General features: G+C 43.3%; 2 protein-coding genes across 2 annotated transcripts in view; one reads left to right on the top strand and one right to left on the bottom strand.

Moving 5' to 3' along the window:
• Window positions 1-20,241: 20,241 nt before the first annotated feature.
• Window positions 20,242-53,622, top strand: rasal2 (RAS protein activator like 2). The gene is made up of 17 exons (XM_079214648.1): window positions 20,242-20,245; window positions 21,166-21,289; window positions 28,776-28,882; window positions 29,092-29,195; window positions 37,639-37,774; window positions 38,048-38,146; window positions 39,703-40,266; window positions 40,470-40,614; window positions 41,397-41,541; window positions 42,057-42,296; window positions 44,026-44,227; window positions 45,342-45,529; window positions 46,529-47,501; window positions 47,610-47,750; window positions 49,280-49,482; window positions 50,561-50,648; window positions 52,979-53,622. Exons 2-17 carry the CDS (start codon window positions 21,283-21,285, stop codon window positions 53,144-53,146), a joined length of 3,510 nt encoding a protein of 1,169 aa, XP_079070774.1. The 5' UTR covers window positions 20,242-20,245; window positions 21,166-21,282; the 3' UTR covers window positions 53,147-53,622.
• A 12,163-nt stretch (window positions 53,623-65,785) lies between these two features.
• The window catches only part of LOC306732879 (verrucotoxin subunit beta-like), a gene marked incomplete at both ends in the record, with an annotated part of 3,672 nt that continues 951 nt past the window's right edge, over window positions 65,786-68,506 (bottom strand). The window contains 2 exons of the mRNA XM_079214054.1: window positions 65,786-65,983; window positions 67,268-68,506. The exon at window positions 67,268-68,506 is cut by the window's right edge and continues 701 nt beyond it. Of these exons, the coding sequence (XP_079070180.1) occupies window positions 65,786-65,983; window positions 67,268-68,506 (1,437 nt within the window). The remainder of the gene's footprint in view (window positions 65,984-67,267) is intronic.

The raw sequence follows: 68,506 nt of genomic DNA, 5'->3' as shown, positions 1-68,506 counted from the left end.
TACCCCACGAGAACATTACGCTCACTGAATGCAGGGTTACTTGTGGTTCCCAGAGTGTTAAAAAGTAGATTGGGGGCTAGAGCTTTCAGTTATCGGGCTCCTCTTCTGTGGAATCAGCTTCCACTTTCAGTCCGGGGCGCAGGCACGGTCACCTCATTTAAGAGTAGACTTAAGACTTTCCTCTTTGATAGCGCTTATACTTAGAGCTGGCTCAGGTTCGCCCTGGTCCAGCCCCTAAATATGCTGCTATAGGCCTAGACTGCTGGGGAACATCTTAGGATACACTGAGCTCCTTTTCTCTTCTCCTCTTCTTTCTCTCCTTCTGGATAAATTATTGTCTCTTCAATGCACATTACTAACTCTACTTTTTTCCAGGAGCCTCTGTGCTTCCTCACCTCAAGTTTCCATGGATCGTGGCTGCCTGGAACCGGTCCTGCCTGCTGCCATGGCCCTGCTGATGCCCCTCCTCTCTACCTCCTTCTGCTTCATGGATCGTGGTTAACTGGATCGTGGACCATCCCTACCACTCATTATATGATGAATTTCTGTTATCCTCCTCTGTTTCTCTCCTGAAGGTTTCTTCCCTTTTTTCCCTGTGAAAGGGTTTTTACTATCTTTATTTGGGGAGTTTTTCCTGATCCGATGTGAGGTCCCGGGACAGGGATGTAATGTGTACAGATTGTAAAGCTCTCCGAGGCTAATTTGTACTTGTGATGTTGGGCTATATAAATAAACTGAATTGAATTGAATGTCTATGTCCAGGGTGATAGCCAGGTGGTCAGAGATGGTGAGGTCGATGCTGGTAAGATTACTGGTGGTAATGCCGGAGGTGCAGACCAGGTCAAGTGTGTGTCCTTTTTTATGGGTGGGAAAGTCGACATGTTGGGTGATGTTGAAGTAGCTAAAGATGTCCAGGAGGTCTGTGGAGCTTGTGGAGTCAGATGAGGCGACGTGTAGGTTAAAGTCACCGAGTAGCAGAATGGATGGAGAGATGGCGCAGAATTGTCTGAGAAATTCATTAGGTTTTGGGGGGTGGTAAATGACTGCAGTAACTAGGGGTTTGGGACCAGACAGTTTAAAGGCAAGGTGTTCAAATGAGGAGGGAGCCGGGATGGTTATTAAACTTGTGGTGATGTCTTTGCGAAAAATTGTGGCTATTCCACCACCACGCTCATGGTGGCGTGGCTTGTCCATGTATGAATATCCAGGGGGTGTGGTGTGGTTTGGTTTAGTGGAAAGTAGTCCAGCTGGTTTTGCCATGTTTTGGTTAAAGAAAGTCCAGATTATTGTCAGTTATGAATTTGTTGAGTAAGAGGCCCTTGCTGTTTAGGGAACGGGTGTTAAACAGAGCAATTTTTAGATGTGGATGAGTTTGGACAGGCTGGGGAGCTTTGGTAAGGGACGGAGCCAGGCAACTCGCTCGTGCAGGTTGTTGTGGTAATGAGGTGGAGTATTGCAGAACCATGGCAGCTGGGGAGGATGTAATGATAAGCCTGAGGTCTTTTGTCGGTAGCCACGAACTTGATGACCAGAGTTGGAGAAGTGACGGTCACGTCAGGATAATCCACAGCAGGCAGGTGATCGGAGCAGGACAGTTGAGAGGCGGTTCAGGCAACCCGCCTCAGAAAAGTAGCATGGACAGGAGTATCCAGCAGGGAGCCAGCTAGCGAGAGACTGCCAGCTAGTTGTCCAGGGAGTAGACGGTAGCAGTGGAGAGCAGGTGCAACAGGTAAGCAGACAAATCCAAGACGAAGCGTTGCAGTAGAAAACAGAGAAGAATGGCTATGTACGGTGAATAAACTTCACTACACTGTTAAATAAATTAAAAGAACTAAAAGTGTATGTTAAATTATGAATACGGTAGAAAAATCAACAAAAACTGTGCCAGACAGAGCAGCGTTAGACTCGCCAGCATCCCCGTTGCCTAGTATTCTAGTAGTACTACTAGTAGTAGAGTCAGTAGTAGTAGAATAGTCAGTAGTAGTAAAGTCAGTAGTAGTACTCCTCTAGTTGTATAGAAGTCTATGCGTCATGTGTTAAAGCTGCATTCTCTCTCCTGACCACCAGGGGCGACTCCTCTGGTTGTATAGAAGTATATGCTTCATGCGTTAAAGCTGCATTCTCTCTCCTGACCACCAGGGGGCGACTCCTCTGGTTGTATAGAAGTATATGCTTCATGCGTTAAAGCTGCATTCTCTCTCCTGACCACCAGGGGGCGACTCCTCTGGTTGTATAGAAGTATATGCTTCATGCGTTAAAGCTGCATTCTCTCTCCTGACCACCAGGGGGCATGCCCTTAGTTACATTTACTTAGTTCTAAGATTTGAATACTTCAACCACTGTCTGCAAAGCACATGACGTGTCTGCCGAACAAGAGAGTAGCCGAAGGTTTAGCTAACGTTAGCTACCCTAGTATTTGAAAGAATAAGGAGATAAAAGGAAGAGGGGAGGACATACACCCTCTTCGGTAAAAAACAAAATCATCTCAAGCATCAACTTTTACCCTTTCCAATGCAAAGGTTGTAAATTAAAATGAAATGGCTCACGTGTCACATGTTGTTATCATAGAGGTTTGATTCCCGGTGGGCCCTTTGCTGCAGATCATCCCCTCTCGCTCCACTGTGTTCCTCTCTCTCTCTCTCTACTTCTGCTGTCCAATAAAACAAGAATGACAAAAAAAAGAAGTCATCTTTAAAAACTAAAACTGCTTGCTTTTGGCATTTCAATGGATTATAATCTCATCGTTTTCCTGGGCGTCATAAAGGCCAGCAAATTGTTCTCATCCAAGTCCAAAACCAAGTTGGATTGCAATGTCTGAAAGGTGGCAGCAAATTAATGACATTTTACAAGATAAAAATAAATAGTGTTATTTATCTGTACAAACTGGTATTGCATACATTTAAACTTTGCCTCTGAGAGAGACTCCCTTTGGTGACGTTCTCATCTGATAAAGTGGGCAGTAAATGAAGACCTGAACATGAAAACGTGTTTGCTAAGATAGCTAAGGTAACTTACTCTTGACGTCCAAGGCGACTCAGAACTGCAGAAAACCAAGCCTCAAATTCAAATGTAGTTAACCGCTAGCTAACGTAACGTTAGCTCAAGCCCTTAACAGAGAGGTTAAGCTAACGCTACTATCACCTGAAGTAGAAAACTTAAGGTGTCACTAACGTCGACCATTCAAGAAAGCTTTTACTCCCTGACTAAGGGGCCGTTCACAAAAAGCACAGCCGCTTCAAAAACGCCTTGGCAAAAACGCACCAGCCAAAAAACAAAAAACAGCCCGGTGCGCCTGTGGAGCCGGTCTGCGTGCGCAACCGGGCGATTTTTGCCCAGTTACCGCCTGGACCTTTCTGCCGGGCGGTAGTTAAAGATCGCTAATATTATTATTTTATATATATATATATATATATATATATATATATATATATATATATATATATATATATATATATATATATTTAAATAATAGCATGAATAAGTTTACTTACTAGTTGCACTCAAATATTACTTAAAATATAAAAGAATGTGGTATATTTAAAATCTCTATTAATCAAATGTGCTATTGTTTCAACGGTAATTAGTACATTTAAGTAATTGTACAGCACTTTCACTTACAGAATATTTTTTTAGAATATATTTATTGAAAGTATACTACAGTACAATTATTTAAGTGTGTTAAAAGTCATTTTGAATAGGTGAAAGCGTGGCTTTTTTATACTTTTTATATATTTGCAGAAAGTACACTTCTTTGATAGTATATTTGCAATATATTATTGAAAATGTAAGTATATATTTTTTTCGCCTGGGTAGTACTTTTACTGTAACAGAGTATTTATACAGTGTAGTATTCATACTTTTATGTTAACATACAGCAGGAGAACCAGCAGGTGGAGACAGAGTCCCAGTTAGTACTTTCACTGTGTGGTATTAGTACTTTCACTGTGTGGTATTAGTACTTTTACTGTACTGTGTGGTATTAGTACTTTCACTGTGAGGTATTAGTACTTTCACTGTGTGGTATTAGTACTTTCACTGTGTGGTATTAGTACTTTCACTGTACTGTGTGGTATTAGTACTTTCACTGTGAGGTATTAGTACTTTCACTGTGAGGTATTAGTACTTTCACTGTGTGGTACTAGTACTGTTACTGTGTGGTATTAGTACTTTCACTATGTGGTATTTGTACTTTCACTGTGTGGTACTAGTACTGTCACTGTGTGGTACTAGTACTGTCACTGTGTAGTACTAGTACGGTCACTGTGTAGTACTAGTACGGTCACTGTGTGGTATTAGTACTTTCACTGTGTGGTACTAGTACTGTCACTGTGTGGTACTAGTACTTTCACTGTGAGGTATTGGTACTTTAATTACTGTGTGGTAATAGTACTTTCACTGTGTGGTACTAGTACTGTCACTGTGTGGTATTAGTACTTTCACTGTGTGGTACTAGTACTTTCACTGTGAGGCATTGGTACTTTGTTCATTACTGTGTGGTATTGGTACTTCCATTACTGTGTGGTATTAGTACTTTCACTGTGTGGTACTAGTACTGTCACTACTGTGTGGTATTGGTACTTTCACTACTGTGTGGTATTGGTACTTTCACTACTGTGTGGTATTGGTACTTTCACTACTGTGTGGTATTAGTACTTTCACTGTGTGGTACTAGTACTTTCACTGTGTGGTACTAGTACTTGTGGTACTTGTGGTATTAGTACTTCTGAATACTTCTTCCACTGCTCGTCCCAGACTCTGACGCGCGCTCTCGCCCGTCCTCTCACTCGTGAGCGCGGCCGGTCTCGGACTCGTGCCCGCGCAGAGTGGACTCGGAGCAGCCAGCGGACACACGCCGCGCGTCCCCTCCCTTCCAGTGGCTCGCTCGGGCTTCACCGCCCGCTTCTCGGTGCACTTTTCCGGGTCAGGAAGGAGAGCGGAGTCCCGCCGGCCGGTCGAAAGGTAAAACCCCGCCGCTCGGGACGCGGGGTCGCGCGGGACGATGCGGCTGAGGACCGCCTCGGCTAACGGCTAACGGACACCGACTTTTACCGACTTTTACCGACTTACCGCGACCTCGAGCTCGCGCCCGCCGGGCACGTGCCTTCTGGAGTTTTGGACATGGATCCGGAGCCGGGCGACGTGGACCCCCCGCCCGCAGGGTCGAGCCGCCTGGACCCGCTGGTGGACCGGATCCTGGTGGACACCGTGTCCCAGCAGCAGGGCTGGCTCCGGGTTTACGGTAAGACACACACACACACGCATGCGCACAGCACAGAAGAGGTCAGAGGTCAGCGGCTCCAGCCGGGGTCACGATCTGGACCCCAAGACCACATGGAGGGTCTGGACCCCGAGACCACGTAGAGGGTCTGGACCCCGAAACTTTAAAGGGGTTGCGCAATGTTTTCATGGTTTTCCAAAAAACTTTATTGTTTCAACAAAAGTTCTAGTTTGTTTTATTCTGGAACAAAAACACAAAATATTTAACTTAATAATTTCAATAAACAAACTCACTAGACATATATATATATACATATATCTCATAGTCTTATTATCAGATGAGGAAGATGTGTTTTAGCAGCACATATATATATATTTATGTTCACTTCATAAGTATAAATATATATTTCTGAAGCGACAGCTTGCTTTACTGTCATAATTATTTATATATATAATTTAACATTTTACATTGCTTCAGAGCGGTTTCAGTCCCACAAAGGAGGTTATATTATTATAATATATAATATCACTAATATGAAACGGGTTATATTATTATAATATATAATAACACTAATATGAAACGTTATATTAGTGTTATTATAGTATATAATAACACTAATATAACCCCAGAAACTGCTGCTGATCGACCAGAATCTGTCAAAAACTACATTATTGTCAGATTTCCATCTTTCAGACGGTACTTGAACGCATCATGTGAGACAAACTTCTGTAAAAAAAGGCTTTAAACTTTTTATATTTCATGAAAACATTTTATCCTTGTATATTCTTATATATTTTATTCTTCACATCTCCTCAAATAAAGAAGAGATAAAATAATCAGTTTACTTTACTATCAGATTAAAAACATTAAACTCTGAAACTATGACGTCATGATTTACTCACCTGAGACCAACAGGAGAGGAGGAGAGAGCCTGAACGCATGAGAACGTCATCATTTACCTTCAGCCAGTACTCATGTTCACTGAGCAGAGCCTGAACGCATCATCATGATGTCCTTGTTCTCCTGGTGACTGAGTCTTAATAATAACTTCATGTTTTATTTTTGGTATAAGTTTTTCCTTTTTTACTCTTCACTCTCTCAAAGTATCCTGTGATTCATGTCCTGCTGCTGTCACATGGACATTCTGTCCTTCCTTCCTTCCTTCCTTCCTTCCTTCCCTCCCCCTTGAGGCATAAACATCTCTTTACCTGTGCGTAAATAATCAGTTAAACTTCTGGTTGCATCAGCTCCTCGTCAGCTGTTAAAACATTCAAAGAGTTTTGGACTTTTGTTTGTTTCATTAAGAAGTGGTTTTAGATGTGCAGCAGTGTTTGTTCCCACGCACCCTGAACGCAGCAGCACTGGTATCTGCAATAGGAGTCAGGATGCAGACTGCGATGTCAGCGGCCAGTTTGTGTCGCTGATCTCACCCGCCAGCACTCCACCTCACATTCCTCCTCATGCTGCCTTCAGGGGCTCCTCCTCGTGCTGCCTTCAGGGCTCCTCATGCTGCCTTCAGGGGCTCCTCCTCGTGCTGCCTTCAGGGCTCCTTGTGCTGCCTTCAGGGGCTCCTCGTGCTGCCTTCAGGGGTTCCTCGTGTTGCTTTCATGGGCTCCTCGTGTTGCCTTCATCGGCTCCTCGTGCGGCCTTCAGGGGCTCTCGTGCTGCCTTCAGGGGCTCTCGTGCTGCCTTCAGGGGCTCATTGTGCTGCCTTCAGGGGCCCCTCGTGCTGCCTTCATGGGCTCCTCGTGCTGCCTTTAGGGGCTCCTCGTGCTGCCTTCAGGGGCTCTCGTGCTGCCTTTAGGGGCTCCTCGTGCTGCCTTTAGGGGCTCCTCGTGCTGCCTTCAGGGGCTCTCGTGCTGCCTTTAGGGGCTCCTCGTGCTGCCTTCAGGGGCTCTCGTGCTGCCTTTAGGGGCTCCTCGTGCTGCCTTTAGGGGCTCCTCGTGCTGCCTTTAGGGGCTCCTCGTGCTGCCTTCAGGGGCTCTCGTGCTGCCTTTAGGGGCTCCTCGTGCTGCCTTCAGGGGCTCTCGTGCTGCCTTCAGGGGCTCCTCGTGCTGCCTTCAGGGGCTCTCGTGCTGCCCGGAATATGAAACGAACCGGACGTCTGAAGTCCCGGTTTGAGACTTTGAGGACTTTACTTTTCCTTTTAATTAATGAACATCCATCGCGACGTTCACACAGAAACTGTAAAGGAACCCAAACATAAATGTTCTCTGGCATAGCCACGAGGAGAGAGGAGACGAGGAAACGAGAGAGGAGACGAGGGAGAGAAATGTTGATCGCATGTATTGATCCACAGTCTAGTAAACGCTGAAAAGTGTTCATATTTAAAGTGAGAGAAACTACGTTTGAAACACAGAAGATCTACAGTATCAGGCTCTTCTTTTATTATTAAAGTACTACAATACTCTGTATATTATTAAAGAGTACTACAATACTTAGCATCTCACCGATCGATAATCAAAGTGTTCGCTGCAGTTCAGTTCCTGTCTGGACTTCTCGTCTGCCGTGGGGTATTTACCCAGAATTCCTTTGAGCCTCCGCTCTGCGTTCCTTCCCTCGGCCGATGCGTCTCCTCTTCTTGCTGGTTATTTTTAGCCGCTGTCGGCTCTCCCGGCTTTCCGGCAGGATGGAGACGAGGACAGAGCGTCTAATGGAGCGGCAGTTCTACTTCCTGTCGTCCTGATTGACTTCCTCCCACAGATCCTCACGGGATGTTTGTGGAACCAGACTGGTTCTAAAAATCTGTTTCAGTGGAAGTCAATGAGAGAATGTTGTGCTGCTACAAAAGATGAAGGACTGTACAACACGAAAAGTGAAAGAGGAATCAACTACGACTCCCATGGTGCATTATGGCAAAAAGCATTTCATCATTATGTGCTGCATTCTCTCTCCTGACCACCAGGGAGCGACCCCTCTGGTTGCATAGAAGTCTATATAAATGACTCTACTTCTCTCTTGATTTATTCCCTCAGTAAACATTGAAAACATGAGTTTATGTCTCAATCTCTAGTTTCAAGTCTTCTTCAATACAGCATGATGTTCATTTAGTATATGATGGTCATTTAGAGTCAAACAGACCATAACGCAGGGGATGCTTTAGGGCGGGGCTAACGGTGATTGACAGGTCGGGGCTCGGTCTGGACTTCTGGTCCCCGTTGTCTGCAGGACTCCTCGGCTTAGCTCTGACCTACTTGCAGCGTCGCCCCGGAGACCAGCCGCTCTGTTATCCAATGAACATGCACATGTGGGTCACACAGGGACGAGGAGGAGGAAGAAGAGGAAGAAGGAGAGGTTTCAAACACAGTTCACTTTAAATTGTATCAGGCAAACTTTAACTGAGGAACAACTTTTTATTTATTTTTTAAAGCCTTTAATTTATTGGATATTTTGTTTGTGATTATTTTCATAATATTTGTTTGAATTATTTGATTCAGAGCGCTACGATGTGATTATTAAACGGTTATCGCTTCTTCTTCAACCTCAGGATTTTTCTGCCAGTTCTTTATGAAATCAGAGACCAACAGGATGTAACAAAGTAACAAAGAGACCAACAGGATGTAACAAAGTAACAGAGAGACCAACAGGATGTAACAAAGTAACAGAGAGACCAACAGGATGTAACAAAGTAACAGAGAGACCAACAGGATGTAACAAAGTAACAGAGAGACCAACAGGATGTAACAAAGAGACCAACAGGATGTAACAAAGTAACAGAGAGACCAACAGGATGTAACAAAGTAACAGAGAGACCAACAGGATGTAACAAAGAGACCAACAGGATGTAACAAAGAGACCAACAGGATGTAACAGAGACCAACAGGATGTAACAGAGACCAACAGGATGTAACAAAGTAACAAAGAGACCAACAGGATGTAACAAAGAGACCAACATGATGTAACAAAGTAACAAAGAGACCAACAGGATGTAACAAAGTAACAAAGAGACCAACAGGATGTAACAAAGTAACAAAGAGACCAACAGGATGTAACAAAGTAACAAAGAGACCAACAGGATGTAACAGAGACCAACATGATGTAACAAAGAGATCAACATGATGTAACAAAGTAACAAAGAGACCAACAGGATGTAACAAAGTAACAAAGAGACCAACAGGATGTAACAAAGTAACAAAGAGACCAACAGGATGTAACAGAGACCAACATGATGTAACAAAGAGACCAACATGATGTAACAAAGTAACAAAGAGACCAACAGGATGTAACAAAGTAACAAAGAGACCAACAGGATGTAACAAAGTAACAAAGAGACCAACAGGATGTAACAAAGTAACACAGAGACCAACAAGATGTAACAAAGAGACCAACAGGATGTAACAAAGAGACCAACAGGATGTAACAAAGTAACAAAGAGACCAACAGGATGTAACAAAGTAACAAAGAGACCAACAGGATGTAACAAAGTAACAAAGAGACCAACAGGATGTAACAAAGAGACCAACAGGATGTAACAAAGTAACAAAGAGACCAACAGGATGTAACAAAGTAACAAAGAGACCAACAGGATGTAACAAAGTAACAAAGAGACCAACAGGATGTAACAAAGTAACACAGAGACCAACAAGATGTAACAAAGAGACCAACAGGATGTAACAAAGAGACCAACATGATGTAACAAAGTAACAAAGAGACCAACAAGATGTAACAAAGTAACAAAGAGACCAACAGGATGTAACAAAGAGACCAACAGGATGTAACAAAGTAACAAAGAGACCAACAGGATGTAACAAAGTAACAAAGAGACCAACAGGATGTAACAAAGAGACCAACAGGATGTAACAAAGTAACAAAGAGACCAACAGGATGTAACAAAGTAACAAAGAGACCAACAGGATGTAACAGAGACCAACATGATGTAACAAAGAGACCAACATGATGTAACAAAGTAACAAAGAGACCAACAGGATGTAACAAAGTAACAAAGAGACCAACAGGATGTAACAAAGTAACAAAGAGACCAACAGGATGTAACAAAGTAACACAGAGACCAACAAGATGTAACAAAGAGACCAACAGGATGTAACAAAGTAACACAGAGACCAACAAGATGTAACAAAGAGACCAACAGGATGTAACAAAGAGACCAACAGGATGTAACAAAGTAACAAAGAGACCAACAGGATGTAACAAAGTAACAAAGAGACCAACAGGATGTAACAAAGTAACAAAGAGACCAACAGGATGTAACAGAGACCAACATGATGTAACAAAGAGACCAACATGATGTAACAAAGTAACAAAGAGACCAACAGGATGTAACAAAGTAACAAAGAGACCAACAGGATGTAACAAAGTAACAAAGAGACCAACAGGATGTAACAAAGTAACACAGAGACCAACAAGATGTAACAAAGAGACCAACAGGATGTAACAAAGAGACCAACAGGATGTAACAAAGTAACAAAGAGACCAACAGGATGTAACAAAGTAACAAAGAGACCAACAGGATGTAACAAAGTAACAAAGAGACCAACAGGATGTAACAAAGAGACCAACAGGATGTAACAAAGTAACAAAGAGACCAACAGGATGTAACAAAGTAACACAGAGACCAACAAGATGTAACAAAGAGACCAACAGGATGTAACAAAGAGACCAACATGATGTAACAAAGTAACAAAGAGACCAACAGGATGTAACAAAGAGACCAACAGGATGTAACAAAGTAACAAAGAGACCAACAGGATGTAACAAAGTAACAAAGAGACCAACAGGATGTAACAAAGAGACCAACAGGATGTAACAAAGTAACAAAGAGACCAACAGGATGTAACAAAGAGACCAACATGATGTAACAAAGAGACCAACATGATGTAACAAAGTAACAAAGAGACCAACAGGATGTAACAAAGTAACAAAGAGACCAACAGGATGTAACAAAGTAACAAAGAGACCAACAGGATGTAACAAAGTAACACAGAGACCAACAAGATGTAACAAAGAGACCAACAGGATGTAACAAAGTAACACAGAGACCAACAAGATGTAACAAAGAGACCAACAGGAAGTAACAAAGAGACCAACAGGATGTAACAAAGTAACAAAGAGACCAACAGGATGTAGCAAAGAGACCAACAGGATGTCAGGGTTTTAAGAAGTAATTAGGGTCCTTTCAATGTAAAGGAAGTAGGGTCCTCCTTGGACTGACCCTACTGAAATTGCCGGGATTATTCTTTTTCTTCTGTCTTTTTATTGTTCCCATTTGGACTGCTTTTTGGGGGACTTGTCATATTCAAAAACTCACCAAATTTTGAACGCTTGTCAGGCCTGGTGAAAAACGCGATGTATTAAAGCCGGAAAAAAAGGTTGCTGTATTATCAACACTAAATTGGAATTTCTTTTATATCTCTTTGCGTTTAGGAGATATCGACCAATTAACCTCTTAGGGGCGTGTCTTGTTTTTAAACACTCATAACATTAAAACTATTTGGACAAACGACTCCAAACTTGGGGCATATGTGCACATCGCATCCCCTAACTTGTAATAAATCAGTCGTCCGATTTAAACACTAGGGGGCGCTATAGTAATTCGGCCAATTTGGCATTTTTGGCCCGTTTTTGCTAATTTTAGCCTATATTTGCATTTCTGCCAAATACTACTCCTACAAATTTTATGCAATCGACTTCAATTCTGTTCTAAGATGATCTCAAGACCCTCAGGAGTATGGCTTGTGCTCCCTGCGCGTTTTCACTGAACGGCCTTGACGTGACGGGGACCCAAAGACACACCTACTTTGTGCTAATCGCTATATGAGAGAACCCTGTTGTAACTCCTCTATACATGATGCTATTACCCCAATACTCCTCATGCATGATACTGGTCCATGCCTGAGGACATGTACATGAGCAATGTTCAGATTGTCATAGCGCCACCTACTGGCCAAAGGAAATCAGCCAAACTGCATCCGATTTACATGCAATTTATATGACCTGGTCTACTCTTCACATAGAGAAACATGATGCATGTGTATGTTCACATTGTGTGTGTGTGTGTGTGTGTGTGTCATCCTCCACCCTGCTTTCAACCGGCCTGATCAGTAAATCACATGGTACCTTATTGCTTAAATATAAGATATATTCATAGCTTAATATAGATGTATTGATATAAATTTAGAGATATTTATGCTTTTATTATACCAGCTCAATCAGTGTGGGAAACTGCACTGCCCACGACAGGAATATACACACACGCACACGCACACGCACATATATCAGATCAGCCAAACAGTATCGGATTTACATGCAATTTAAAATACATGGTCTACTCTTCATGCGACCCCGAACGTGCCGGGGCGAGCGAGGACCCGCTCACAGCTTCCTGCAGCTTTAATTTAGTATTCAGATTTGTTGCGCAACAATAATATTAATAATTAATTTGTAAAGTAACTTAAGCTGTCAGACAAAGAGTTTACAGACTATATTTCTGTGGGAGATGCAGTGGAGGAGAAGTGGCATGAAAAGCACCAGTTCAAGCTCCGTGGGGTTTCAGGTGTTTCCCTGAATCTTGCATGTTTGACACAGTTCATAACGGGAAGGATTCTTAAAACGTCTCTTCTGCATCGACCCGATCGGTTCCACCAGCGACTGAACCGATGAAGAAGAACCGTGTTTTCGGTTTCCTGCCGGCTCTTGGGGGAACCACAGCCTGCTGCTCCGCGTGCGTCTGGTCACGCCTGATTGGCTGAGCTTTAAAAGCGACTCGCTCGTCACCTGACGCTCCACTTCCTCCCAGGAAGTCCCCGCCGGCCCGTTGAGAGAGAGCGATGCGAGACGCGTCGTTCGCCCGGTCGCGAACCAGCTGCTCCGTCTGCTCGCTGCCGCCTGGAGGAAGTCTGTGCGTGCCGGACTATGAGAGGAAGTGGAGGGGGTGTGTGTGTGTGTGTGTGTGTGTGTGTGTGTGTGTGTGTGTGTGTGTGTGTGTGTGTGTGTGTGTCGGGGTCGTTTGTGTATATATGGTTTATATTCGTATATATTTATACATAATAAATAACCGGGTAGTTCGGTGGTGATTTCACAGTTTTCTCATATTTATAGTTTTGTTTTTCCTTTTCTAGTTTAAATACGTTCCAGCACTGTTGAGACTGCAGGTCATGTGACCCTGAGCGCGCGTCAGAGTCTGGGACGAACCAGAGGTTCCACATGATGATGATGTTTACGGATGTTTATTAATATCTCCGCGAAAAAACGGCGCAGAAATATGATTCAGATGTTGCTGGAGGCGCGAGAATCTTGACTTCCGCCCGCCTGTGTATGTATCTGATGTGCAAGTGCCTTTTAAAAGGTGAATTTAAGAAATGAGAGCCTGGTTGGTCAGTTGATTGGTTGGCCCCTCCCCTAGCTCGTTCATCTCCTCCTTGGCTCCCCCTTCTTTTAAAGGGCTAGTCTGCTCTTTCCCCTTTAGTAAAAATACCTCTAGCATGTAAATAGTGTTTATCTGTGAATGTTTGTGACGTCTGACCGTTACAAACATAGCGTGAGCCAGAAATACCAGGATGTTACCCACAATCCTTTGTGCAGCGGATGCATGAGCAGTGGGGGTCAAAGGTCACGGTAATCTGGCGCCGTGAGAACTTCCTGGTGGGGCTTCTTTCTGGTTGCACAACATTTTTATGGCTTTTCTTGACTCATAAAATGATCTTTTAAAATGTAGGAAAGACACTGGATCCAAATGGTGTTGGTGTTGGTGTTGTGGTGCAGGAAATGTCTCATGAGTTCATCAAGCTCAAAATACTGTTCACACATTCTTACATTTCTTGAATTGTGTGTGGGTGTGTGTGGGGAACGGGGGGCACGGGGGGGACGGACAGGTGGTTGACTCTCCCCAGCTCTCATACATTCCCAGTGGAGGTTTGTCTGGAGTCAAGTTTCTCTACACACATAAACAGACACACACAGACAGACAGACACACACACATAGACAAACACACAGACAAACACATACACAGAGACAAACACACACATAAACACACACACATAGACACACATAAACACACACACATAGACACACATACACACACACACAGACACACACACATAAACACACACACATAGACACACATACACACACACAGACACACACACATAAACACACACACACACAGAGGTGAAAAGTAAAACCATGATGGAACATGTCTATGTGGTTTTCGTGACAATCGGTCCTATTGTTTGTTTTCGTGCCCAAAAAAAGAGAAACAGGAAACAGACGAGCGTCAGGAAGCTCCGCCCTCTTCTCCGCCTGCTGCCACTTTAAAGCTTCAATGTCTCCGCATGGAACAACAGACAGGTATGAGGGTTAAGCCCCGCCCCCACCGAGCTCCAGACCCAGGACGGTCCACCTGGTGTTCTTCTTCTTCTCCTCCTTCACTTCCTGTGGGCCGCTGCTCTTTCACCCAGCAGCTCTGAGCAGGTGTGACCCTCCGGCCCCTGGGGGTCCGCTGGCAGCCAGAAATAGCTGCTGCGCCCTCAGCTCGTCCACAAACGCCTGACCTTTGACCTGAGTACCAATCATACCAAAGAGTTTGTTTAAAGATTTAAAGACATCGTGTAGCAGCCCAGAGGTAGGAAACAAGACTGTTGCTGTTGTTGTTGTTTTGTCCCCGCTGTGACGTGATGTCCACTCGCCCCCCAGGTGTGTCTGTGAGGTCATGGTTGCAGATTTTAAAAAGGTCGCGACTCGCAGCACATTAATGTTCAAGAGACCAAAGATGAAGTGTGTGTGTGCGTATGTGCGTGTGTAGAGTGTTTACCCAGCCAAACGCTGAATGCTCCCAGCACAGTCAGGCAACAGTAAAAGCACCATCTGTGTTCTTGTTCCAGCCGACGGGACAAACACACGTAGCTCTTGTTTCTCACACACACACACACACACACACACACACACACACTCTATTTAATCCTCTTCCTGGAGTGATGAGCAGCAAGTAAACAGCTGATCATGTGGACGTTTAGAGCCACAGCGCCCTCTGCAGGTTCACACACAGAAATACAGCCTCCTAGTCAAGGCAAGTTTATTTGTATAGCACATTTCAACAACAAGGCGATTCAAAGTGCTTCACATAAAACCATTAAAAGCATCAAAACATAATGCAGAGAAAACAGGATTTAAAACAGTTAAGAAAACATTAAAACAGTCAAAAAGCTAAATAAAAATTGAAAAAGTTGCAGTGCAGTTTAAGAAATACAATGCAGTAATGAGATGCAGTAATTTAATCTGGATCAATTGAAGGCAAAAGCAAACAGAAAAGTCTTCAATCTGGATTTAAAGAAGCTGAGGGTTTCAGCAGACCTGGGCCCTATTTCTCGTACCTGGCTAAACAAAGTCAAGCAAATGTCCTAATCCCCAGCTTAAATTAGCGAGATGATTGACATCAGGCTATCTGGGTTTCTTCACGGCTGATCCGCGCTGAAGCGGTCTCGTTAATTCTAGCCAGACGTCAGTCATCTGGATGAATGCGCCCGCTCCTATTCAGAAGGGATAATAATGGAGCACTGACACCACGATGTTCTAACAGTACAATGGAAAATAAACTCAGAGGAACCTCTTTTTTATTTATCTGCTGAGAACCAGGAGATGATCATGAAGGCATATAAGGAAGTCAATACCGTAGTCATTCACAGCAAATGCGTTGCGAATATTCCAAAGTTCTTGCAACGTTGTTGCCGTGAACGCAGCTTTAACTCCGCCCCCGCTGAGAGACATAAGCGTCGCAAATATATCAGACAAGTTAAATGCGTCAGTGTTGAGAAAATGTATCGGCTAATTTGAAGTGCTTCATCACCCAAATCAATCAGATTATATTTACGAATATATATATACTTATGAGGTTATATGTACTGTATGCGCGTATGAATCGTGTACTATGTGTAGATACATGTATGTGTAGATTTCCATATAACTAGGAGTTTGAATATGTATATGGGCGAATCAGTATGTATGTATTATTCATAATCAGAAATTCAATCAATTGAAACAGTGAAAATAAATTGTGTGATTCTCTGTATTCTCATCACGATCACCTTAATCATGTTCTACAATAATGATATGTATGGTGTACTAACAACACTGTCATATAATTATGAGTGCTTTCAACACATCCATACGTTTCTTAAGAGCTAAATAAACTTAAGAACAGCGGCATGCAGCGGCTGATAGTCTGTGTCTGAGACGGGCGATCAGCTGCGCTTGTAGTGATCAATGTCCGCGGCTCGAGAAACTCTCGTAAATAAATTATTTCTTGCCGGCAAAATCTATAGCGCCGCGTACAGGAAGTCATGATGATGTAAAGGATGGATCCTGGTGATCTGAAAGAACTCTCTCCCTATAAAACTAATATAACTAATATCGCTCCTTCATCAATGAGGAAGGGAGCTGCCTTTCTTGTCCGGTGGAGTGGCCAACTTATCCAGTGAAGTTCAGTAAGCCTGCCCGGGAGCAGGTTTACATTTTTGGATGTGTTGCTATGGTGATTTATCTAAGCTTGCTTCGAGAAACCGAGAAAGCCTGACCTACGTCATCTTATCCTGACAATTAGCCCAATAACTCAGTAAGCCAGGTACGAGAAATAGGGCCCTGCAGCTTTCAAGGACCTTGTTCCAGATATGTGGAGCAGAAAAGCTGAACGCTGCTTCTCCATGTTTAGTTCTGACTCTTGGAACAGAAAGTAGACACGTCCCAGTTGACCCGAGGGGCCGGGATGGTTCATAAGGTAGCAGCAGATCACAAACATACTTAGGCCCTAAACCATTCAGTGCTTTATAAACCAGCAGCAGGATTTTAAAGTCAATTCTTTGTTTGACAGGGAGCCAGTGCAAAGACCTCAGAACTGGAGTGATGTGATCCACTTTCCTGGTCTTAGTGAGGACTCGAGCTGCAGCGTTCTGAATCAGCTGCAGCTTTCTGATTGACTTTTTACAGAGGCCTGTGAACACGCCGTTACAGTAGTCAAGTCTACTGAAGATAAATGACCTGTGAACACACCGTTACAGTAGTCAAGTCTACTGAAGAGAAATGACCTGTGAACACACCGTTACAGTAGTCAAGTCTACTGAAGAGAAATGCATGGACAAGTTTCTCCAAATCCTGTTGAGACATAAGTCCTCTAACCCTTGATATATTCTTCAGGTGATAGTAGGCTGATTTTGTAATTGTCTTGATATGGCTGTCCAGGTTGAGGTCTGAATCCATAACTACACCTAGATTGCTGGCTTGGTTTGAGGTTTTTAACATCAGTGATTGAAGCTGAGCGCTCACTTTCAATCGTTTATCTTTGGGACCAAAAACAATTACTTCTGTTTTATCTTTATTTAATTGAAGAAAATTCTGGCACATCCAGTTATTGATGTCTTCAATGCATTTAGCCAGCCCTTGTATGGGACTATAGTCCCCATGTGGTATAGTTATGTAGATTTGTGTGTCATCTTCATAATTATGATAACACACTTTGTTGTTTTTCATAATCTGAGCCAGGGGAAGCATGTAGATGTTGAACAGAAGAGGCCCCAGTATTGAACCTTGGGGAACACCACATGTCATCCTAGTCAGCTCTGATGTGTAATTAACTACCGACACAAAGTATTGTCGGTCCTTCAAGTAGGATTCAAACCAGTTTAGTGCTGCGCCAGAGAGTCCTACCCAGACTTTCAGTCTGTCTAGTAGTATGTCATGATCAACCGTGTCGAATGCAGCACTGAGATCCGGTAACACTAAGACTGAAGTTCTGCCACTGTCTGTGTGGATGTCGTTGAAAACCTTAACAAGAGCAGTTTCAGTACTGTGGTGCTGACGAAAGCCGGACTGGAAGACATCAAAACAGTTATTTTCGGCCAGGAAGTTGTTCAGCTGTTGAAAAAACACTTTTTCCATTATTTTACTTAAGAATGGGAGGTTTGATATTGGTCTATAGTTTTTCATTATTTCGGGGTTTAAACTAGCCTTCTTTAGGAGTGGTTTAATAACTGCAGTTTTTAGGGCTTGCGGGAAGACATCTGAGAGAAGGGATGTGTTTACAATTTGTAAAAGATCAGCGGTCAAGCAGTGTGAAATATTTTTGAGTTGGTAGAATACCCTGCCCTGTCTCCATCTCCTGGTTGTACCGCTCTGTCTGACCATTAGACTGGGGATGGAACCCGGAAGAGAGGCTGGCAGTAGCCCCCATCTGTCGGCAGAACCCGGCCAAGATCTGGGACCCTCGATCGGAGACTACATCCTGTGGGAGGCCATGATGGCAAAAAACGGAGCTGCAGGAGTCTTAGTATGATGGTTCATATATTTACTCGTGCATGAACTATGATGGTTCATATATTTTATCTCGATACTTCAGTCCCGATTCGATACTATCACGATACTGCAATATATATTGAGTATTTATTCTCTTTTTTCCACCGTAATTGTCCCCAAAGGAAAACTTTGTCAACAGTCTGTTTATCGCACTTCAATATTTTTTATTGCAGCAAAATGTGATTGTCAAGCAGACAAACTGACCAACATGTCATAGATGTTGCACCTGACAAACTGAACTGTTTGTATTACAGTCTACATAGTTGTGTCATTATTACAGTCTACATAGTCGTGTCATTATTACAGTCTACATAGTCACTTCATTATTCCAGTCTACATAGTTGTGTCATTATTACAGTCTACATAGTCGTGTCATTATTCCAGTCTACATAGTCGTGTCATTATTACAGTCTACATAGTCGTGTCATTATTACAGTCTACATAGTTGTGTCATTATTACAGTCTACATAGTTGTGTCATTATTACAGTATACATAGTCACTTCATAATTACAGTCTACATAGTCACTTCATCATTACAGTCTACATAATCACTTCATCATTACAGACATAGTCACTTCATTATTACAGTCTACATAGTTGTGTCATTATTACAGTCTACATAGTCGTGTCATTATTCCAGTCTACATAGTCGTGTCATTATTCCAGTCTACATAGTCGCTTCATTATTACAGTCTACATAGTCACTTCATCATTACAGTCTACATAGTCGTGTCATTATTACAGTCTACATAGTCGTGTCATTATTCCAGTCTACATAGTCGTGTCATTATTCCAGTCTACATAGTCGCTTCATTATTACAGTCTACATAGTCACTTCATCATTACAGTCTACATAGTCGTGTCATTATTCCAGTCTACATAGTCGTGTCATTATTCCAGTCTACATAGTCACTTCATTATTCCAGTCTACATAGTCGCTTCATTATTACAGTCTACATAGTCACTTCATCATTACAGTCTACATAGTCACTTCATTATTACAGTCTACATAGTCACTTCATCATTACAGTCTACATAGTCACTTCATTATTCCAGTCTACATAGTCACTTCATCATTACAGTCTACATAGTCACTTCATTATTCCAGTCTACATAGTCACTTCATCATTCCAGTCTACATAGTCACTTCATCATTACAGTCTACATAGTCACTTCATTATTCCAGTCTACATAGTCACTTCATCATTATAGTCTACATAGTCACTTCATCATTACAGTCTACATAGTCACTTCATCATTAGAGTCTACATAGTCACTTCATTATTCCAGTCTACATAGTCACTTCATTATTCCAGTCTACATAGTCACTTCATCATTGCAGTCTACATAATTCATGCATCTAATATGATGCATGAACGAATTTCCATCCGTGCATGAAAAATATATTTAGTGTGCAGAAAAACACAAATGTACTTCATTTTTGATGAACTATAAACATAATAATGACGCGTCAAATAAAACGCTTCAACTCTTTCCAGAGAGAAAAGTCCATCTTTACAGATCGATAAAGAGAGAAAGCCTCATGAACACAAAGGTTTCATTATGGGATGGCTTTGTTCCTTAACTCTGTGTCTCCTCTGCCTCAGATGTCAAAGGTCCTCCGGCTCACCGCTTCTCTTGCGGTCAGAGTCCGCCCGGTGGCGGCTGGGAGAGGAAGTTCTGCCTCCTGACGGACAGCCAGCTCATCCTGCTCCACAAGGACGACGAGGTCAGAACACATCGCACGCTTTAAATGCTCTTCCTTATGATTAGCCTTCATATTAAAGGCTTTCAAACCACGTATTATATCAAAAGACACAAATACAGATAAATAGAGAATGTTTAATGAATAGAAATCCATCTAAAAGTGTAATTTAATTCATTTCAAATCTGTAATTAAAGTTAAAGTCTATGTAACCAACACCAGATTAATATCTGACAGGATTAAAGTTTGTCTGTATTTATAAAGAAAATGTAAATAAAATAGAATATGGTATAAATGTAAGATAAACGTATAAATGTAGTATAAATGTAAAATAAACGTAGTATAAATGTAGTATAAATGTAAAATAAATGTAAAATAAACGTAGTATGAATGTAAAATAAACGTAGTATAAATGTAGTATAAACGTAGTATAAATGTAAAATAAACGTAGTATGAATGTAAAATAAATGTAGTATAAATGTTAAATGTATATATATATATTTATATTTATATATGTCCTCCATTATATTGCTGAATTATACTATATATATATATATATATATATATATATATATATATATATATATATTGTGTGTGTATAATTTGTGTATAATACAGCAATATAATGGAGGACAACAAACTGAAATCAGACGTAAATAAATGAATCCCTAAATAAATGAATATGCTATGAAATGTACCAGAAATCATATTAAAAATAAGTGTAATGAATTGATGACATTAATGACATAAATTGATATCATTGTTTTAATTTGCTTACCTTTTAGTTTACCTCTGTATTAATCCCTGTATTAATCTATTCTCTTTATTTGCCCTTTTATTTATTTAAGTATGCATTTTTTGCCTTGTTTAAAAAAATATTTTTAAGTGTATTTATTCATTAGTAAACATATGTAAATACATGAATGTGTGCATATATACCCTAGGCTGCAGGTGAGCCTCAGGGGAGCCCCACAGACTCTTCAAAGGGGCGGAGCCTCCGCAGGACCGTCAGCGTGCCCTCAGAGGGACCGTTCCCAGAGTTCCCAGCAGAGGGCGCCGCCATGCTCGGTAAGAACCTGGAGGGGGGGACAACAATGACTCACTGGGTTTGACTCACTGGGTTTGACTCACTGGGTCACTGGGGGTTACTCACTGGGTTTGACTCACTGGGGGTGACTCACTGGGTTTGGTTTCACCACATGACTGAAGGGACGTCCTGGAAGAGGACTCGGGTCAGGGACTCGAACACACGTGCCCCAGGTTTATACTACGTTTATACTACATGTATTTTGCATTTATACTACATGTATTTTACATTTATACTACATTTATTTTAAATGTATACTATGTTTATACTATATTTACGCTACATATATGGACCATTCTACAGAGTTGGTTCAAAGTCAGGTTGGAAATGTTTTACAAAAATTATGGTTTTCCCAAAACTTTCTAAAGTACACATATCTAGTAAAAGATATGAAGAATTTGTATATTGTATTTTCAGACTGTGTTGGAATGTTTTTCCTCTCCCAAAAATGGTCACTACTGAAACATATAGAAAAAAAGTATTATTATTAACCTGTTAAGATTGTGTTTCCTTCCCTTCCCTCAAGAGTATTTTAAAAAATATGTTTTGAAGGTTTTCACAATTAAATTAAAAAACATTTTTACCAAATTTCTAAGTTCAATTTATACAATTCATCAAAATCTAAATACAATATTTCTTTGTAAAATGCATAATACTGATCATATTGATTCCATAGTTGATGATTGATCAAATTGAACATACATTAAACAAATGAGTATCATAACATTTTAGTTAACTCAATATACTTTATTCTTTACAAAACATCCAGTGTTTCGGTAGTGACTGCACTGATTCGGTTGTGACCGCAGTATTTGGTTTGCAAGGTTGTATCATATTTCCCCAACCTCTTTGCTTCATCTTAACTCATAAATTGCCCTGGGTTGGGAATAGTACAAACACAAATGTTTTGTGGTCAATAGAATAATTTAACTTTTGAAGACATAACAATTGTTCATCCAGAACCATTTTAAGTACAAACATTACTTTTGTAACTCCCAACCCAGGGCATGTTATGAGTTAAGATGAAACAAAGAGGTTGACATCAAGTCTGATGTCAACCTCAACCTCTGACATTTTTTTTAAATGTTGCTTCCCTCCACTGCATGTCTTCTGCTTTAGCTTCTGTAGTTACAGATCTTTGCCCTTCTCCTTTTCTGGTCTGCGGGCCTATGCTCTGGTGTCTGATCAGCCTCCCTAGAAGTGCTAGTTGCACTTCTCGTCCTTTTCTGGTCTGCAGATCGATGCTCTGGTGTCTAATCAGCCTCAGAAGTGCTAGGTGGTGTGGAAGCCCTGCAAAATGTCTCCATCTCACTCTGTGTTTTTACCAACACCCTGTGCTTTTGTTGTCTTTTCCTCCATGATTTTCTGACATTTTCTCCCCTGAACAATTTCAGATAGAAATCAGCATTATCTACATGTTTACCATTTAGTCCACACAACACATTTATTTCAAAATGATGGGATTGAACTACTCACCATTCAATTTTGTCACTACCGAAATGGTCATGCCACTACCGAAACTTTACCATATGTTTCGGTAGTGACTGTTTCGGTAGTGACAATTATAGCTACTGTTGAGCATAAATAAAGAATGCTAACAAGTGGATGTCTAACATACACATATTTAAAGAGGTCTACACACATAAAAACATAATACTTTGCATAAAACCCCAAAAAGTTTTCTTAATTGAGGAGAGAATATGTGTTTCGGTAGTGACAATTCTTAAGGTTAACATGCCGATTTTCAGACTTTGGAACACATTTATATCAAAAGTATGGGATTTAGCTACTAACCATTCAGCCATGAGGGACAGGGGTGCAGTGTCACTGCCTGGTCAAAAATGCAGGGGTGTGGCTAAAAACCAGGCTTAGCCAATGGACTAAAACTCTTGTGTTTCGGTAGTGACATGAAAACTGGGCACATGATTTTTTGGGTATAATTTTTCAATTTAAAAATTAAACCCACAATAAATCTAAATATTACAACTTCTGTTTAAACTTAAACATAAAGATCTTTGACATTGTTTTAAGTGTTATTTACAGAGATTGAAATTTAGATGTCGGGGTTGGGGACAGCTACTTCCCAATAGAAAGTACCCTATAAATGATGATTTTGTATATATTTAGCTTATCACTTTCTAATTTAATGCCTTGGGTTTAAATAGACCATAACATATTCTTAGTAAATATCTATGTCTGAATACTTAATTGTTTTGTTAAATAGTTTTTCTTGCACTTTTCAGCACTTTGAACGAATTCGGTAGAATGGCCCATATACTACATGTATTCTACATTCATACTGCATTTATTTTACGTTTATTTTACATTTATACTACGTTTTCACTACATTTATACTACAGTTACTCTACATAAATGCTACACTCATACTACATGTATACTACATTTACTCTACATAAATACTACACTCATACTACATGTGTACAACATATATATACTACTGGGTTTTTATGTGTTCAGGGTCCCGGTTCAGTGGCCAGTCGCGTCGTGATGAGGCGTTCGAGTGCAGCGTGTACTTTCCCTGCTCCGCGTGTCCGGGGGAATGTGTGCAGGACAAAGCGTCCAGTGTGCGTCCGCCCTCTGAAGGGGCCCGGACCGCTGCCCTGTGGGACGCCTGCCGAGGGGCTTCCCACCCGGAGCTGCAAGGGTCCCATTGGGCACAGCGGACAGGAAGTACTTTGAGACTTCCTGTCCCACTGATCGGCTTATTGATCAGTATTGAGAATTCCTGTCCCACTGATCAATAAGCCGATCATTGGGACAGGAAGTCTCAATACTTTGATTGAGACTTCCTGTCCGCTGATAGGCTTATTGATCAGACAGGAAGTCTCCATACTTTGATTGAGACTTCCTGTCCGCTGATCGGTGTATTGATCAGGCAGGAAGTCTCCTTCGTCCTGCTCGCTCGTGACACAAACACATCCATTCACTGCCCCCCCAGCCCAGGGGGGAGGGGCTATTCATGTGTTAATGTTCCCAGTCTGCCTACATGGCTGGACTCGAACAACCAGTTTGTACTGGGTTTGTACTGGGATTAAATCAGGACGTAAACCTGGTTCATTACTGGTTTTATATATTTGATTTATGACGCGTTTTAAACGAGATTTATACTTTTTAATGTTCCGTCTGATATATTCATGCTGGGATTGATGCTGACATGTATACTGGTTATACTAGTGGGTTGTTTGAGACTGAGTTCATACTGGTTTCATGCTGGATTGATACTGATAGTATCTCTGATTTAATACTTGATTTATTCTGGTTTAATACTAAATGTATACTGGGTTTGGTATTGCCTTTACACTGGTTTTAAAGCTGGATTCATACTGGTTTTACTAGAGTTATCCTGGGTTTGATACTGTTTTTTGTGATAGATTCATACTGAGTTTTAGGCTGGAGTTATACTGGTTTAATACTAAATTCCTCCTGGGTTTGAAGGTGAATTCAATCTGTTTTTATACTAGGTTTATACTGGTTCTAATACTTGATGTATACTGGTTTTTATACTAGGTTTATACTGGTTTTAATACTTGATGTATACTGTTTTTTATACTAGGTTTATACTGGTTTTAATGCTTGATGTATACTGGTTTTCATGCTGGGTTTGATGTTTAATTTGTACTGGTTTCATTACTGGCTTTTACTGGTATTGATAGTGAACGTATCCTGATTATTAAATGTGAGCTCAGAATGCTCCCATGATGCTGTTGAAGCCAAACTGGGAAGTGACACCATGAAACAGGAAGTAGAAGCTCTTGTATTACCCTCCTCTTCCTCTTTACAGTCACGCTGTCGTTGGTTCACTCTGATCACAGCGTTCACCGACTGGTCATTAACTGTCTGAGCTCTGCAGCACTTCATCATCATCATCATCTTCATCGTCACATGGACTCTTTCTCACCTGCAGACTCACCTGTGCTCCTCTGACTCTGGATCTGCTGCATTCCTCAGTGTGCTCTGCGCCTGTCCACCACAATAAAATCCCACACATCTCTGCGACATCGCCTTCAAAATAAAAGCCTTTTTTAACAGTCTGGATTCAGTCAACAATAAAACTGTTTCTGATGTAAAGTTGAAGCCACGTCACCGTCAGACGAACATAAACTATGTTTATAGACGACACAACCTTCAAGTTACCCAATCAGACAATCTGTGAGGGAATAATGTGAGTGAGTGTATTCGTCTAGTTTATTTCCCACTACAACTCCACTGCCATTAAACTATAATATACATGTTATATTATTATGATTTTACTTTCTCTTTTTAAGATAAGATTGAATAGATAGGATTGAATATATTATCCCCACAGAGTATATTTACATGATACAGCAGAATGACAAACAAATGGACAATAATTAACAAAATAATAAAAAGAAATAAAAAAATAATAAAGCGTTACACAATAAAATTACTGAGGTCATATATATGGTTTTCTGGTGTGTTTGCACAATGACATTTAAAATATATAAACAAATATCCAAAGATGTACAATTAGAACAAAACATTAAACCAAAACAAAGCAGTAGTTTTATAAAGTAGCACTAATGGAATAAATACAAACCAAAACATATTCACGTCCCAGCTGCTACTCAAGCTCAGAATATTACTACTATTGTGTAAATATTACCCACGTGTCCTGCGGCAGGACCTTTATTCTGAAGGGCCGGGGCGGAAGTGTGAGCGGAGCCTGAATGAGCGTTTAGTCTCAGAGGACCTGCGGCTCTGATGGACGTCCCGGGTGAGTCTCTCTAAACTCTAGACTCTAAACTTTAAACTTTAAACTCTAGACTCTAAACTCTAAACTTCCGGTGTGGAATGCAGGTCCAGGGTGCGCGCGCATCCCTGGAGTTAGTTTAAAGAGAAGCGCAGGTCGGGGTCTGCGCCGGAAGCCCTAATCACAGACGGACTACTTCCGCTTCCCCAGGTCACCTGATCACATCTGATCACGTATCGATCCGCAGCAGCAAAGGACTAATACACACTAATGCGTACTTTAAGTAAAGTACACAAGTATTATTATGAGCTAAATGTGTTTACAGTAAAAGTATATGAGTATTATTATGAGCTAAATGTGTTTAAAGTAAAAGTACACAAGTATTATTATGAGCTAAATGTGTTTAAAGTAAAAGTACACAAGTATTATTATGAGCTAAATGTGTTTAAAGTAAAACTACATATATATATATATATATATATATATATATATATATATATATATATATATATATATATATATATATATATACACACACACACATACATAAACAGCATGTGGTGCCTTCAGGCTCTCCCCTAGAGTCTGGAACAAAGGCTTCTTTCTCTGTTGTGTCGCTGTCGTCAGGTGTGCCGCCTGACGACATTCCCAGCATTCCTCACGCCTGTCTGGTGACATCACACCCGCATGGGAGCTCCGCCCACTTTCCTCTACACAGAACCTCAGTAATTATGACATGAAAAATAATGTATTTCAACTGTAAAACAAAATAATCTAAATATCCAACTGGTTCCCAAGCGTCCACAAATGTTACCAATGAAGAAGAAATGAAATAGAACCTCTACTACTCTCTCTACCTGTTCAGGTACTCTGGTCTCTACCTGTTCAGGTACTCTGTATACTACCTGTACTCTGTATACTACCTGTACTCTGTATACTACCTGTACTCTGTATACGACCTGCTCAGGTCTCTTTGTTGCCCTCTGACCAAAGTAAATCACTATCAATTTTAGATATGATAGTGGCAATAATGAGAAGTTGCAGCTTTAATGTGATCTCACACACACACAACGTTAACAGCTGAAGCCTCCAGAGTTGCGTCCCACATCGTCGTCTGAGAGGAAACTTATTCAGTGACTGTCCTCTGAGAGAGAGAGAGAGAGAGAGAGCGAGAGCGCAGTTGGAGGGATTGATTAAATGCGATAAAACGAGAGAGGTAGTTAGAATGACTGCTGAGTAGAGAGAGAGGGGCATGGCTGAGAGGTGGGTGAGTGTGAGAGAGAGAGGTGCTGAGTCGAGGACGTTCGCGGGACGAAGGCGGACGTTTGCATCTTAACCTCATTGGACAGCTCCGGCCAATCCCGTCTGACTGTGTGTGTGTGTGTGTGTGTGTGTCCTCTCAGATGATGGGGAACAGCTGTGATCGAGGTACCGTCTCCTCCTCTTCCTCTCTCGCTCTGTGTGTGTGTGTGTGTGTGTGTGTGTGTGTGTGTGTGTGTGTGTGTGTGTGTGTGTGTGTGTGTCCGTGTCATGTGACCCTCTTGTCATACCCCCGGCTTCCTGCAGCATGTTTACCTCGACTTTGAAGAAGAGGAGCAGATGATGTCCGCCGGGTTTGGGTCATCATCATCATCTTCATCATCATCGCTCCTCGTTCTGGGGAGGGGGGGGGCATGAAAGTTTGTCCGGCTTCTTATGCAGCACACACACACACACACACACACACACACACACACACACACACACACACTGCTGCATGCTGCATTCCGTTACTTTGAGCGTTCCTTTATAAACGGGTTATAACCACGTTAGTGTTATAAACCGTTTACGTACTCATTATGCGGCCGACATGCGCCGAAAATTTAAAAATCATATTTATTTTTTAGTATTTAAGAAAGTTCCTCTTGAGTTTCCTTCCTGTCGGTCCGTCTCTTAATACCGTCGGACTTCCTGTCCGCGGCTCATTGATTCCTATGTGTTGTAGAGACTTTGTTGGGGACTACTTTCAGCGGCGGATGAATCCTAATTTGGTGCTCCAGCGAGTATTTATATATGGGATGATGAGGATGAAGATGATGATGAAGGCTCATTTATGTGTTTTAATGGCTGTTTTCACCGTTTGAGTCTCAACGTGAAGACAAGTGCAGAATATCATTAAGATAGGAACTACTGGTTTGACTGGAGCTCTTCTACTGGTCGCCAGTGTTTACTTGTCCAGCTGTTTATGTTTATTATATTCCTGGCGCCTCGGAGGTGGTTCAAGAGCTGGTTCTAGAGCCGGCTCGAGGCCTCCGGAGAGACGACCTCAGACAAGATGGCCGACGAGCCGGAGAGGAAGTGAGAGCGTCTAAATTTAGCTAAATAGAGCTGGAGATGAGACACCGAGTCAGAGAGCTGGAGATGAGACACCGAGTCAGAGAGCTGGAGACGAGACAGAGAGTCGGATACGAGTCTGAGCTGCAGATGATTCAGAGTTGGATGGATACGCCGTGTTTCCATAAACGTGATATTAATGCTCATTATTCTCTCACATCACGAGCTGACAGGAAGGAACACTACTTCATTTTGAAAAGCTCTCCGTCTGACAGGAAACTCTCCTCCATCACTCTCGTGACCGCACGCCACGTCTTGATGTTGCCGTCGTATCGTTTCACCTGTGCGCTTCCTGCGTGGCTTCCTGCTTTTATTTTGAAAGGGTTTGTCGTGGATCTAACTTCCCCCGTGTCTCTCTGCAGAAGCGTCGTCGGACCGATCCCCGAGGAGGAGGAGCATCTCCGGTCTGGGGAGCTCGGAGAAGAGCGGCGCCGCCGACAGTCCCAGCTCGTCGCCTTTCAGAGTGCCGGTGAGTTCGCGGGTCGTAGGACATCTGATGCGCGGCGGCGAGAGCGGAGGTCGGGAACCCGGAGAGGCGGGCACGATCATCGAACATCTGGAAAACCTCTGGATTCACCAACACTACATTTTACTAGATTACACCTGAACGCATCATGAGAACGTTATCATTTACCTTCAGCCAGTACTCATGTTCACTGTCCTCTTCCTCCTCCTCAGGGTTTCTTCAGTAAGCGTCTCAAAGGGTCCATCAAGAGGACGAAGAGTCAGACTAAGTTGGACAGGAACACCAGCTTCAGGCTGCGGCCGACCGACGCCGACAGGTGAGTCTGTTCCTCTACCCGATGTGGTCATGAGATGATATGTGATGATGTCATGAGATGATTTGTGATGATGTCATGAGATGATGATATGTGATGATGTCATGAGATGATGTCATGAGATGTCTGTCTGTGTCTCCTCGCCTCTTTGTCTGGGAGAGATCCTGGGTCTATTTTTTCTTCTTCTTCCTCTTCCTCCATTAGCCCTCCCAGTTTTCCCAGCAGTAACTACTCTGGTTTTACTGGCAGTCTCTCTCTCTCTCTCTCTTTCTCTCTCTTTCTCTCTCTCTCCACTGATCAGTTTCATTATAAAAAGACTGCATATTTTTCTCTTTATGTTTTTGTACAAAAACATAAAAGTAGAAAACGCAAAAAAAATTATGAAAAGAAAGAAATAGCAGGAGAGGGAGGGAGAGAGGGAGGGAGGGAGAGGGAGAGAGAGAGAGAGAGAGAGACTATATAGTTGACAGAATGTCAGCCAGCTGGATAGGAGGATAATGCTACACACACACACACACACACACACACACACACACTCAGCCTCTCTCTCAGTCAGCTCGCAGCTCTATCTCCTGATGGACGGTTCGTCTTCTCTCCTCCGGAGAGCTGGAAGAGCTCAGCTCTCTAAAACTCTGAGGTTCAGGTAGGGTGCGTGTCTCTGCATATGAATATATTATATTTACATCCTGTAAACAATTTAATTCACCCGGACTTTAAATGAGTTGATCGTGTTTCAGACAAACGCTGTTGATGAAAAATTAATTCATTATTTCACTTCTTAACGAAAGTTGTTTGCTTGTATGAGTATTTGTGTCAGTGATGTGAGTCAAGAGACAAAGAGACGAAGAGAGAGAGAGACCCCTGGTGGTCAGGAGAGAGAATGCAGCTTTAACACATGAAGCATAGACTTCTATACAACCAGAGGAGTCACCCCCTGGTGGTCAGGAGAGAGAATGCAGCTTTTAAGACACTTTAGAGAACTATAGGTTGACACTTATGTCTTCTACTCGTCACTAACAGAACAGATCTGGAGAGGCTCTTGGTTTAAAAACTGTAAAAGGGCCCATTGTTTGATTTGAAGAAGTGTTAATAATAATAAAAACAATAATAATAATGGTATAATCATAACATATAAGTATGTAGCTAAAATGTAAAGAAGCAGATTGTGTGTGTGTGTGTGTGTGTGTGTGTGTGTGTGTGTGTGTGTGTGTGATTTTGTGTGTGTGTGTTGTAGCTCACTCTGTGCTTCTTCCTCTGACAGCAGAGGATCAGGTTTCCATCATAATGCAGGAGACCAGCCCTTCCTGTGTGTGTGTGTGTGTGTGTGTGTGTGTGTGTGTGTGTGTGTGTGTGTGTGTCACATGATCAGACATGTTTGAACTACAGGATTAAAAAACGCAGCTGTGATTCTCCTGATAATCTCAACCAGATTCATCCTGAAGAGAGAAAACACGACATCAGAGTAAATAAGGGTTCTGCTCCAGTATCCAGTAGATCATGTGACCAGTAGATCATGTGATCATGACATCATTGATGTTTCTCTAGTCTCTGATCATGTGACTTACTAAACAACCAATCAGTGACTAAATCAGTGGTTCTCAAACTTCTTCTGTCACGCCCCACTTTGGAGGAAGAAACATGTTCGCTCCCCACCGCCCCAACAAAGCTTTACCAAAATGATCCAACTTTTTGTGACTCCTCCATCCGTGCTTTTTCAAATAATAGAATAAAGAAATTGTAAATCCCTTTCAAGTAAACCAGATTGCTCCATCAGACAAAAACTAATAACATGTGCAATCACTTTGTTAGAACAATGCAAAAAAAATACCTATTGTAGCTGCAAATAACCGGTTTTACACTAAATACCTTCTCAAGATATTAACAATAACGTTCAACCTGCGCAAAACAAAACAAAATGAGTGAGATGTGTGAGCATCAGGTTGTATCAGTATTAGTGGAGCAGTGAGCTGCTTTCCTCTACACATCGTTTATAAACGGGGTTGTAGATTTGATACGGCTCTCAATTAATGCTCAATGTTGAGCTGAGATCTGTGTTCTGTTTTGAGAGCCAACAGCAGAAGACTTCATCAGGGCTCTCAAGTGTCACGCATTTCGGTCTTAAGTCACGCCCTCCCGCCACACATCGTATTTCTCACGCTGAAAAAGAACTCTAAGCTATTTAATGTGCCGCAGCGCACAAACATGACCTGGTCGCGCTGCCCTCACCATGGAGGAATCAAGCACGTCTCCCCCGAATCCCCTGCCAATCAAAAAAAAGAAATGGGCTACACGAATAGCCAATCAGAAAAACGTATCTGTTGTATCTGGGTGAAATGTAATTCAGCAACCAATGAAAATAAAGCTAATAATAATGTGGGGGGGGGGGGGGGGGGGGGGGGGGGGGAGGAGGAGGAGGAGGATGATATGTCACTCTTACCTGTCTTAAAAACTTGAGAGCCCTGCTTCATGGAGATCTCACTGAGGCTTTTAGCAAAATGCCAAGAATCGTTGAGTCGATCGTTGAGAGATGTGCAGCGTAACCTGTTAATGGCGTAACTAATTATTTCCATGAAAGTACAGGCATTTCTCCATTTATTTATTAATGACGTTTTATGTCCGTGTACTTTTATACTATGTAAAGTTATCATGTTCATGGGGAGTGTTTGTACTGAAACCACAAGGTAGCGGTTTATCCCTGTTCTCCATAGTTTCATGTTGAAGTGTCTATGATAAGACACTGAAGCCCCAGTGCTTCACAGCAGCACCCTGCTCCTTCATTACTAAGGATGGTGAAATGCAGAGAATAACTTCCTCACTGTGGGATTAATAAAGGATTATAAAAAATAAAAAAAATACCCCTGCTCCCCACTAGAGGGTCGCGCCCCACAGTTTGAGAACCACTGGTTTAGACCAACAGGAAGAGAGCTAGTAACGTTGGCAGAACCGCTAACGGAGAACCAACAGCAGGAGAGCTAGTAATGTTAGCAGCACCGCTAACAGAGAACCAACAGGAGAGCTAGTAACCTTAGCAGCACCGCTAACAGAGAACCAACAGGAGAGCTAGTAACGTTAGCAGCACCGCTAACAGAGAACCAGCAGAGGTTCACTTCAGTTACATGATGATGCGTGAAGGTAAATGATAACGTTGTCATGATGCCTTCAGGTAATCAAGTAAAATGTAGTGTTGGTGATGAACTACAATGAATCCAGATGTTTTCACATGAATATAAAATAGATTTTAAAGATGAATTATGATGTTTAACTTCCTAACAGCTCATTGCTTATACACATAATGTAATATATTTGTATTACGCATCATCTGAATTGTGTGTTTTCTTGAAGAATAAAACTCTATAAATTACTATAACAAAGTAAAAGTACAACATTTAGTAGTTTTGATGGTTTACAGACTTCATTAGTTAATAATAATAATTATTATTAGTGATCAATAACTAGTGTCAGCTGCTCATAAAACTGTAACATTAGTTTGTGAACGGTGGTTTTATTAAGTACTAAGTATTAAGTACCTCAAAACTTTATTTAAAATATTTAATTCAATCAATGTGCTCTGGATCTGTATTTACAGTCACTATGGAAACGATGTTGTCATCAGGGTTGATCTCAACTCACTAATCTGGGTTTACGTAACACACACACGGCTCTCTTCTACTTTATTTTGAAAATCCTCCACTTCCTGTGCTGCTTCTTCATTGACCTCATTAACCTCCATAGCTCCTCCCCGTCTGTAGGAGAGAGAGAGAGAGAGAGAGATTTTTCAAAAACACTTTATTTACATATTCATCCTTTTTTCAACTTTTACAAATAAAGTGCTAATGCTTTAAAATCACAGGTTGTTTTGTTAAAACCCGCACACATAATTTACCCGGAAAAAACGTGTGCAACCACTAATTCCTTGTCAACAACAGAGCAAACGATATCATTTAAACACCAACGTTGTTTAAAAGCGTCCACGTCTCCAATGTGTCTATAAAAACGGAACTCTAGCCCGAGTCTGGCCCTGATGCTTTCCACTCTGGCTTTTCTGCCTAAATAAATAGACATTTTTGCTTCTCCTGAAAGATAATTCAGGAGCTGCCACTTTTCTTTTTCTATCTTCTTGTAGGCAGCTCCCATGATAAAAACCTTTTCAGTAAAAACCACATTAAAAAGACTAAAAACCAATGTTAAAAGAGTGAAGAAACTCGCAAGTCTCTTGCACTCAGTAAAAACATGGTAGATAGTCTCCCGGAGGTCACAGAAGGGGCACTGGCTCAAAACAGAAGGGTTAATAACAGAGATAAAAGCATTTGAAGCGACAGCACCGTGTCAAATCCTCCACTGGAGGTTGGCAGTCCGTTTCTTCAGGGGAGGTTTGTATAAAATCTTCCACTGTGGGCCAGGTCGCACAGCCCAGACCTGTAATCCTTTCACACAGTTAAAATACAGAGTCTTCTTGTCTGCTCTGTGCAGTGTCAAATCCTCTGGGCGTGTCGTAGCAAGCAGGGGGCCGGTGAGCTCCCTTAGCCCCGGGCTCAGGGAGATCTCAGGGAAACAGTCTGCAGGGTCCGGCTCGACTTCTCTTTGGCTGTAGTTTCTGAGGAGGCTCCTCTCCTTCCAGGTCAGCCTCTGTCTCCACAGCTCCAGGAGCCTCCTCGCCACCCGGACAGAGTGCAGACCCAGCAGAGAGCCCAGGGCCGGGGCATCGCTCAGTGTCGGCCCCACTGCATCCACCAGCTGCTGCAGGCACAAGGCTCGTGACTTCAGCAGCGCTCCCGTCAGGCCAGGGGTGGTACTGCTACTAATGTCCAGTTTGGCTCCGTAGATCAATGGCTCTCTCAGCAACCAGTACAGAGAGTTAGACTGTGGGCACCTTTTATGAGTAAAAAGGGCCCAACACTTAAAAACACCCTGATAAAACGGAGGCAGCCTACTTAACTTTAAAACACTAGAATCGATTAAAAACAGAGCAGTATCCAGCCCCAGGCTATTTGTACGTCTGAGAATGCAGCTAGCCACATCTCTCCACACTAAACCCTCCGGACTTGTGAGGTACTTCTGTATAAACTGGAGTCTAAAAGTGGCCGTCCGGCTGGCCAGGTGGACAAGGCCCTGTCCCCCCCTCCTCTCTGGCTAAAAACAGCACCCCCTGTGGCACCCAGTGTAGACCCTCCCAAAAGAAATCCACCATCCTCCTTTGTATGTGGGCTAGAAAGCCTGAGGGAGGGTCTAGGCAGGTTAAGCGGTGCCACAGCTGAGATGCTATAAGATTGTTTAAAACCAGTACTCTACCTTTAAAAGACATCTGAGGGAGCAGCCACCTCCACTTAGAAAGCTTTCCCTCAATCTTCTCTGTGACGCCCTCCCAGTTCTTCTGGACTATGCTCTCCTGTCCGAGATGTATCCCCAGGTACTTGAACCCATCTTTTTTGCCACACTAGGTTCTGGGGAAGAACTGGGAGGCCGTCACGCCATTCACCGACAGCGAGGGCTTCACTTTTCTTCCAGTTCACCCTCACTGCCGATGTCCTGCTAAAACTCGCCACAATGTTAATGAAAAGGTCTGCATCCCTCTGGTCCTTAATAAAAACAACAATATCGTCGGCATAGGCTGATAAAATCATGTTCCTACTAAAACCAGGTAAAAACAGCCCTTGCAGGCTAGAGCGTATCTTGATGAGGAGGGGCTCCAGGGAGAGCGCATAGAGCATTCCGGTCAGAGCACAACCCTGCCGGACCCCTCTATACACAGCACACAGACTGCCGTTTATCTTCAGCACACTCTCAACCTCACTGTACAACACTTTGATCTTAGCTATGAAACCAGCGCTGAAACCAAACTTCCCCATAACTTTCCAGAGGAAGCTGTGTTCAACGCGGTCAAAAGCCTTTTCCTGATCTAGAGAAATCAGACCAGTGTCAATACCCAAAGTGCTGGAGACATGAGGTAGACATTGTCTACCATGGACCTGCCGGGCACACAGTAGGTCTGGTCCTGATGGAGGACCTGCTCCATAGCTCCCCTCACCCTGGAGGCAAAGACTTTGGACAGAAGCTTGTAATCCACACACAGTAGAGACACAGGGCGCCAGTTTCCGATGTCCTGGAGGTTCCCCTTTTTTGGCAGCAGTGTAATCACAGCTCTCCGGCATGACATCAGCATGGAACCAGAGGCCAGACTCTCATTAAAAACATCAAGTATGTCACTTGAGAAAATGTCCCAGAAAGCCTTGTAGAATTCGGCAGAGAGGCCATCAATGCCAGGAGCACGCCGTCCCTGCATCCCCTGCAAGGCGGCCTTCAGCTCCTGCAGGCTTATGGGCTCATCGAGCTCCTTGTTGGTCCCCTCAGAGACCTGAGGTAGCTCCCCACAGAACTCCTCCATCAACGCTTCCTCCTCCCTGTACTCACTCGTATACAGGGAGGAGTAAAAGCCCACAGCTATCTTTCTGATCTGGCTTGGTTCCACAACTGGCTGCCCTGCGTCTGCTAACAGTGAGTGGATCACCCGCCCCTGCCCACTCTTCTTCTCCAGGCCGAAAAAGAAGCTAGAGGGAGTGTCCATCTACGCGATGGTCTGGAATCGGGACCTGACCAGTGCACCCTGGACTTTTACATCTAACAGGTTGGCCAGAGCCATTCTTTTTCCCTTGAGGACTTCAATATGTCCTCGATCTCCTGTGGACTCGCTTAAACTCTCTAGTTCCACTATATCTGTCTCCAGGTCCTTCATAGACCTGGTGATGTCTCGGGTGACGTTGAAAGTGTGCTGTTGGCAAAGGAGCCTAATTTCAATCTTACCATGGTCGCACCACTGCCTAAGACTACTAAAATCACTCTTCCTCAGCCTAAAAACATCCTAGAAATAAATAAGGACCTCTCTAAAAAACTTGTCAAAGGTTAAAACTGAATTAAAATGCCAATATGCACTTCTAGGTACACTATTTCCAATAAAAACATTACATAAAAGCAAAGAATGATCAGTAAAACCGACAGGGACAATACTGCATGTTTTAAAAATACTAAAATGGTGCTTTAAAACATAAATACGGTCTAACCTGGCTGAGGAGATCCTACCTTCCCTAAAGTGGGACCATGTGTTCTGTCGGCAGTCAGCGTGCATCCTTCTCCACACATCCACCAGGCCATGAGAATGGACTAGCTGCCTCAGAACCTGCTGGGAAGCTGGATGTGGCTCTGTGTGGTTACGGTCTTTTAAATCATTTTCCGTACAGTTAAAATCCCCACCCAAGAATAAAAAATCCTCCGAGGCACAGCCATTTAAAACATCTATTTTTTGTAAAAACAGCTTCCTCTCTGCACCGGTTGCCGGAGCATACACATTGATAAAAAACGCCGTACAAAGGTCAAACCGTGCTTTAATAAAAAAACAACCTCCCCTCGATGATGTGTTCGAACTCCAGTGAAACCGGGGTAAAAGACCTGGAGAAGAGGAAGCCCACTCCTGCACTGAGGTTTGTGTTGTGACTCAGGAGGACTTCCCCTTCCCACTCTCTCCCCCAGTCGGCCTCGTTGGTGCTGTCGCTGTGCATTTCCTGTAAGAAGAGAACATCTATACGTTTCATTCTGCTAAATTCATAGATAGATGTTCTCTTCTTTACATCTCTGGCTCCATTCACGTTCAAACTCCCCACTCTAAAAGTATTCATTGTGAGTAAGAGATTTAAAACAAAAATAAAAAACAATAAATTAATTAAAACACACATTGGAGCTTTCGCCATTCTCTTTGTTCATTGCTCTCTTCCCCACCACAACCCGCTTACCCTTTCCTCTCCTGACTCTACCACTCCATCAACCTGCTCTGCATCCAGGCGTCCCCCGCCGGAGACCCAGCCGCGGTGACGGGCCCCCCGACGCCGCGGCTAGGTCCCCAGCCGGAGACGCGGCGGCGGGCCGCCCCCAGACGCCACGTCAGCGTCCCCAGCAGGAGACCCACTGGCCGCAGCGCCGCCCGCCCCACCCGGGCCAGGCGGAGCCGGGTCCGCGCGCCTCGTACAGGCTCTCACGGTGTGTCCCTCCTCACCACAACCGAAACATTTCATCACCGACGATGTTGCAAAAATCACGTATTCGTAATCATCTAGCTTAACGTGGAAGCGGAGGTTGAGCTCCTCATGCCGGAGGAGGGAGGGAGGGAGGGGGAAGGAGAGGGAGAGAGAGGGAGAGAGGGAGAAGGAGAGGGAGAGAGGGAGAGAGGGAGAGGGAGAGGGAGAGAGGGAGAGGGAGAGAGGGAGAGGGAGAGAGGGAGAGAGGGAGAGGGAGAGAGGGAGAGGGAGAGAGAGAGAGAGAGCAAAGAAGACAGGAGGAGGGATGCTGGCTTCCTTCACTCTCTCCTTCAGGTTCTCCTTCACGTTGACATGTTCTCCTCCTCTAGAACCCGGGTTCTCCTTCAGGTTCTCCTTCATGTTGACATGTTCTTCTCCTCTAGAACCCGGGTTCTCCCCCAGCTGAAGGAGGTGCTGACCCCCTGCAGTGCGGTGGAGGCTCTGGACCTGACCCTGGAGGAGGAGGTGCTCATCAAGCCGCTGCACAGCAGCATCCTGGGCCAGGACTTCTGCTTCGAGGTGAGGAGCTGCCTCCTTCTCTTCTTCTCTCCTCCTCCTTCTTCTCCTCTTTCTCCTCCTTCTCTTTCTTCTCCTCCTTCTCTTTCTTCTCTTCTTTCTTCTTCTTCTCTTTCTTCTCCTCCTTCTTCTCCTCCTTCTTCTCCTCTTTCTTCTTCTCTTCTTTCGTCTCCTCCCTCTTCTTCGTCCTCTCTGTCTCACCTGTGTGTCTCACCTGTGTGTCTCACCTGTGTGTCTCACCTGTCTCTCTGTCTCACCTGTGTGTCTCACTCTCAGGTGACGTTCTCTGGAGGCAGCAAGTGTTTCAGCTGCACGTCGTCCTCAGAGAGAGACAAGTGGATGGAGAACCTGAGGAGAACCGTGCAGCCCAACAAGGTGAAATATAGATTATTATATATATATTATGATGTAGATATTAGGATATAGATATTATATATATATATATTGAAATATATATATAGATATTATGATATAGATATTATTATGAATCCCTGCAGCAGCATTTATTCATACAGGTAAGCAAACATATAAAAAACTAGAACATTTTGATTGAAATTTAGATGGTGTGGCGACTACTGCATAAGATGTCGCAATATATAAATATATATATGCTGACATTAACAGGAGTAAGATGTGTTATTGTTAAATGTTGATATGCTTGTTGTGTTTGTTGTGTTTGTAGAGTTAAATGTTGATATGCTTGTTGTGTTTGTTGTGTTTGTAGAGTTAAATGTTGATATGCTTGTTGTGTTTGTAGATTTAAATGTTGATATGTTTGTTGTGTTTGTAGATTTAAATGTTGATATGCTTGTTGTGTTTGTAGAGTTAAATGTTGATATGCTTGTTGTGTTTGTAGAGTTAAATGTTGATATGCTTGTTGTGTTTGTAGAGTTAAATGTTGATGTGCTTGTTGTGTTTGTAGAGTTGAAATGTGAGCTGAGGATGTCAGCTGACCAATTGTCAGTTTGCTCCTCCTGCCTGTGTGCGTGTCACTGGTTGTCATGGTGACAGAGCGCCATGAGAGGCAGACTGGACTGTGATGCTAGTGAACCGGTCTAACTCTTGCTACAACCATGACTCTGAACGCCAAAAAAAAAGGAATCACGAGAGCGATAAGACTCTTGTGAACCCAGAAATGTCCTTTAAATGTTTGTGGGGTGTAGAACTGAGAGCTAAGTTTAGTTCAGAAAGTGCGGTCAGAACATTGTGGTCAGATTAAACATGGAGTCCAATGGAGCAGTGGCTGGACTTCATGTCGCTTTCAGGCTTGCTGACAAAAACGTATACGTTTGTTAGATTCCACAATGCATGTGTACCACAACCACAATATGTCCTACGTTTTGATGTAAACATGATGAAGAATTTCGCAAGAGTCTGAAGCTCCTCCGCACTCTAGCGATGACATCACCACTCTAACCTGCCCCATACACACCCATTGTAAACTCTGAAATGGTCCCCAAATGTTCCTAAACTTGAACAATAATTACATGAAAACTGTGCTAGCTATCAAAAAATGCCCAATTGGGCAAATAAACTCCAGACTTTTGTCAACGTTTTAAACTTCAAATCATTTCGTTACGTTAAATTATGGCGAGTCACTATGGGCACAAAGATGAGTGTTTTTTTGCTCTCTTCACGCAGAAATCTTATTCAAGTGAATGGGACCATTTCTAGCCGTTTTCTCTATGAGCCTGAATTAAAATAGAATAATAAGAAAAATGCACAATATATACATAGATTAATAATATTGAATATTAAAGTCGGACATGTCAGACGTATGGAATACTTTATTAATCTCAGCAGTTTACAGCAAATAAGACCAAGATAAATAATAATTATAATATACATGCATGGAGGTGGAGGTGCGGGAGTCGAACCCACAGCAGCAGAGCGAGTATTGAGTGGATATTTGGTGTTTTTGTGGTTTCCAGGACAACGTCCGGCGGGAGGAGAACCTGCTGCGTCTGTGGATCATCGAGGCCAAAGACCTGCCGCCCAAGAAGAAGTACTTCTGCGAGCTGTGCCTGGACGACGCTCTGTACGCACGCACCACCAGCAAGGCCCGGCAGGACGGGGGTCTGTTCTGGGGCGAGCACTTCCAGTTCGGCGGGCTGCCGGCGGCGCGCAGCGTCACCGTGCACGTGTACCGCGAGCCGGACGGCAAGAAGAAGAAGAAGGACAAGAACACCTACGTGGGCCTGGTGAACATCCCGCTGGCCGGCGTCACAGGCCGGCAGTTCGTGGAGAAGTGGTACCCGGTCAGCACGCCCACCAACAGCAAGGCCAAGGGCGGCGGCGGGCCCTCGATCCGCATCAAGTCCCGCTTCCAGACCGTGTCCGTCCTGCCCATGGAGCGGTACAAGGAGTTCGCCGAGTTCGTCACCAACGGCTACGCCGCGCTGTGCTTGGCGCTGGAGCCCGTCATCAGCGTCAGGAACAAGGAGGAGATGGCCTGCGCGCTGGTCCACATCCTGCAGAGCACCGGGAGGGCAAAGGTCAGGGTTTAAGCTCTCTGAGGTCTGTGTGGTACATGTGTTAGCTTAGCTTAGCTTAGCTTAGCTTAAAGACTCGACAAGGGGGAACAGCTAGCCTGGTTCTGTTCAAAGGTAACGAGTAAGCTTTTATATATATACGTGTATATATATATAAATATTCTGATGCATTCCAATTATTTGCTTATTTGCTCTTCATGGTTCAGGACTTCCTGACAGACCTCGTGATGTCGGAGGTGGAGCGCTGCGCTGACCACGACGTCCTGATCTTCAGGGAGAACACGCTGGCCACCAAAGCCATCGAGGAGTACCTGAAGCTGGTGGGACAGAAGTACCTGCACGACGCACTCGGTGAGACACTGACGAATCTACTCCAAGTTATTTATTCATTTAGACACAGAGATCCACACAAATATGATGCTTCATGTGGTAAAGCTGCATTCTCTCTCCTGACCACCAGGGGGTGACTCCTCTGGTTGTCTGATTGTATAGAAGTCTGTGCTTCATGTGTTTAAGCTGCATTCTCTCTGCTGACCACCTGGGGGTGACTCCTCTGGTTGTATAGAAGTATATGCTTCATGTGTTAAAAGTGCATTCTCTCTCCTGACCACCAGGCGGTGACTCCTCTGGTTGTATAGAAGTCTATGCTTTATGTGTTAAAGCTGCATTCAATTCAATTCAGTTTATTTTGTAAAGCCCAAAATCACCAAATAGAAACTATAAAATAGACGTGTGACTCGAGCAGAAAACAAAAAAGCGTATTCTTATGAAGAAATAAGTTAATTATTAATTTCATAGAATATGTGACCCGTTTATCCTATTGTTCGTGTTATTGTCTCCAGAGACGCATCAGATATGACGTGATGTTTGACTTTGAAGATATTCTGAGGAGCGTGTCGCCGCATGCCGTCAATCCTGAATTAGATTAAAGTCTTTACTCTGCGGCTTCATCATCGTCATCTTCTTCATCTTCGTCCTCCTCACTTTAAATGTTCTGAAACATTTCAGAGACGCAACACAAACAGGAGACGCTATTTAAAAATACCTCCGCCCTCATTAATCCATTTATTTATAGCTTCACAGCTGAAAATATATGTGTGTGTGTGTGTGTGTGTGTGTGTGTGTGTCACCAGGTGAGTTCATCAGAGCTCTCTACGAGTCGGATGAGAACTGTGAGGTCGATCCCAGTCGATGCTCCAGCAGTGAACTGGCCGAACACCAGAGCAACCTGAAGATGTGCTGCGAGCTGGCCTTCTGCAAGATCATCAACTCCTACTGGTACGACTGTGGTCCCATTACACCTCACACCTGTGTTCCCTGTGGTCCCAGTACACCTCACATCTGTGTTCCCAGTCCACCTCACACCTGTGTTCCCTGTGGTCCCAGTACACCTCACACCTGTGTTCCCAGTCCACCTCACACCTGTGTTCCCAGTCCACCTCACACCTGTGTTCCCAGTCCACCTCCCACCTGTGTTCCCAGTACACCTCACAACTGTGTTCCCAGTGTTGCAGTACACTTCACACCTGTGTTCCCAGTCTTCCCAGTACACCTCACACCTGTGTTCCCAGTACACACCTGTGTTCCCAGTCTTCCCAGTACACCTCACACCTGTGTTCCCAGTACACCTCACACCTGTGTTCCCAGTATTCCCAGTACACCTCACACCTGTGTTCAGTGTTCCTCACACCTGTGTTCACAGTACACCTCACACCTGTGTTCCCAGTGTTCCCAGTACACACCTGTGTTCCCAGTGTTCCCAGTACACCTCACACCTGTCCCTGTCTCTGCAGCGTGTTTCCTCGCGAGCTGAAGGAGGTGTTTGCAGCGTGGCGGCAGCAGGGCGTGGCCCGCGGTCACCAGCAGGACATCAGCAAGCGGCTCATCAGTGCTTCGCTGTTCCTGCGCTTCCTGTGTCCCGCCATCATGTCGCCGTCGCTCTTCAGCCTCATGCAGGAATACCCGGACGACCGCACGTCCCGGACGCTCACGCTCATCGCCAAGGTCATCCAGAACCTCGCCAACTTCACCAAGTGAGTGTCTGCGGGAGATGAACGAAACAATATTATCACGATACTTAGGTCCCGATACGATATCATCACGATATGATATTATCACAATAAGATATTATCACAATACTTAGGTCCCGGTACGATATCATCACGATGCTCTATTATCACGATTTACTAAATGATCACAAGCAAAGTAGTAAGCGCTGCAATTGCAAAAGCAGTGAGTGCTACAGCCAACACGCAGGTTGGGCAAAGAACAACTGCCCCACAAACGGAAGTATTATCAATACTTACATCCCAATACAATATTATCACGATGCACTATTATCACGATGCGATATTATCCTGATACAATATTATCACGATGCGATATTATCGATCCGATATTATCACGATACGATATTATCACGATAAGTTATCATCACGATACGATATCATCACGATAAGATATTATCACGGTAAGATATTATCACGATACGATATTATCACGATCCAATATCATCACAATACAATATTATCACGATGCAATATTATCCTGATACAATATTATCACGATGCGATATTATCACGGCATGATATTCTCTCGATACGATGCGATATCATCACTATACGATATCATCACTATACGATATCATCACTATACGATATCATCACTATACGATATCATCACGATACGATATCATCACGATACGGTATCATTACGATATTATCACGATGCGATATTATCCTGATACAATATTATCACGATACGATATTATCACAACATGATATTCTCACGATACGATATCATCACGGTATGATATTATCACGGTACAATATTATCACGGTATGATATTATCACGATACGATATCATCACGATACGATATTATCACGGCATGATATTATCACGATACGATATCATCACGATACGATATTATCACGGCATGATATTATCACGATACGATGTCATCACAATACGATATTATCACGATACGATATTATCACGATACGATATTATCACGATACGATATTATCATGATACGATATTATCACGATACGATATTATCATGATACGATATTATCACGATACGATATTATCATGATACGGTATTATCACGATACAATATCATCACAATACAATATTATCACGATACGATATTATCACGATACGATATCACCACGATACAATGTTGTCATGATACTTAAGTCACAATATGATATTATCACAATACCTAAGTAATGATATGCTATTATTGTGATATGCTGAGTTTTGCGATATATTATCTATTTTCATTTATTCATCTATTTTGTCAAATAAGATAAAGTTTTCATCCCACTTCAGTCCATTTCTAATAGACCAACAGCCAATGAACTAGAATATTTATTATCATCATCAACTAATTAACTTTTACTTTGTTTAGTGCATCTAGATTAAATAAAATATTGGGATTTTATTGATACCTAAATATTGTCATTAGTAGTTTGTAGTTGGAACACAGAAGACCCGAGCGCTAAATCTAACCAGATCATGTCATAAAACAGGAGATTATGGGATGCATGTGGGAGTAGAATTCATCTGGAGATCAGGTAAGATCACCTGGAGACATTTGTTCCACCCGGGTCAGTTTGGGACCCCGTGAAGTGATTTTAACTGGATGAGTTCCAGAGGCACAAAGGAAGATCTAAAAAACATCTGAAAGCATAAAAACAGAGCGGTTTGCAGACACGTTGCGTAGCGAACACTCGAATGTGTGCGCGTGCCGCCCGCAGGTTTGGAACCAAAGAGGAGTACATGGCCTTCATGAACGACTTCCTGGAGCACGAGTGGGCGGGGATGATGCGTTTCCTGTCGGAGATCTCCAACCCGGAGACTCTGTCCAACACGCCGGGCTATGAGGGCCACATCGACCTCGGCCGCGAGCTGTCCGTTCTGCACGCCCTGCTGTGGGAGGTCGTCTCTCAGCTCGACAAGGTGTGTGTGTGTGTGTGTGTGTGTATGTGCGTGTGCGTGTGCGCGTGTGCAGTGATGAATGTTTTATTAACATTTATCATTTGTAAAAAGCGATTAAACTAGAAAGATGTTTGACGCTAACTGACGACTCCCGTGTGGAGAGAGAGGAGTTTTTATGTTAGTGACAAAAGCATATACAAATTTTCATGAAAAAAACTCCTTTCCTTCTTTGAAATCCCACACAAAAAGCTGGCACCTAAACGCAACATGCATCAGGTGGGCCAGAGACGGTGGAAAGAGTCTTAAAAGGTCCACGAACACAATCTGTGCATCAAACATTTTCACGTTATTAGATCTGTGAGCGTGTAAAAGGCTGATATTTATTCTAGTTGGGAGGTTTTTATCTGTAAAATTGTTTTTGTACACAAATTTGACTGAATATCATAATGATATTTACCAAATATTCTATTTATGCTGTGAACACAAGAACACAATAAAACGCAGATTTAAAAGGTAGAATTTAAATTTGCGATAATGCAGAGTTTTATTATTCACATTAGTTTTTTAATTTCCTTTCTCACCAGGTTTTGAGTGGTGACTGTAATCTGTAAGAATTTCCACTTTTGATTTAGTTATGTCATTGTTTGTGAAAGAAGCTTAACGGTTAAATGTTCTCGAATCGAAATAGAGTTTCCCCAAACTCTGTCCGTCCAAGCAGCTCTTAGATCATATATATATATATATATAGAAGACTTGACTGTGTGTGTGTGTGTGTGTGTGTGTGTGTTGTAAATATGTGATGATTTAATGAGTTACCATCAGCAGCAGAGATCTCTCCTCTTCATTTCACCACATTAACGCTGCGTGGCTGCATGCCCCCCCCCCCCCCCCCCCCCCCCTCAGCATGGCTCTGTGTTGGCTGAGGTTCTGTTCAGTAGACGCATGTTGTTGTTATTTTAGTTTGACGTTTTGTTTCCATTAAGTTTCTCTCATGTTTGTTTCCTCCCCCTCATCCTCTCTCCTTCTGTTCTGTTCCTATGTGGCCGACTCTCTCTGTTGCCCCCAACACACCACTGCATCCTGGTGCTTCCATTCAAACCACACACACACACACACACACACACGGCGACCTCAGGGTGAAAATTCCTTCCTGCAGGCCACCGTAGCGAAGCTGGGTCCGCTGCCGAGGATTCTGGGAGATATCTCGCGCTGCCTGTCGGCGCCCACGCCCGCTCAGCAGCAGCTGAGACGCTTCCAGGACCACAACATCAGCGGCAGCCTGTCGTCAGGGTTACAGCGGATCTTTGAGGACCCCGCCGACAGGTAACCGGATAAGGGATAAATAAATATAATAATAATAATAACTAGAAATTGCATTTTCTGCTGAAAATGCGTTGGAATGCAAAAAGCTGAAAATATAGATGAAAATAGCTGAATTTATCTGAATTTAGCTGAATATAAAAAATATGAAATTATAGAATAATAGCTGAAGGTTTTGTCAACATTTGAACGTTTAAAAGGTCTCTGTAGCTGAAGGTATGCAGAACCTGTAAGCTTTTGAAATTGAAGAGGATTTGAAGATTTCCTCCATTGGATCATATTCCTTTTCATTTTCATAAAAAGCTTAATAATTCAAGTCATAAATATGAAAAGGAAAAAAAAAATATGGCCATTGCCATCGTGTCCTTACGGAGCTGAACATTTGAATAGCTGAGCGGTTTCTGTAGCTGAATATATGAAGGAGAAGAGATTCAAAATACGTACAGAAGAAGATATAAAAGTTGAACGAAAGGTATAGAAAGAGAGGGAGAGAAGGAGGGAAAGAGAGACAGACAGACAGAGAGGGGGAGAGAGAAAGAAAGAGAGAGGGAGGGATGGAGAGGGACAGAGGGGGAGAGAGACAGGGCATAAAGGGAGAGAGAGGGGAGGGTGGAGAGACAGAGCAGGAGAGAGCGATTAAGACACAGAGAGAGAGGGAGGGATGGAGAGAAAGAGAGAGAGACAGACAGAGAATGAGTGAGGTGTTAGAGAGAGAGGTCTACAGAGAGAGGGAGAGAGATGTTGGGTTGGTAGCATGTTAAGAAACTAACATGGAGGGACTTAGGAACAAGGGGAATGCAGGTATGAATTTGTCATACACTCACATCCATGGTGAGTGTATGCTGAAGCATTCCAACTAATAATGAATGCATGTTGATCAGAGCAGAAGATTGTGGAACCCTGCAAAAGCCACATGACGTCACATGACGTCACATGACGCCACATGACGCCACATGACGTCACATGACGCCACGTGACTTGTGTCCGTGTCACTTCCTGCAGCCACAGCGACGCCCGCAGCCTGCTGTCTCCGGCGAGCGACGTTGTGGAGGGACACGCTCGCGGCCAGCGCCCCCTGCTGGCTCAGCAGCACCCGTCCACCAACGCCAGCTGCTCGGACCACGAGGAGCGAGACCGCCTGCTGCCCAGCGGGCGCAGCATCTCTCTGGTGGACCTGCAGGACGCCCAGAACCTGCACGGCCTCGCGGGGCCGCCGCCGCCGCACCACCACGAGGCCCCGCCCCGCCTCAGCAGGGCGGGCTCCCAGGCCTCCGTCGGACACGCCCCGCCGCCCCAGCTGAACTACTCACACCCCGATCCCCTCGGACCGCACCAGACCAGGGCCCCGTCCAGAGAAGGGCAGCCGCAGAGCGCGCCGCAGGCGAGGCGGCCGCTGCACCCGGCGCTCGGCCAGCAGCGCAGCCTGCAGCCTCTGTCCTTCCAGAACCCCGTGTACCACCTGAGTAACCCCGCCCACCACGGCCCGCCCGCTCGCTCCACCCACTCGTCGCGCCCGGACTCCAGCTCCGAGAACCTGAGCACCGAGAGCTCGCACGACAGCCGCAGCAACTCTGACGAATTTGGCAGCCGGGTGGGGGTTAAAGGTCGCGCAACGTCGTCCAGCGGCAGCCTGGACGAGTCGGGCGGCAGGCGGAGCGCGCAGAGCGGCGAGCGTTCCGCGCCGCGGAGGCCCGCGCTGCCCGACCTGCCGCCCGGCACCGCCACAGCAGTCGCCGTCCCCCGGCAGAGCACGACGGCAGGCACCGCCCACATCGTCAAGGTGGAGCAGCAGAGCAGGTTAGGGGGCGGGGCCAGGACGCCACGCTCCCTGCCTCACGGCGCCTCGCCACGCAGCGGCAGCAGCGCCAACACAGAGCCGGCGCCGGAGCCCGACCACACCGGCTGCCAGCAGGCCGCCTGCGCCGCGGAGGACGCGGCTCCGCCCCCCAAGAGCGCCACCAAGCAGCCGCAGCAGGTACTGCAGAAATACACATGAAACATGTCGCGTTCATTCTTCATATTCAGTCATTAAGTTGGTAAAGATTACTCCGTGTGTGTGATGATGTCACCGGTTTGCCTTCAGGGCGCGTCTCCGGCGGAGGTGATGTCTCCGGTGGAGAGGACGGCAGCCTGGGTGCTGAACAACGGCCAGTACGAAGAGGAAGAGGAGGAGGAGGAGGAGGGAGGGGATGCGATCAGGGAGGAAGGCAAGAACACTGAGAAGGTACAGAGAGATTTGAATAATAATCAGAAAAGATATCAAATATACTGAGGCACTAAAACACTGCACACACAAGACATCTCCTGTGTGGTGCCGCGGCACGAGTAGCAGCTGCTGCCCTGCACACTATTTGAATTCTAGTAAACAACACGGAAAATTCAGCACAAATATATAAGAAAAAGAAAACATGCACTTTTTTTTTTATTAATCCCCTTGGGGAAATTCTTCTCTGCATTTGACCCATCCCTGGATAGGGAGCAGTGGGCAGCCCTGAGAGGCGCCCAGGGAGCAGTTGAGGGTTCAGTGTCTTGCTCAGGGACACATGGGGACATGTGAGCTATGGAGGGACTGGGGATCGAACCGGCTACCTTGTGGTTGCGGGACGACCACTCATCCCCCTGAGCTAAAAAGTGTTGTCAGCGTTAGCTGCAGCAGCTAGCTCCCCGACAGCCACCAAGGGTAGCGGGCCCAGCCCCGGCTCGACCAGTAGCAGCAACAGCGCTGTGGCTTGTTTATGATTAAATAAGACTGCTGATGTAAAAACAGTAACACAACCAGCAGCTCACTCACCAGGTGCACATAACCCTCCGTAACCCTCCGTGTGAAAGGCGTCATCAGTAAATCCACCAGCAAGTCCGTTTCTCAGGCTTCAGCCTGAGATTTTAGCTTCTATGTTATAGCTTCTTCTCTTTCTTTCGTTGACAGAAGTCACGCTGCCTCACTGACCAATCACAGCGCATGTTAATGGTCACGCTGGGCCACTGACCAATCATAAACGTCCACGCCATTTCGCAGGCGCTGCACATCAAAGAATCCACCCAGCTTGTCAAACTAAAGATCTGATTTGTTGAAGTCCATGACAATCAACCATAACAGCCACTCTCAGTGTACTTTAAACTGCAAAGGCTTAAACTGCTTTGCTGACATAGAGACACAGGAGAGAAATCTGATTGGATGAAACCTGCTGCACTGAAAGCAGTGCTGCAGGCTGAAGGCAGAGCAACAGAGGAAGACAGGTGCTGCGCAGTGAGAAAATAAGCTGATAGGGAAAAATCATTATAACACATTTAGTGTATTTGTGTAAAACTATTAAATTATAAAATAGCTATAACTTTGTGATTCTGTTTAGGCCAGCAGAGAAGGCTTAGCAGGCCCTGACGGCCCACCACTTTGTGTGTATATGTATACATATATATATATATATATATATATATATATATATATATATATATATATATATATATATATATATATATATGTATGTGTATATATGTATGTGTGTGTGTATATATATATATATATATATATATATATATATATATATATATATATATATATATATATATATATATATGTGTGTATATGTATATGTGTGTATATATGTATTAAAGTACTGCTCACAAAGACGTATTTCTAAACTCAACTTATTCTGAAAATATTAACGCATAGTGACCCCTACCCTTCTCCAATCTCCTCCTCCCTCTCCTCCTCCTCCCTCTCCTCTCCTCCTCCTCTCCCTCTCCCCCTCTCAGTACGAGCAGGAGATCTCCCGGCTGAAGGAGCGTCTGCGGCTCTCCTCCCGCCGCCTGGAGGAGTACGAGCGGCGGCTGCAGTGTCAGGAGCAGCAGATGCAGAAGCTGCTGCTGGAGTACAAGGAGCGCCTGGAGGACAGCGAGGAGCGCCTGAGGAGGCAGCAGGAGGAGAAGGACCGCCAGATGAAGGGCATCATCTGCAGGTAGGGACGCTCCATCCCCTGCCTGCACCGGGCAGGAAAACAAGCGCACCCGAGTATACTCCAAAACACTACAACTACTGCTGGGAATACTAGAAGTAGTAGTAGTATTAGTAGTGACAACTCCTTTCAATACATTACTTTTATTGACACCTTTTTCCTTAATAGTTCCCAAAATTGGAAAAAAAAAAATCCACATGACATTTTGGGAACTAATTAGGAACGTTTTCGGATTTATTTTTATAACGTCATCATCAAAAAGTTCCCAAATTGTCAAATAATATTTTACCAAAAATTTGTAATTTTTTTTAATTGTCTTGTCAAATAATATTTTACCCCCAAAATTCCAAAAAGGCCCCAAATTGTCAAAGAATGTTTTACCAAAAAATATTTTTTCAAAAGGTTCCCCAATTTTTTTTTTTCAAATTGTCAAAATGTTCCCAAAACATTGCCGCCGCCAGAGACCACCTGGCTCAGTTGGTCAGTCACATGACGCCATGTGACGCCACTTGTTGCCACATGGCGTCACATGTTGCCACATGACGCCACTTGTTGCAACATGAAGTCATATGACGTTACATGTTGCCACATGATGTCACATGTCGCCATTTGTTGCCACATGACGCCATTTGTTGCCACATGAAGTCACATGACGCCACATGTTGCCACTTGTTGCCACATGACGCCACTTGTTGCCACATGAAGTCACATGACGCCACATGTTGTCACTTGTTGCCACATGACGCCACATGTTGCCACTTGTTGCCACATGACGCCACTTGTTGCCACATGTTGCCACATGACGCCACTTGTTGCCACATGATGCCACTTGTTGCTACATGACATAACATGTTGCCACTTGACGCCACATGTTGCCACATGACGCCACTTGTTGCCACATGACTTCTCTTGTTGCCACATGGTGTCATGTGGCAACAAGAGAACTGAAAACAGGATTTTTATTATTTTTATTTATTTCACTGCGTGTTTAAAATAAGCAAACTGATGGTTGAATTCAGGAAAACAGCTGTGTGTGTGTGTGTGTGTGTGTGTGTGTGTGTGTGTGTGTGTGTGTGTGTAGGCTGATGGCGGTGGAGGAGGAGCTTAAACGGGACCACGCAGAGATGCAGTCGGTGATTGAAGCCAAACAGAAGATCATTGACGCTCAGGTACAACATCACACCTGTATAGGGATGGGTATCGTTTGGGTTTTTTCCGATACCGGTGCTAAACCGATACTTTTAAAACGATACCGGTGCCTGAACCGATACTTTTTTATTACCAAGGCAATTTTTTTTCTTCAAATTGAACAATATATTAACCTTTTAAAGTATACTATAAATATGAATAAATGAATACATACAAAACACTTGTCTTCAAACTACAGCTTCAAACCTTTTAACTTCAAACTATAAACAATATATATATAAAAAAAAAGGTGGTCTGATGGGACCGTGTGCAACAGAACTCAGAAACCGTCGGATTCTACAAACTGCTGCTTTACTGGACTACACGTCATGATTAATATCAACCGAGAGATTTGTTCCAGAAAGCCGAGGACAGACGTTCAAAAGCTCGTGCTCGTGTCTGCAGCGATCTCTGTGTGTGCACGCTGTGTGTGGTGTGTGTGAGCGCTGGAAGCCCCGCCCCCTCGAGCCCCGCTCTGCATGCAGGCGGACAACAGAGAGTGGAGGAGTGTCCTCTGATCCGTGCTATTTTAATAGTATCGATACATCAAAATCCTATTGTTTTTAACGTGCGGGTACCGCGCTACCTTTTTAGTATCTATATACCGTGCAACATTACAGAGTAGTGTAAAAAAAAATATTTAAATCGGCTCAGGCACCGGAAGAAAGCACCGAAATCTGCGTTGCTTTTCGGTCCGGTAGGTACCGGACGTGTTCTCGGTACCCAACCCTACACCTGTATGAAACTTTTACTCTGAAATATGAGCTGGTTTCCTGTTCAGCAGCTTTAGTACCTTTACTCTGAAGCCTCTCACCGTCTCTTCGCTGATTTCAGGTCAGTAACGGATGTGAAATTAACCAATCAGGCAAGTAGTGACTGTGGCCCCACCCCCTCCCTCACCTGTGGCTCCGCCCCCTCCCTTACCCCACTGCACCATGCTACTTTTAGAAGGAAAAGAAACACACAAAAAACAACCAGCACCAACACACCTGTGTAGCCAATCACAGAGCAGACGTGCCATGTCCATTACCCAGCATTCATAGTGTTGTTGTGAGAGCCAGTGTCATTTGATATAAACAGACTTTGTTTTTCGGCCAGTTTATTAGGTACCGTCCCGTAAATCCTCTTTCATTAAGGTTATTATTGTTTATTTAATACGGCAGAACAACAGGTCTCAGCGTCTGTAGAGTCCAGACCATCAGGTCTCAGTGTCTGTAGAGTCCAGACCATCAGGTCTCAGTGTCTGTAGAGTCCAGACCTTCATGTCTCAGTGTCTGTAGGTACAGACCACTAGGTCTCAGTGTCTGTAGAGTCCAGACCAGCAGGAGCTGGATCACCTCCTTCACATTGACCTGTCTCAGGCTGTTTGGTTTCTGTTTGGCTGCCCCCCTTCACCTTCTTCCTGGTCTCAGGTGGATCAACACTGAGCTTCAGTCACTTTGTTTACTTTGTCTTGTTTTTTTGGGCCGTTTATATTTTCTATATTTTCTGCTGTTGCCCTCAAATGTTACTCAGTTTAATTTTCATGTCACGACTTTATCTTTTATTTTCACCTTTAAAATATATAGATTTGATCATTCATAACAATGTAATACAGGTTTTTTGGACAGTTTAAATAACATGAAGGTACGGAAGCCCACTGTGATGAAAAATATTAAGATCCTGTCAGTCATAATTATGAGAAACTATCTCATAATTATGAGATACTCAGTCATAATACAAGGGCCTAAATTGATCAATTAAAGTGAAAAATGAATTCAGGGATAACTTCCAGTTAAGTTTTCAGGATTTCTTGTCGGTTAAATCATGACGATGATGCTTGTGACCGTATTCATTAATAAACCTCAAATGTAAAACCTGTAAAGTGATCCTGTAAAAACCTTTATTACTGTATATTCCATTCATAACTACATCTAATCAATTCTGAACAGGAATAAACCCAAAATCCTGTCCCTTAAATAATTTAACACTTTTTTGTAAACTGATCAGTAAAGCAATCATTTAATTAAGTTATTAAATGGTTAAGAATTATTGCATTTAGGTGACAATGAAATAATTACTTTACACCTATTTATAACCTATTTTATAATCCATAATCCATTATTAATTAATTAATTATGAACCCAGTTTAATTCTGAATAATTAAGGTAAAATGTATTTCCACATGTATAAAACACATGAATGTTGACAAAAACCTTCACATCTCACTACCGGTAATGTATATATATTGCGACGTCTTACGGCAGTAGTAGCCACACTTTCAAAATTTCTTGCGAAATTTTCTAGTTAATTCAGCTCTCCGTCCAATCAGGAGAAGCGGATCGGCTCCCTGGACGCGGCCAACTCGCGGCTGATGGCGGCGCTGACGCAGGTGAAGGAGCGCTACAGTGCGCCGCCGCTCCGCAACGGCCTGTCGCCCAGCAACCCCACCAAGCTGTCCATCACTGAGAACGGAGAGTTCAAGAACAGCAGCTGCTGATTGGCCGACCGGGACAACGAGAGGCGGGGCTTAAACTCTGAAAGCTAAGAGAGAGAGATAGAGAGAGAGAGAGAGCGAGAGAGAGAGACTATAAATACGAGTGTAAATACTGAAGGTCTGACCCGTTTATTGTACAAACTGTGTGTGTGTGTGTGTGTGTGTGTGTGTGTGTGTGTGTGTGTGTGTGTGTGTGTGTGTGTCACAGAAGCACAGTGAGGAAGAAACAAACCAAAAACTAAAACGCACTCGAGTTTTCTAACAGATTTTTTCTATTGTTCTTATTTGAATCTTCTGTTTTCCGAAGTTGAATATTTTTGTTTCAAGGTTCTTTTGTTGTTAGTCTTTTTACCCGACGAGTTCTTTTGGGATTTTTAATTTATTCCTCCACGTCGCCTCCTTGTTGCTGATCTACTGAACAGACCCCTGTAGGGTCAAAGGTCACTCACCTGTCTGCTGTCCCACCTTAAGAATAAAAGTTGCCAGATAGTTTGTGTGTGCTCTCAGTTTGTCCTCTCTATGGAAACTATTGATTATATTTTATGTATGCTTCTGTATTATGGAGACAATACATGTTATTCTCCTGGTGTCCACTAGGGGCATCACTGCTGTATTATGGAGACCATACATATTATTCTCCTGGTGTCCACTCCCCTAGTAGACACCAGGAGAATAACATGTATTGTCACCAATGCTGTTTATTTATTCATATATTCCAGAAAGTGTTTGTGTTTTGTTTCCCAAAAAAACCCAGAGGAGTCACCCCCTGGTGGTCAGGAGAGAGAATGCAGCTTTAACACATGAAGCATAGACTTCTATACAACCAGAGGAGTCGCCCCCTGTTGATCAGTAGAGAGAATGCAGCTTTAACACATGAAGTAGCACACTGCCGGCTCCGAGCAAGAGTCCCCCCTAAAGGCCTCCTTCTTCCGAACAAAACTTTGGACCGTATCTCCTCCCACAGCGTTGCCAGCACATGCATCAAAATACATCAATACGTGCGCCGTGATCGGGAATTGTGTGCTATGACTTTTCTAAAAGATTCGACCGGCCGTTTCTCCGAAAGGCATGAAAAACGGCGAGAAATCGTCTCATTCACTTGAATGGGGTTTCGCAGTGAAGAGAGAAAACAACACATTTTGGGACCGTTTCTAACTTCATAATGGGTGTGTATTGCGCAGCGAGTGAAGACGAGCAGCAGAATCTTGTAAACATCTTCATTAGTGATGGCGAGATGAAGCTTCCTGAAGCTTTGAAGCTTTCCATCCAATTGGTTCGCTCATGGGCCGAAGCGTCATGGAGCTTAATTTGCTCTACTGCTCCACCAAGTGGCCAATACATGTAAAACAGGCAGAGTGATCATAACGACACCATGGCTTTGGTGTGTGAAGCTTTAAATTGAATAAATTATGTTTGTGACGCCAATACATCAATTATTAACTTATTAATATTGTGTCTATCTTTATGATATAATGGCGGGGTCAAAATCAAAACTCCAACTTTTTTTCAAGTAAAAAATAAGGACTTTTCCACAGTGCTGGGCTTTTTGAGACTATTTCGCCTGCTTTATAAAATACCCTTTCACAGGCACACATGAAGCTGGGTACAGAGAGGAAGGAAATCCATTGAGTTTCTCTGCCTCTTATATTTCAAATCGCACGGCAAACCCACGAACCATTTTCTGAATCAGTCACGTGGTGCGGCCGGCTCGCGAGGCTTCGAACGTCACCGCATACGTCATCAACACAAGCCTCGATACGCGCTTCACCAAAATCTACCTGGAAGCCTCGACACAAAAGGACCCATCACTAATCTTCATACGCCATTGTTGGATCAAAACGTAGGAAATCTTGTGCTCGTCATACGCGTGTCGATGGAATCCAATAGACTTAACTGCTCCATTGGACTCCATGCTAAATCTGACCAAAATGTTCTCGCATGAAGCAAACGGGGGGCACTTTCAAAGAATCATAGTTTTCAGAATCTTATTGCATATAAAAAGTCATGAGCAAATGTTAGGAGGAGAATACAAAATATAAAGAAAGACTTTTGGAGGACATTTTGTGACTCAATAGGAAGGGAGACAAAAATGTATAAAGTATGGAAAATGCTAAAAAGAATGAACGGGATTAAAAAAAGTTTGGGTCTCCAGTCCTAAATGATGGAAACAGCAGTGGGAGATGAGGAGAAACGAGATGTTGGCACAAACCTTTGTCAACATCCATAGTTCAGGCAATATTGGTGTAGAGGGCAAAAGGGGGAGGGAAACTAGGATAGATTAATATGTTTGACAGCATATTCGCTCCTCTCCTCTTCACCTCTTCTTTCTCTCCTTCTGGATAAATGATTGTCTCTTCAATGCATATTACTAACTCTACTTTCTTTTTCCATGGATTCGTGGCTGCCTGATCCCCCCTGGTCATATTCATGTAACGTGCTGTAACTCCGTTACGTTATTCATTTTAGCCACATGACATCTATTGCTTCTGTCCATCCGGGGAGAGGGATCCTCCTCTGTTGCTCTCCCTCAGGTTTCTTCCCTTTTTTCCCTGTGAAAGGGTTTTTACTATCTTTATTGGGGGAGTTTTTCCTGATCCGATGTGAGGTCCCGGGATAGGGATGTTATGTGTACAGATTGTAAAGCCCTCCGAGGCAAACTTGTATTTGTGATGTTGGGCTATATAAAATAAACTGAATGTTTTACAACCATTCATAAACCATAGAACAGCTACAGGAGTCATGTAGGGTTAAGTGTCTTGCTCAAGGACACATCGACTAGCAGAGCCAGGGATCGATCCACTGATCCTCTGATTGAAAGATGACCCTGCTCACCTCTAAGCCACAGTCGCCCACAGGGAAGAACATCCAACACAGGAAACCTTAGTACCCTGCTGGGAAAAGGAGAGGAGGGAGACCAGAAGCTTTGGATGGACAGCAGCACAGAAAGCAAAATAAATTACCGTAAAATGCGGGTTATAAGCTGTTTTCTTCCTCAACTTTGACCCGTGCGGTTTATATATATGCGCCTGATTTGTGGATTTTTCTGATTCTAAATTTAGCAGCAGTTGCAGAGGCAAGGATCCTCTCAGCAGCAGCACCCTGAATCTGCACACAGTACAGTAGGTGGCGGTATGCACCTCGTCAAGTTGGTTGCGAGCCGCCATTCAAACTTGAAGAAGAAGCAGCAGCAGCCAAATTCCTTGCTGTCCTCCCCGCGGCGCATCTCACCCTGCTTGGCCACCCGAAGAGGCGCGATGGAAAGCAGGTCAGCGCTAGATTGCTGTTAGCTCGCAAGCTAACTAGCGTTTGCTGTTATCTCGCGAGCTAACGCTGCAGAGGTGGTGCGAGAGGCGTATAACCCGTATTTTACGGTAACATTTACAAATTAAACTTCAGTCCAACAGTTCCATTGCCAGCAGTAGCACCGTGGATACTTCCTGAGGCAACAGTAGACTTGGCTTTACTTAAAAAGAAGAACAAGGATAGAGGGGGTACGTTTAATGTGCATACGATTCAGACACACATCGACAGTTACCACAGTTATGTCCAGGTGTGCACAGACGCATCAAAGAATTTAGCAAATAAGGTAGGAATAGCAGTTATAGTGCCATAATTTACAGGTACAATTATTACAGAGGGAGTATCGGTATACAGGGCAGTAATGTCTTTATACAGTGGGTAGAGGACACAAGACCATTGAGGGCGATCATTTGTTCACTAGACAGCTTACAGTCATTCAGACAGTAGACCGGACATCCTCATTAAAATGCAGCAAACATTATACAGGATTCAAATGATGGTATGACAGTGGTGTTCTTATGGGTTCAGCACATGTGGGTTAAGGGAAATGAAATGGCGGATAGAGCGGCAAAAGAAGCCGCAAAGAATAGTTGCTCAAAAGTTGAAGTCAACTTCAGTAAGTCAGAAGCCAAGGGGATTATTAAAAAGAGGTTAAAGGAAAGGTGGCAGAAGCAATGGGAGGACGATGGCTGTTCAGAGTCCAGAGGAAAGAGGAAGTGAGATGTGCAGGAGGGAACAGGAGAGAGGAAAACGTCATTTCAAGGCTGTGATGTGGACTCACTGGGCTGAACGGCATGCTGCAGAAAATAGGGAAACACGACACGGGCAGATGCTATTGTGGGCAAGTTATTCTACACTATCAGAGATATGAGAATGAAAGGAGACAGCTAGTTGGAGGCCTTGGCAAGGAGGGGTGGATATGAAGTGTGTTCTGCAAGGAAAGTCCAGTGGCTATAAAGCACCATGGCAGTGTCTTAGGATAACAAGGATTATTGAGAGAATATGAGCCCTGGGTTTATTTCTTTTGGTTGGTTAGTTTGGTTTGGCTTGTTGAAGCTATATATATGTATATGTATATTTTATTTATTTTTATTTTTTGTTGGTTTGTTTTTTGTTCTTAGTTGGAATGCTTCAGCAGTCCAACTATTGTTATCGTCTTCTTTATTAGTTGGAATGCTTCAGCAATGAAGCATTCCAAGTATTGTTCTTCAAATCTTTATTCAACTTATTAGTTGGAATGCTTCAGTGTAATTTTATAAATGTGAAACCATGACTGAACATTTGTACTCTGTCACATAACTAGCGCCCCCTGCGCCCCCCTGACAATGCACCATGGGTGTGACGTGTATGACAAATTCATACCTGCATTCTCCTTGGTCCTAAGTCCCTCCATGTTAGGTTCTTAACATGCTACCAACCCTCCATTTTTCCAACACTCTCTTTTTCTCTCTCTGTCTGTCTTCCCCCTCTCTCTCTCTCTCTCTCTCTCTCTCTCTCTCTCTCTCAGTAGAGTGTGTGTGAGCTGAGAGCAGGTGGTGGGGACAGAGCCTGTGCGTCTTTTACGTTTTAATTTCACTCTGTTAATGTTATACTTTTCACACAGTTTATTAATCATATAGTAGTTTATAGTTTGGTGTTTGGTGTATTTAGTGGGTTTATTTTTTTGCGGTGCGGTTAGCCTGGCTAGCACCATGGCTGCCCCGTGCTACAAACATTTGACAAGGAAACACGGGGTGAAGGTCTGTGCCACGTTCCCCTGCAGCGTGGAGGATGTCAGCCTCGCTGTGGGGGAAATGGTCGGCCACAGCGGCGTGGTGTCGGCCGCTCGCATGAACAGTGCGGTGGTGGTGTTTCTGGACCGGGTGGAGAAGGTAAACTCCGTCGTCGAGACGGGCATCACCGTGAACAGCTGTTTCGTGCAGGTACTGCCTTTGTCCCAGCCCGCCACCAAGGTGGTCCTGTCGAACGTCCCTCCTTTCATCGCCGATGAGTTCCTCAGCAGAGAGCTGTCCAGAAAAGGGAAGGTGGCGTCCCCGATCCGCAGGATGTTGTCTGGATGTAAGTCTCCGTTGCTGAAACACGTCGTGTCTCATCGGAGACAACTGTATATGATACTGAACAATCGGAACGAGGAGCTCAACCTCCGTTTCATTGTGAAAGTAGATGATTATGATTACACAATATACGCCACTACAGCGGGGATGAGGTGTTTCGGTTGTGGAGAGGAGGGGCACACGGTGAGGGCCTGTCCGAGGCGGAGCGAGCCAGCTCCGTCCGGCCCAGTTTCGGCTGATTTTAACAACGAGTCTGACTGGAGAAGGGAGTGGGAAGGGGAAGTCGTTTTAAGCCACAACACCTCCCTCAGCGCAGGAGTGCGCTTCCTCTTCTCACGGGCTTTTAAACCCAACACACTGGAGGTCCAGCATTTTATCGAGGGGAGGCTTCTTTTAGTCAAAGCTCGGTTCGACATATTTTCTGTTGTTTTTATCAACGTGTATGCTCCAACATCCGGCGCAGAGAGAAAGCAGTTTTTACTCAAAGTGGATGAAGTTTTAAATGGCTGCTCAACGGAGGATTTTTTATTCTTGGGGTGGGAGGGGGGATTTTAACTGCACAGAGGATGCAGTTTTAGACCGTAATCACACAGAGCCTCATCCAGCCTCTCAGCACGCCTTGAAGCAGCTGGTCCGCTCTCACGGCCTGGTGGACGTGTGGAGGAGGATGCACCCAGACTCCAGACAGTACACCTGGTCCCACCTCAGAGAGAGCAGGGTCTCCTTGGCTAGGCTAGATCGTATTTATTGTTTTAAGCATTATTTTAGCACCTTTAGGAGTTGTGCTATTATGCCGGCTGGTTTTAGTGATCACTCTCTTGTTTTGTCTCATGTTTTTATTAGAAACATCTTACCCAGAAGTGCTTATTGGCATTTTAATTCTGTTTTAACATTTGATAAGAGTTTTAGAGAGGTTTTTATTTATTTATGGGGTGTTTTTAGACAGAGGAAGGGGGATTTTAGTAGTCTTAAGCAGTGGTGGCACCACGGTAAGACACAAATAAGACTTGTATAAGAGGTTGTGTTTTTAGCCAGGGAGGAGGGGGGACAGGGCCTTGTCCACCTGGCCAGCCGGACTGACACTTTTAGATTGCGTTTTATTCAAAGGTACCTCACAGGCCCGGCAGATCTGGTGTGGAGAGATGTGGCCAGCAGCATCCTGAGGCGTGCCAATAACCTGGGTTTGGATGATGCTCTGTGTCTGGCGGCGCTGACCCAGTCTGGAACCCTGACCCTGCAGCAGCTGGTGGATGCAGTGGGGCCGGCACTGACCGACGCCCAGGCCCTGGCTCTCTGCTGGGGCTGCAGTCTCTCCGAGCGGCGGGGAGGATACTGGGGCTCTGGTCCCGGAGGCTAACGCAGAAAGACCGGCACCTCCTGATGGGCAGCCAGACCAGAAGCAACACTGCAGACCCCTACCCGGACATCGTCCTGAGTCCAGGCCTGGGAGAGAAGACCGGCCCCCTTCTGAGAGTCGTACACCCTGCAAAACTGACTATATACGAAGTAGACAAAGAGACTCTCTACCGCAACTGTGTGAAGTGCATCCACCAGGTCGGACTGAGCGGCAGACCCCCCACTGTGTGGGCAAAGAAGTGGGGACAAGATGGCCCCAGCCCGCAGTGGAGGCTCCTATACAAGGCCCCCCTCAAAAAACAGACAGGCGACCTCCAGTGGAGGATCCTCCACGGTGCCGTCGCTACGAACGCTTTTATCTCTGTTCTTAACCCAGCTGTTTCTAGCGGATGCCCATTTTGCAGAGTACGTGAGACAGTTTACCACGTTTTTACTGAGTGTAAGAGACTCACCAGTCTCTTCTCTCTTTTAACATCGGTTTTTACACGCTTCGGCGTTGTTTTTACTGAGAGGATTTTTATTATGGGAGCGGGCTACAACAAAAGTTTTAAAAACAAGTGGCAGCTCCTCAATTTCATCTCAGGCCAGGCTAAACTGGCAATTTACACGAGCAAAAGAGGCAGGTCGAGCATGGGGATGGGCAGGAAGCGGCGGCAGTGTGGAGGACAAACCTCCGGTCAAGACTCTGGCTCGAGTTTTGTTTTCATCACCACATCTCCGACCTTGAGTCGTTCATAGAGCGGTGGTGTTTTAAGAACACACTGTGCAAGGTTTCGGACGGTCAACTGTCTTTTACACATTTTTTAACTGACTGATGGTGTTTAAAAAAAAAGGGAAATGGTAGAACAAGGATTCTATTGTATGTATTGTTATTTATTATATTAACACTGATTGTATTTGTAAAACTTTGAAAATATGTAAATAAAGTGTTTTTGTAAAAATCAAAATAAAATCTCTCGCCATCCCTCCCTCGCTCTTTCTTACTCTCTCCGGCTCTGTCTCTCCCCCCTCTCCTCTCTCTCTGTCTGTCTCTATTTCCCTCCTTTTCTCCCTCTCTTTCTATACCTCTCTCGTTCTATACCCTCTCTCTCCCTCTTTTGTCTTTCTTTCTCTCCTGTTTCACTCTCTCCCTCTCTCTTTCTATACCTCTCTCGTTCAATGTATATGTCTTCTTCTATTTCTTCCGTACATATTTTGAATCTCTTCTCCTTCATATATTCAGCTACAGAAACCGCTCAGCTATTAAAATGTTCAGCTCCGTAAGGACACGATGGCAATGACCTTTTCATATTTCTGACTTGAATTATTAAGCTTTTTATGAAAATTAAAATGAATGGGATCCAATGGAGGAAATCTTCAAATCCTCTTCAACTTCAAAAGCTTACAGGTTCTGCATACCTTCAGCTACAGACACCTTTTAAATGTTCAAATGTTGACAAAACCTTTATTTTCAAATATTTAAGCTTTAAGCTTCAGCTTTTAGCATTCCAAAGCATTTTCAGCAGGAAATGCATTTTCCAGTTCAACTTATTATTATAATTATTATTATTATTAGTTGGAATGCTTCAGCAGTCCAACTATTGTTATCCTCTTCTTTATTCAACTTAATCAAATCCTTATTCTGTTTCTTGCGTACATATTTTGAATCTCTTCTCCTCCTTCATATATTCAGCTACAGAAACCATTCAAATATTAAAATATTCAGCTACTTAAGGACAAGATGGTAATGACCTTTTGACTTTTCAAATTTTCAAATTATTAAGCTTTTTATGAAAATTCAAATGAATGGCAGCGGATGGGGAAAATCTTCCAATCCTCTTCAACTGCAAAAGCTTACAGGTTCTGCATACGTTCAGCTAAAGGCACCATTTAAACTTTCAAATGTTGACAAAATCTTCAGCTATTATTCTTTAATTTCATATTTTTTATATTTTTTCAAATATTCAAATTATTAAGCTTTTTTGGAAAAAAATAATGAATGGATTCCTATGAAGAACATCTTCGAATCCGTTTAAATCTCTTCAACTTCAAAAGCTTAAGGGTTCGCCATGCTTTCAGGTAGTGACACCATTTCAACTTTAAAATGTTGACAAAACCTTCAGCTATTACCGTATGATTCAACTTTTTGATATCTCTAACTGTCAGCGTTTTCATTTCATGCTTTTTTCCGACCATTTCTGGCTTAAAGTGGTGATGTCACAGCTTGAGTACAGTGGGCCTTCAGGATTTCTTGGATTTTATTTTTGCTTTTTGCCATCTCCTCCACAATTCTTTTACTTCGTAAAATTGGGTCGATTTGAATCCAACAGATTCAGACGTGTTTAAATCAGACGATATGTGAGAGGGAGTCACCCTCCTTCCTCCATTCCCTGCCATGTTAAATCTCCCTCAAAAATATCTCCCTCTGACGATTGTACCTGATTTCGAAATTGCAAGTAGAGACACATCGTGTAACGTAGAGACCGCGTTCGCAAGAGTCTTATCTCTCAGAAAGTATTATTTTGGCATCTTGCCTTTTAAGGTTCTTGAGATATTAAGCTTTTTATGAAAAAAAATGCATTGAAGTCTATGGGCCTCATCTTAGAAGCAAAAACTCAGTCTCACTCATGACACAGGTCATAGACCCCTGCAGCAAGCGTACTTCATGTTCTCCTGCGGGCTTAATAATAATCATAGTCCCACAAAAACTTTGGCGCGTATCTCCTCCCGCAGCGTTGCCAGCACATTTGCAACATACATCAAAACGTGCGGCCTGATCTAGAACCGTGTGCTGTGACTTTTCTAAGCGATTTGACCGGCCGTTTTTCCGAAAACTGCGAGAAATTGTCCCATTCACTTGAATGGGGTTTTGGCGTGAAGAGAGCAAAAAAACACTCATCTTTGTGCCCATAGTGACTCGCCATAATTTAACATAGAGAAATGATTTAAAGTTTAAAACGTTGACAAAAGTCTGGAGTGTATTTGCCTAATTGGACATTTTTTGATACACAGTTTTTATGTAATTATTGTTATTAAGTTTAGGAAAATGTGGGGACCATTTCAGAGTTTACAATGGGTGTGTATGGCGCAGGTTAGAGTGGTGATGTCATCGCTAGAGCACGGAGGAACATCCAAGTCTTTATATATTTAATATATATAATAATATACATTTATGTTTGTGACGTGTAATGTGACGAAATGTGGAAACGTTCAAGGGGTATGAATACTTTTGCAAGCCACTGTATATATCATACATTGTTAGACTTAGACACACACACACACACACACACACACACACACACACACACACACACACACAAACAATGCTCTTGGGGGAGAGACAAGTGAATTTAATGCCAGCAGGAAGTTAACTTATGTTACACAAAATGGCTGACTGTGTGTGTGCGCGCGCATGTGTAATTACGGTCTCGTGAACATAGGAACATAATGGAGAGACAGAGAAGTGAATTTGATTGCTAGCATGAAGTTCTTGCCTTTGCTGCAGCAGACCCTGTTGATGATACATTTGAGTATGTAGCAGAACATGTAGCGTGGGACCGCGTCTTTAATGAAATTGCTTTCTCGGACATGGCGTTGTCTGGTGACGTACCTCTGTTTAGACACCGCTGTGATGGTCATCCACTGGCTGCACCTTGGCAGTTAGACAAACTCCTTCCTAACATCACGACTCACCGCTCCTTTTGATGTATTTACTGCTGATTTACATACATATGTTCCTGTAAACCACTGTATTTTAACATATCAACTATTTATTCTGTCATGAACCATGAACTTTACCAACAGTCATAGCGGATTAGTCATTAACTATAATGACTCAATGTGCATAAAACATCCCAAAACTAAACATTGTCACAAAAATAATCGTCTGTGATCATAAGTAACAATACAACAAATCAATACATACCAACGATACTATCAAAAGGCATAAGATGCAGGCAGACTCAACTGGATTGGAAAACTACCGAAAACAGCAGTTCTGAGCCATGTTCTCACTTATTCACTTCCTGATTATAAGTCACCTGACAAGTTACAGGACATTTCCTGTTTCAAAATAAAACGTATAACATTCTGATTTAACAATTGTAATAAAACAGCCCTAGTGGCTGCAGAGATACACCCTTTTTAATTTGGTATGACATTTTCGAGCAGAGGCTTAAAAATATGAATACCTGCAGTGTTTATTGAGCGCGGTATAAGGCTCAGATAGTAGTCATTCATGAGCTATAAGTTTAATAATTTGTGACAAACCCTGCACTAAGATTTAACAGCTAATCTCTCTCCTAACCTGTACACAAAGAGGTCCAATCAGGAGCCAGAGGCCATCCAGATACTCTCTCTCTATTAAGCAAATATACAGTATGTAGATAATGTAGATGTATTATTGGTATCAGTACATGGTAAAGTAGATGTATTATTGGTATCAGTACATGTAGCCGTGTGGATGTCAGCTCACTTCAGGGGCTCTGCAGTCGTAAGGAAGTCGTGCACTCAATGACTCGATCAAACGGAATAAAAGAACGCAAAAGGACTGCAAACTCTACTTGATTAAACTGCAATACAGTCAATATTTATTCTTAAACAAGATAGGAAAAGGATTACAGCTCCAAATGCAACACTCAGAAACAGAAAATAAAAACTGAAATCTAGCGAGCAAAGTGCTTGACCTGAAGCACGGAGAACAATGAATTACTCTGACAGATCTCGACTGGTTCTCTTCTTCAGTACCTACAACATTTCCTCACATGCATTGAGGCCTGTGGGCTTTCCAAACCTTCCCTTGTTCCTCTCAACTTCTCCCTTTCAGCACTCCGGATGCAAAAGCATCTGCTCGCTAAAGTTCAATGATATCCTTATTGGGGAAGGTACATGGTGTTACAGATGTATACATGAATAAGAGACATCATGATAATAAACACATTCATATCAAGGACTGCAGTTTACAAATAATCCTGGTTACATTACATGTAGCCAAGCATTAATTATATGATAAGAGTATTTTCTCAAATATATTTTAGTCTTTCACAAGGTGGATGACGGTCTCTATTAGACGATTATACCTTAAACCTGAGCATCACGATACGTCATGAGAAGAAATAAAACACAAGGATAAAAGTTAAAACTTTAAGACATCCGAACACACAGATAAAAAGATGGATATGATAAGTCATGACATTTTTTATAAAATTGTATGTCTTCCAACAGAGCCATCACATTACCCCACAGGTCAACATAACATAAGTCAATACACATCAGTATCAGGAGAAATGAAAAAGATTCAGGTTTCCAAATCTCCAAGAAATGAAACTTAATAGTAGATAAAACCTAATAATTATAATAATACCTAAACCTTTGTGAAAAATGAAAAAGTAGTAATTGTTGTGAGTTGATCTTTAAAAACTCTTTTCAATCAATGAAGGTGTCTCAGCCTCTGAGAACTCTTTCATTCTGACTTCTTCTTTAACTTCATTTTACTCAAAAGTTGTACTTCTGATGAAAATATATTTTCCAGTAATATTTTCCTCATCTATTGTCTATAATTTTATAATTTCTACATCAATCATTCAGAAAGAGTCACCTTATTAATAAAGGACAAAAACCTGTAATTCAATACACACCAATATAATAAGACATTAACGTTATTTACATTAATTATGTTTTTCAAATCTCAAAGACAATAATAAAAATAAAAATATATTCATGATTAAAAACCTGTGTCAAACAATGTCAGGCTAAAGCTAAAGTTAAAATAATAATATTGAATGATATGTTCAGGTCTGCTAAGTTAATAGAGCTGCAGATTTCAACTTTTACATTGGTGATAATGGTGGAAACTAAATAAGGTCACACTAAAACATTCATCACCACACGCCATGTCTTTTCTTTTTTAGGAAAAAGAAGAAAAAAAATTGAGAAATCTCTTTTCAGATTTTGCTTAAGGGCGGAAAAATGCTCTTTGTATGTCTCTCAGGTACTTAACTCGCTGCTCCCAGCCTGACTCGGCCTGAGATTCCTCTTCCTCAATGAGCATGTCAAAGTACTCTTTAGTGGAGAGAGGATTTGGCTTCAGTGTTCTCTCTTCAAGACTGTTTAGACACTCAGCAGAGCTTCTGATCAGTTTCCACACCCCTTTCTGCACACAAGTAAATTCATTCCACAGTCGTATAGTCAATGCATCAACAGGTGTCATATCCTCTGAGGGTATCAGGTACTTTTCTTTCAGTTCTTTTACTCTTCGTTTTTCTTTAACCTCCTCGTACTTCCACCTGTACTTAAGAGATCCAGCACCAGAAATGTGTATTTTAACAGGCTTTCTGACGGTGACTTCAAACTCAAAGTCCTTATTTCTGTTGATCTCTGCTACATGGTTATAAACTGTTTTAATTGTCTCTCTAATCTCCACAAATTTAGCTAACCCAACTTTAACCTGCTTCTGCAAATTCAAATATGAATTCTCGAGCTGCTTTCTCTCTCTGAGGACTTCCTTCGTCATGTTCAAGCTTTTGGTTTCTATGACATTCAAAGCAACAAAGAACCTCTTCATGCTTTTTGTCCCCATGTTCCAAAACATTTGATCAAAGCCTCCATCTTCATCTTCCTCACTCACACCTGCTGCAGGTGATTTGTTGTCTGCAAACAACGCTGAGTTGTTGAATTTGAAGTGAATCGGCAGCCCATTCTTTGTTTTGGGACACGGGACACCTGATTCATTGATTCCCTCAAGAACTGGTGGTTGCTGTCTGTCTGCGAATGTCACCAGAATTCTGATGTTTTCTGCCACATCTTTGCCAAAGATTGAGAGCACAGAATCAAACACATATTTCTGTGATGGTGTGAGTCGTGCTAAAGCAGCCTGAGCTACGAAACACACAGCGTCGATGTCACTGACACCGTCAGCAGAGAAGAGGGTACGTAGCTGTTCAATGACTTCCTCGCCTCTTTCTATGTCTCCTGTTTCACCAATGTCTGGAGTGTCAACGATTGTCATAGAGTGATCTATTTTAAATCCCTCCTGGTGGTTGATTTTGTACACAGTGACTTCAGAGTTCTGGCTGTGAGCTTGTGATCTCGTTTGATCCTCACAAACTAACTGGAATCTGAAACGGTCCTTCCACTCCACACCAACAATGTAGTTGATCATTCCATTGATCAGAGTAGACTTTCCTGATCCGGTCGCTCCAAAAAGCACAATAGTACGGTTTTCCCTCGTGCTTTCTTCGCCAAAACTGAATCTTCTGCATCCATTGATACCCACATCTTCTTCCTTCAAAATCAGTTTGTAAGCTGAGGGAGATTCAGAATTCATCCTTTCACTTGTTCTTTTGAGGATTTCTGTGAGACGTGTAAATTTAGTTGTGCAGACACGAACAGTGATGCTTTCTTTGCTTCTGCCGGCTAAACCACAATCACATCTGACCCTCACAACATATTCTGTCTCTGAGTGAAGTCCTGAAATGATCGCTTTCTCAGCCGTTGACATGGTTTGGTTCCATCGGAGATCTTCCTCCTTCCCCCCGTTGTCTGTTTTGGCGTACTCCACGATGTAGCTCATAATGTGGACATCTTGTCCAAGCACAGCAGGTTTCTCCCAGCTGACTGATATCTCTTCTGAGTGTGTTTCAACTTGAGGTTCTCCAGGAGGGCTGCAAGGTAAGGTTTTAATTGAATCACTGACTTCATTGGCTGGCCCAACACCTGCTGAGGTCACTGCTCTGCATCTGAACACATACTCTGTGTTAGGACTCAGATTGCTCACTGTGACCTCTTCATCTTTTGATGCTGTCTTCTGCTTCCATCCTTCCTCTCCACTGACACAGTACTCAACAGAGTAGGAGGTGATGTTCTCTGCTCCAAATTTGGGTGGAGAAATCTTCAGCGTCACACTGTTGTGGTTCATGTCACTTACGGTTCCTGTTTCAGGCTTTGAAGGGGGCTCAAAGTTCTCATTGACAGAAAAGCCGTCTTTATAAAGGTAGATGCTTGAACCTGTCTGTGCCTCATTTGTTGATACCGAAGTCAAGAACTTAATGTTCTTGTTCTCCTTGTTGGCCTCTGCAAAATCACTGAAGAGCTTTGCTTTCTGCCTCATTGCTTCTGCGACTTCTTTTGAGGCGTACCATTGTTCCTTCTCTAGATCCTGAGTGTGTGCATCTTGAGGGTTGCCTGGTGTTTGTCTTAAGTAGTTTGATAAGGTTGAGAGGTATGATTCATCACTTCCCAGTGAGGTGAAGACATAACACATCACATGCTCTGCACTGAGAATTTCTTCATGAAGATCATTTTGCGATGGAACGATCTTGGTGTTTTTCATCATCTTGGTGAAAGACTTTAAAATAGAGACTTCCTTGTCTTTACAGTCCATCCACTCGTTCAGGTTGTTGCTGTTGAAAGGAGAAGAATGTATTTTCTTCAGGATGTCTGCGAGCACAGCTTCCTCTTCTCCTCCTCCTCGGATTGATGGAAGTTTCGTTGCCAAAGTTCGTTGGAGTTCCAGTCTGAACTCAGAGCACATCTCCTTAAAAGTTGTAATCTTTTTGCGAATCTCCTTGAACTGCTGTGCAGTGGTGGTTTTCAATGCATCATTGCACCTCATTTCCAGCTCACTGAAGTCCTCCAGGACACTCTGGGATTCTTGAACTAATCTTATACTTATCTG

The sequence above is a fragment of the Taurulus bubalis genome, assembly GCF_910589615.1.
Source record: "Taurulus bubalis genome assembly, chromosome: 1".
In the NCBI taxonomy this organism is placed as follows: Eukaryota; Metazoa; Chordata; class Actinopteri; order Perciformes; family Cottidae; genus Taurulus; species Taurulus bubalis.
The sequence above is the reverse complement of the archived record's forward strand: the minus strand, read 5'-3'. Positions and strand labels throughout refer to the sequence as shown.

Bases quoted from the DNA above. Each gene is read 5' to 3' on its own strand.
- rasal2 (XM_079214648.1), top strand. The intron at 28,883-29,091 runs GTGAGTTCGCGG...CCTCCTCCTCAG, and splicing joins CGTCGCCTTTCAGAGTGCCG to GGTTTCTTCAGTAAGCGTCT. The intron at 50,649-52,978 runs GTACAACATCAC...CCGTCCAATCAG, and splicing joins AGAAGATCATTGACGCTCAG to GAGAAGCGGATCGGCTCCCT.